Below are 72,089 nucleotides of genomic sequence, written 5' to 3' on the forward strand. Positions count from 1 at the left end.
TACGTACTGTAAGAATTCGGTTCAAATTGAAAAATTGAATCGAATCGAGTTAATTCGATTCAATCGATTTGATTTTAAAATTCAATCGGATCGGTTCGGTTCGGTTTTACATTATAAAAATTTCTGTTATTTCAGTTCGGTTCGGTTTTGAAGAGAAAAAATCGGTTAAACCGAATCGAACTGAATAATAATTTATGTAGGCAAATCGAACTAAATCGAACAAAATTAATTTTTGAATTAATTTATTTTTATGGAAAATTTATGAATTATATTTAATTATATATATTAATTGTTTAATTTAATTGATTAATGATTATTAGGTTCAAACCAAAGTTAAAATTAGACCAAATAACTTGAAAATCAAGTCTAAATTAAAAAATAATCAAAAATCAAACCGATCTGTTTAAATCGAACAGAACCAAAATAGAACGGTTCTGTTCGATTCAATTTTTCACCCATTTTTGTTCGGTTCGGTTTCTAAAATTTATAGTTCGATTTTTATAATTTAATTCGATTCGATTCGGTTCTGTTCGGTTTGAACCGAATGCTCACCCCTACTTGCGGTGGGGGGAGCTCGTATCTGGCATTGCCCAGAGTGAGCGATTTCTTGATCACTAAGTTAAACCTGAGCTGACTATATATGAACTATTTTTTAGATTTTCCCTACTATAAATAAAAATCCAAATGAAGTACGATAAATAGTAATTATGAGTTGAGAATAATTAATTAATGTTAAAAAAATTTAAAAATTAACATTAAATTTAATTAAAATTAAATCAAATTAAAATTATCAAAATTGAATTAAAATTATAATCAAAACGAAAACAAAATTCATCAGGTGCAGAACATGTGGATTGAGTTCGAGAATTGCCATCTCTACAGAAATAGTAATGAAGGAGGCTTTTGGGGTTACTTGTCTTGAATTATTATTGGGTTGTGGGTTGGAGCAAAATGGCCATTAGTTTCAGGTGTTATATCTGAAATCTTGGGGCTTAAAGACTTGTCTACTTTGGGTCTGTTTCAAGCCCATTTAGAGTTGGTGATTAATGGTTTCCCAACCAATACCCAATTAAGAACAAATATAAATCTCATAGCAAAACACCTCAAACTAAACCAACTTCCTTACAAGTTAAAATGCCAAAATCTCTAAATTATTTAATGCAATTATTGTATGTATAATAAATAAATTTTAACCATGAAATTCATATTAAATTCATTATAATTAATTATTATAATAAAATCGTTATATCGTCGTAAATATTATGATTATATGTATAACGATTTTGTTATAGCTGAATTCTTTTATTTAAAGAGTAATACATAAGTTAAGAAAATGCCAATTAGCATGATTTTGTTGGTTAGTGTGAATGGAGATAAGATTCTCATACCAAAAACCAAAACATTGTTCTCCACATTGGATTGAAGGACACACAAGATGACAAAAAAATGAGGCTTTCTTTTTCTTTTCTTTTTGGGGTGAAAATGGATTCCCACTTTAATGATATTTAGATCGCAAGGTTGATGCTAAATGCGCTACAATTCATGAATCATGATGAAATAGTGTGTATGTCCCTACAAATATATACCCTAATGACCATCGTCCCTCAACAGGATTCAAGTTGTGGAGTTGGGAATGCCAAGAGTGAAGGAAAAGGTCATCACCCACAATCATCCACGCACGGGGAATGCAGTTATTGTATTAAAATGGCAATAAACATCACTTAGATGGTGCAATCTTTGCATGAAAATGATAATACATACCATGCCTCTTCAACACTTAGATTCAATAGAGAGAAGAGGTTAATTAACAGTTACCTGTATCATTGATGAGGAAGAGAAGCACTTGCTTCAAGAGGGGGGAAAAAGAGAGAAAAAGAAAGGACCCCCTTGGTTTGAAAAGTTCACATAGGAATCACCTTTACCTTTTGGTTTGGGTTTTAAGTCAAGAAAGAAAGACAGACCACAGAAACCACACTCAACAAATTTCATTTCCAGCTCAAGAAAATAAATTCAAAAAAGAAAGCTTTGAATGGTGTCTGCATAAATGGAAAGATGCTGCTTCCTCTGCACCCCACTGGTCCCATCTCCACCCCCCGCCCTTTCCCCATCTATGGCTCTGATTCTTATGCAGAGAGAGAAAGATTACTATGAAGAAAACACAAAAGAAAATGAAAGGAAAAATTGGTGAATGTAGTTTGTTTTTGGAGACTGAAAGGGACCAGTGAGTCCGGCATTAACCCTTGCAACTATGGCACTGAAAAACATGGCCTTTTCACAGATTTAAATTTATATATATATAATAGAGATAAAAAGGACTCTGGTGGTATTCTTTTGCATCCTATTGATAATTTAAATATTGGTCAGCAGTGTTGTTTAATGCTGTAGAGAGGGGTCACCTTCATTTTCTGACCTCGGCTTATTCATATGCATATACTCCAAGCAGAAAATCCAAAACTACCAAAAGTTTAGGGATAAGAGTTATCATTGTTTCTGACCTTATTCAATGAAATAGTTTCACAATGTACTAAAACCTAACCAACATGAAAATATTTACCTATCTACGTCTCCCACGGTATACACCAATTTAATTTATAATTAATATATTATTTAAAATTAGTGTTAATTTTTTTTTATTAAATAGAGCTTGGCTAGTCAATGGCTGATGGCAGATTAGTTACTTGGTAGACCCAGCTTTGAATCCCACTCTCCCATTCTTCTACTAAAAATACAACATTCATTCATACATTATTTTTTTCATAGATTAATAAGTGCCAGAACAACTTTCATTAACCAAATTAACCAAAAAATAACACTTGCTCAAAGCTTCCATACCAAATCCTGCCAATCAACACCTACTTATACGTGGTATAGCAAGAGATAGATCATAAACAAAATAATGATCTTAATATCATATATATATATATATATATATATATATATATATATATATATATATATGTATATAATCAAAACAGAGGTAGCTATATATAGAAGGATTAATTTATGGGTAGGTTATAAGCTGCAGTCTTTGCTAGATTAATTCCATTATCATTCTCTACTTCACCTTCTGTTATTGCTGAGGACATGTAACTCAAAACCCAAGAGTTCTCATCTGGAGGTGTTCTCGTTTGAAATTGCTGTTTACAAGCATGGCAAGTGATTTGGAGAATGGTTGAATTGATTTGCTTCGTTGCATGCACTCTTAGAGCTTGTGCCTTGTCTAACTCAGCTTGAGCTTGTTGCCTAATTCTCTTGGCATTGGCAAATTCTTGTTCCGCCATTTCAATCTGCCTTTTCGCTCGTTGTCTTGCCTCTTCAGCATAAGCTTTCTCTGCCATGGCCAACCTTAGCTGCTCCCATGCTTCTTCTTTAACCCTCGAGGCTGGCAATTCAGCTTTTTCGCTATTATTATTGCTTTCTCGTGGGGAAAGTTTACTTGCATCTTTAGTTGTACAAGTGATATTTGAATCGTTTTTCTCACTGAAATCACTTGACCCAATTGAGAGCTGCAACTGGGTGGAATGATTATCATCTCTCTTAGGAGAAACTGAGACTTCAATGGGATTTGATGTGCTTGAAAGCTGGAGTTCCAAATTGTAATCTTTTTTATCTGCAGTAGGGCTCAAGAACATGGCATCACTTGTTTTCCTTGGCATTACTAAAGGAGGCCAAGGAGCTGTGCTGAAATTGGTATCTGTAGAGGGGCTTGGGCTTGAAGCTGTTCTAGACAAGCATGCAGGCTGTAGTGACTGCGATTCAGGTCGTAAACGTTCCATATTGCAAGTGTCTTGATGCTCTATAAAACTCTCAACTCTGCAACATCATAAAGAGTCACAAACCAATGAATCAATTCAATTACAATATTAGAAGAATAACTAAAAATGATACAAATTAATGCCTTTATACCTGAGCAAGTATTTACTTAAAATAGCTATATTATCTGGGTGTCCTTGATGAAGAGATGGTTTAGAAGCAAAGTAATAAGGTGGATCAAGCCATAAACACATTTAATAAATAAAGAAAAGCACAAATATACATAAATAATTATAATCATTCATGAATGCGACCGAATGGGATTGAAATAGTAGAAGATACATGTACATATATGTATATAATATTAATTAACAAATTGAAGCCAATCATTTAGAGAAAAAACAATGAGATGAGATTGTCTTATTTTTTTTTTTTATAATTATATAAAAGAAATCATAAATGAGGAACTGTTTTGGGTTTTGGACAGTGGAAAGAATTTGAAACAAAGAGGGAAAAAAGAAACGACTGCAACTGATTTTTGGGAACCGTGTTCAACAACTGTCAATGAACAGTAGTTAATTAAAAACTGGATTAAGGATCAATCAGTAAAAAACCAAGGATCATTAAGAAAAAGAGTAGGGTTATGATGAGATCTATTGTAAATTAATATTGTTGGTGAAGATGTGATGGATGAAGAACAAACCTTGAGAAAACGCGGCCGCAATCGCAAGAATGGCCCCTGGTGCCACAGGTTTTGAGATGAGCTTTATAATCAGATTGAACAGCATAACCTTTAGAACATTTTTCACAGACCCATTGTTTGTGGTTGCTGTGTTTTCTTCTGAAATGTTTCTTTATCCCAACAAGATCGCCAAGGGCATGGCATGGATCATGGTGCAAGCAACTAGGCTCAGGGCAAACGAAAACTCTCTTCTTCACCACCGGTGTCTCTCTCTTGAGTAACTTCCAAGGGACCTTATGCCTCCGCCTATGCATCTGCAGGTTTTGATCTCTCTGAAAACCCTGGTTGCAGATCTCACACACATAACGATCAGATTCCAATAATGTTTTGGGAGATAAAGAGACCACCTCAGCATCTGGATCTACATGGAATCAAGAATTACAAACAGAAAATAAGAAAAAACAAGAATTAATATAAAGAAAGCAAGAAAACAAACCTGGAGTTCCTGCTGGTCTTCTTTTCCTCTTATTATTGTTAGTTGAAGTTTCTAAGCAAGAAAAAGGATCAGAAGAAGAAAAAGGAAGTGATGAGGAAGGGTTACTGGCTAGCATGGGTAATTCGTATATGGGATGTGTATCTTGCAAGATATATGATCCTCTATTCCTCTATTTCTCTATAATAATACAAGCCCAAGAAGAGAGAAGAGAAGAGAAGCAAAGCAAAGCGAATCTTTGTTCGTGCAACAGCTGATCTTGGATGTAGCAGTATAAAAACTAGTGAGGGAAATTAAAGATATGTGTGGGGATAAATAAGAGAGAAGATAAAGAAGAAGTAGAAGGAAAAAGCTATTTTCTTTCTTTCTTTCTTTCGGTTAACAGCTTTATTATAGACTTTAAACTTTGAGCAGCCTTTTCATCAGCTTTCCATCTTTCTTAGTTGCCATACTCATCTTCATCAGGTATTGTTTGTAGAGGCTCCTTAATAAACTTCTTCATAGGAAAGGATGATGAGACACAGAGAGAGAAAGAGAGACCCAATCACATTGATCGAAACTTGATCCCACAACCAGAAATATATGGGCCAGAATGAAAATAAAAAAAAATAAAAAAAAAAATCCCAGAAAGAAACAAAATACCCATAATTCATAGCTCTCACTGTAATTTTCTTTTCTTTTCTTCTCTTTTGCATGAATGAATACAGCCCTGCTCTCCAAATACACGTATGCTTCCCATTTTTATCACCATTTCCATGGCTTCTATGCTACTAATGTATAATTTAATTTATATATTTATTTAATAAAAATTAACAAATTACTATTTTAAATAAAATTTATTATATTTGTAAACAATAATTATCATAATTATAAATAATGTGTTAATTATTAATTAAATGGTCAATATAAAAGCAATTTATATATTCTAGGCTGAAAAAAAGGAAAGGATTCATCAATGGTTTCAATGGACCAAACTGTCCCCTTTTTTCTTTTATCTCATGACTGCACAGTAAATTTTATTAATTATAGCCTCTGAAGCAGCTTTTTATAAAGGTCATGTTCTGGATGACAAGTCATATCCTCATGGGTACATTAGTCAAATTGAAACAAAGATTTTAATTTCCCATCAAAGGGAAACAAATATAGATTTTGTGATCCTACTAAAAAAATATAGATTTTATGATAATAAATGATTTCGAAAATTTTTTTAATTTATTATTTTAAAAATTAAGAAAATATTTTTTTTTAATTTTATCTTTATTTATTATTATTCCCTATGCTTTTCTACATTCTAATGATAGTGTAAGAACACTTTAATTGATTATTAATATTTTTTTATAAGAGTGATGCTATCAAATTATTTGCTTAATTCTTGTAAAAAATTTTATAAGATTTTATTTATAGTTATTTTCATTAAATTTTTTTATATATCAAAATTAATAGTTAATGTAATTAACTAATAACATGTATTCATATTCTAATTTAGGGTTAAAATCTCTAGTAATTATTACTTCCATCTGTCACATTTGGATTTTTTTTTAAATTATCTATCAATTTAAAAAATTAAAGAGTATTAATTTTTTTTTTAATTTTATCATTTATCTCCACTAAATATTACAATAAATATTTTTATAAAAATAAAATTATTCAATTATTTTTTTAATCACCATTTAAAATCTAAGTGCGATAGATAAAAAAGAGCAGTGATATTATTATTATTATTATTATTATTATTATTATTATTATTTTGAAATAAATTAAATTATATAAAAAGTAATAGAATTTTTAATTTTATTTGATATTAAAAACATAAAATACCTTTAATTAATATATTTTAAAATAATATAAATTATTATTTTTTTTATTAAAGATAAACATGCACACAAAAATTTAGAAAAGAAATATATTTTTTAATAAAATTATGATAATTTTATCGTAATCACACGTCTCATCCATAATCGAAGTGATCAGCGTGTTGCTAATATTGCAGATATTTTCTGTAAATTCCAATCCTTCTACTATTTCAGGTGATTTATAATAAAAAAAATAAAAATTATAAAAATAATAAAAATATGGAAGCAGCGTGGAGGAATTATTGCATGACACGTGGCCGTGTGGAGGATATACCTGGTCTGGTCTGGGCCTTTTGTACTTCTGCTCTTGGCCCATAGTAAGGATCTATTACGGCCAGCATTATTTACTCACAATTGATTCAAAATCAACAGTAGGAAATTCCTAAACGTTGACGGAGAGATCATGCGGTGCACAGTAAGATGAACGAACAGAAAAGCAGGGTATTATTTCTCAAAGTGACAAAAGAATCTAACGAGACCAGGAGTAAGGCCGGCCTACTCTTGTTTGGTGGCTGCCGGTCTGAAAAAGAGTGGGACCCATCACAAAAAGGACCTACCAATCCCATAATTTCATTCACCTCTCCCTTCCTTCCTTTTAGGCTTTATGTATATAATATGTGGATTAATTATAAAGAAACCTAATTCCAAGTAAGCAATATCACAACCACACCCACAAAAAATCAAAAGAAAGATCTTCCTTTATAAGTTTTATAGCTAGATCCATTAATTAATTATAATTTAAAATTATTTATCTTAAATATATTAAATTAATAAAACGAGTGAGAGAGTACACTTCTAAAATTTCTTATTTTTGATATAAAAAGACGCACACACTCAATTTAGAGATAGAATATGCTGCTTAGTAAAACTATGATAATTTTACTAAAACACGAAATTTCACATAAGCCACACACATACATCTTCCATATTTGATGTGGGATCCTAAAGAATTAGCCCACAAGACTATTTGACTACAGACTATGTGTGGAGGGCTCCTCCACACATTAGACCCTAAAAGTAGGATTAATTTAATAATATGAAATAGAATAAACTAATTCAATAATTAATTTAATTTTTGTTATAAAATATGGAATAGAATAGTAGTTTGATGTTGAATGTAAAGTAAGATTAGATATTGTGGATGATGGAAAACATTTGGAGAAGATAATTGCAAAGGACATTCACTTGAGATGCTGCATGTGTTTGAGAATCCAACTTCCATCATCTCCCCATTCCTCAACACAATAAAATATATATACAAAAGTTGATGATTAGCAGCTTTGCCTTTTCTTTGTCATAATTTCCATCCTCTCTTTCTCTTACTTAACCTATTTGTATAATAACGCTTATGTTCATGCATATGTAAGCTAACTTCACCTTTCAAAACTTCTAGAATTGTCAATTCCATTGCAAGAAAATTTTCAATTCCATTGAACACATTAATTCAATTAAACAATTAACCTAGAGATTGAACAAAGAAATATAATATTGGTGGATAAATAGTATAGATTGAGTTTAGAGAAGGGATTCATTATACTCTTGTTGTAGAGAAAATCGACTAGATTTAATTCCACCCCAAAAGTTAGCTCAAAGGAAGGAGGTTTGCCTAAATCTTATATATAACTCAAATACTTTATCTTAAAACAATATAAGACAACATATTGTGATTATATGCTAAGACATTAACTTCAAAAATACTTGCCTAGCTACATTAAGTTTAGGTATACGACTAACATTTATATAAAATACTACAAGAAAATATCAGTACAGAAATTGAATTTAGAAATGGATTTAAGTCGGTTTGTAATTTGAAACGGCTTTTGAAACAGAAACTGAGCAGAACGAGTTAAATGTATCAGAAACCGATTAGCAATAATTTTGAAACCGACATTTGAAACTGAAAACCATCGATTTCTAAATTACGCAGCACATTTTTGCCGTAAAATCTTATATAAAATATGTTCTACTTGCATATTCAATAATAAAAATCTTATCATGCACTCATTTAATTACTTGAGTTCACATTCAACTTAGGATATGATTCTTGTATGAAATGTATGTATATATTACTATGGTAAATATGATGAAGAGTATTTTAGACTAACTTTCATGTATTGAGATTAAATCATTTTTTCGAGAAATTTTAAAGATATATTATTTACATTAGTCTACTATATTCAAAATAAATGAGTTTAGAGTGCTCTCAACAGAGTGTAAATAATTAAGAAAGAAGACCTCTCATTAAATTGTGGTTTTTCTTTTATATTTCTGAAATTTTCTAAAGATTATTTTCGGACTAATTTTTATATATTGAAGTTAAGTCTATTTTTCAAGTGATCTGTAATTTTAAAAATTAGAACTGTATAATTTATTTTTAAAAAATATACAAATATAAATTTTACAAGATAAAAATATAAATATATTTTATTATTTAAAAATTATTTTTTATTTTTAAAAGAATAATTTTCGATTTTCCATCCATTTAAATGAAAATATATGAGACTGTAGGAAATTATGTAATTTCCCGGAATTTTTTGTTTCATTAGCTCTGAAGAGTCTCTCAAGGCCCAAAGTCCATTTTTATAAGTTTGAAGGCAAGAGCCCAACTCAAAAAAAATTCCAACCCAAAATGGTATTTTTTTTTTTTTCTAATTTTCAAGTGAAATGAAAAAAAAAAAAATTTTGATATTACTGTTAGAGTTATTATTAAAAAAAATATCTTTTTGAATATATTAATTTAAAAAATAATAAAATTAATATAAAATCAAATATATTTAAGATGTTTGAAATTAAAAATTTATAACTAAACTTTTTTTTTTTAAAACAACATTTTAGACTAACACTTTTTTTTAATTAAAAAGTTCTTTTTTCCAATTACACTTTCAAGATTTTATAATAATTATGTCAAAAATAAAAAAAAATGTTAATAAAATTATTACAATAATAATAATTTACACCTATTTAAGGTAATGATTTTTGTTCATTGTGAAAACGTAATCAAACTACAACTTTATAATACCACAACATAAATAAATGTAGCAATTCTCAAATCGTTCTCACTAACTTATAACTACAGTTTAAACATATATGGCTACTGTCTTATATTCATTATTCATTATGTAGAAGTGTAGTAGTAGCTACATCTAATCATCTTCTAGTTAAACTAGGTAAGTTTTGAATGCTTCTAAAATCATCCACTCCAAATTTATTTATTTATTTTTTTTTTAATTGTCTTAGATAAAAGTAGGGGTGTTAGATTGGTTAGTGTTCATATGGATCTTTGATGGTGATAAATGATGAAAAGGAGGAGGTATCTACCATATACAAATAAGGAATGAGGTTGAAAGTATAAAGAAGAGATAGATGGAAAAGGAATACATACATACATATATATATATATATATATATATATATATATATATATATATATATATATATATATATATATATAATAATTTGACGTTATTTAAGACTTGAAAAACAAATTAAGGAATTGCATAACATTGATAGGTTAATTTGTCTTGTCGAAAAGGGCCCTCCAAGAGCTTAATGATTAATTGTGGGTGAGAGAGAATGATATGTTTTGTATGGATTTAGTGATTGAAGCCAAATGTGTAAAGGTGGTGGCTATGATGAGATGAAGATGGTAAAATCTTTTTCTTTGTTGTTGTCATCTAATTATCAAATGCATAGACAAATATAAGAGATCTCTATGCACAAGACAACCACATCTTGTTTACCATATATATATATATATATATATGCATGGGATGGGATTCAAGTACTCCGATTCACAAAGGTGTGGGATGTTGGATGTCCCTATGTTTGTGGCTATATATACATTTTAAACTTTTCTATATATCGACTAATTATAACATATCAATCTCAATAAACACACTAATTAATCAATTCTTTTTAAATTAAGTTCCATCAATTCTTTCATTAAAAAAAAAATCCTATCAATTCAACCTTCAATCTTCATTAATGATTTTGATTTCCCAGTTGAATTTGTTAATTGACAATTATATTCAAATATTCTAATTTTAGACCATACATCTTTTCAATCTTTAAAATTGGAATAATTGTATTCAAATCTTACAATCTTAGAATTCATTTTGTTAATCGCTACAATAAAATGCATTTACTATAAAATGTTTTATGGTTCTTCTTTTTTTTTTTTTTTTTTATCAACTATTACTTTAGGTGGACAAAATTCAAAATCTCCCCCATTGATTTTGAGATTTTAGCTATAATTGTTCCATTCTTAAAGTTTAGAATATATGATCCAAAATTAGAACATTTGGATATAATTACTAATTAGTAAAAATGTTTGACATTTCTGTTCAATAAAGCTTCGATTTTATTTCATTTATTTAATTTTATTAGAACGCAAACTTAAAATCTAGCTTATTCAAATTAAGATGAATCAAATATCAATTTACTAAAGCTTATTGATTTAATTTTAGTTAATTTTAGATGAATATTAATTTTTTTAATCAAAATAACAGTTTAGCCTCTTCTCTCAATATATATATAAATAAGGTATAAGGTTTTGTGAATGAAATAAAGGTCCATATACATGAGGTGGTGCATAGACACATCTAGTATCTAACAGAAGCTTCTGTTTGGGGTCATGTTTGATTTTGTTGTTTTGTTGAAAGAGCTTACAATTAATTTAGAAACCCAATGGCTGGAGATGAATATTATTGAAGATGAGGAAAATTAAAAATAAAAATAAAAAAAGAAAGAAAATATATAGAAATAAAAGTGCAATTATATATCTAGTCAGACAAGGAGCGTGGGTTGTTTCTGCTTTACTTTTCTCACTTCTTTTTATCCCTTTTCTCTTGAGCTTTGTGGCTGTAATGTTCTAAACTTTTCTGGGAAGATGGCCTTTTTAGTTTCCATGTGCCCCCCCATCACCTTCAACTAAGGTAGTGGATCATCTCATATGAAAGACAAACATCTCTAAAGAATTATTTTGATATGCTAATCCAACACTTCATGCACCTTCACTCTAAGTGTTATTATAAAGCTTGAAAATTTTGTAAAATTATTCAAATACTTATTGGATTTCAATAAATTAAAATTTTATTACCTGCATATATTTATCAATGTGAAGTTTCAATGACCATTTTTTGAATATTTTATGTAGACTTTATTGGAGAGTTTATTCAATTATCATGTGAATATATAGAGATGATATAGAAATTGAGTCAAATTGAGTGAATTTAAATTATTTTGTATTGATAATTGATTTAATTTATTTATCAAATCATTATAAAAAAAATAAAATGAAATTCAGATTAGTTGGGTGATTGAATATTTTGAGTCAAAATATTAATTTTTTAAAAATAATTATAGGGTTTTTTTTGAAAGGATAATTTTAGGTTAATTGAGTCAATTGTGAATTGTATTGTCAAATTTTATGGTTGTTCACACTTTAGTCAGAGCTTCATATTCTATGTTTGGTTTCTAGAAGTGGAGTCCTATCCCTCCTATGGTAATAATATATTATGAAAATAATAATAATAAAATAAATCATAAGCACTATGCCTTTTTATAGAAAAAAAAAAAAGAAAATTGCATTTAATAATCATTTGTAAATGATCTCAATCTTATGATGATGAGGTGAATTAAATGAAAATATTGGGTAAAGATAGAAGGTTTTAGTTTGTGTTACTTAGTGGAGCAAAAACATAGAGCTTTTGTGATCTCAAGGGATGTGAATTGGAAAGTAAAATAAACAAAAAAGTGACCAAAAAGAAATGGTAGAAATGTAGCACTCCAAAAAGAATAAAAGATAACAAAGCTGCAATTTACTAAAATAAATAAAAACAAACACAAATGCTTTGCAAACAATGATCTAAAGAGTAGGGATTTGCATGCTATCATTTTTATATTCTTCTTATTTTGTGGAACTCAAAGATAGAAGCTATACATATATATAAATAATTAATGAGAAAAGTTAGGGGCCAACAAACCCTAATCATAAATTCAGAAGATGGGGTCCTCTTTAATTTAGGAATCTTGACACCCACAAGGCTTAGATAGAAATTGAAATTTGTGTCTCTCAAAGTGGAATAGTGATAGATGAAGAAACAAGCCATGTGAGTGGGGAAACTTATCTTTAAATCCAAAAAGAGAAGTTTGCCTGTGAAAGTCCAAAAGTCAAAGAATCAAATCCAAAAGCTCTTTTCTTTTCTAAAAGAAACCATTGCAGTTCCACAAATATGAACCATACTTAAAATAGTTTTCAATTGAAAATCAAACGAATAAAAAATTTTCAATTTAATTTTATCTTTAATTACAGTTTAACATAATTTTTATAGTTAATGAGCTCTTTTTTATTCTTACTAATAACCTTTAGCTCATTAATATTAAAGTTTTTTCTAAATCGATAAAGCCTTGAGATTAGATTCTTATCAAAGTCAATTATATCAAAAAAATAATAATAATAAAAAAAATAATAACACAATTCATGTTGATTCGAAATCAAACTGACTAAACGCTAAGTGCAACTCTGAACATTAATACATTTCTGAAATTTCATGATTTCAATTTAACCATCCATTTGGCAATTTTAAAAGAGAACAACGACAGTTGTAATACACTTCAATTGGTTTGAAGCCCATTGCAGAAAATATTAACGTCAAATTGATAATGTTTTCAAATACTCTCAAACATCTTAAACCCCTCAAAAATCAATGTATAAAGATGAAATAAACCCAGTAATGTCTCTCTTCCAGGCTCACAAATAAGAGTATCGAATCAGCAACTATTTCCATATGCTATTACTAATTAAATAACCTAAAAGAATTGTCACACATTCATGTACAACAAGATATCATTCAAGATTTTTCCTTCCACCGGATAAAACAAAGCGGAGAAACAAAACCCTAAGAATAGTGTACGTGCAAAATTACATGCTTAATTAATTATGGCAGTTTAAGATACAACTTGGTTAAACAGATGGAAAAAAGTGATTCACCAACACCAAACACACCTTTGAATGCATGCAGGTCCACCAAGGAGCCAAAAGACTTTTAAGATCACTTTAAATAGACCTGTATCAGTTGCTCCTTCCTTCAACAAGACCACCCAAACTAAGCACAAAGGCACCTGCAGCAAGCCGTCTCCCCCAAGAGAATCCTCTATCAGTTCAAGCCGATATTGGTTCATAAGGGTATGACAGCCATGGATGCTTTAGAGCCTCTGATGCAGAAGGGCGCTTCTTTGGATTTACTTCAAGCAAATAAGCTACAAAATCGATGAAACCTTGATCCCCCATTGGCAATCGGTGCCTTAAAGATGTCTTTTTTGGTATCAAGTATTCCAGTCTATTGGTGTCCTGAAGAATAGAGGCAATAAAAAACAAACATGAATTAATCACATTATCAACCAGTATTTGAAGAAAAACTTGTACACCTCAACATATATGGACCCAAAAAATAGAGTATTAAATAACATGTATAGAAAAGCACAAGGCTTCCTTTCACTCACAAATCACAATCATTGAGCATGCCACTTCTTTCAGCACACTCAGTATGTGATAGCAAAATAATAAAATTTAATTTTGTTTAAATACAGCCACATATATGGTATGATCATGCATCGCATGCATCACAACTGCCACTGCCACTCAATTCGAGATTCAAAATTCCAAGCATAGAGCACCATACTACTTTAATGGTGATGAGAGGTGTTTAGTCTGAATAAAAAGAAATACAAGAACCAAACTGACCAAACTAAGAACCAAACCAAACTGGTTCAGTTTTCAGTCCCTTTTTTATTTTTATTTTTTTTTTAAATCTCCTCAAACTCAAAATTATATTTATAAAAATAAATTATAATTTTTAATATTTATTTATTTTTTGTCCTTATAGCTAATATCATTCTTTGTCTCATCATCTCAAAAAAAAAAAAAAAAGAACTGTACTTTCACCTAAAAAAATTTTAAAATGTTCATTTATTATAACTAATATTAAAAAAATATTAATAAAAATATATTTTAATCAAAACCCAACAAGCCCAATAAGCCAAGGTTAAAACCTCCCAAAGCCTCTCTTGCAAATGTTAATTATATTTTAAAGTTTTTATCAGAAATAAATTATTTGGCTTCAGGTTTAACATTTTTTTTTTGCCACGAGAAAAAAAGAACTGAATAGACCAAATTTCCTAAAACTGTAAACCAAACCAAATAACCAAATCGGGTTGATTCAATTTTGTTATTTCATTTAAACCCAAAATATGAACCCTAATGGCAATTGGGTAAACCTGAATTATTCAACAAAATTATGAATAGCATCAAACAAACAAGTTTTATACCTGGTGTAATTTTAAGCTGCCCCGCAAATATAAATATTAATGAGCAAATAACATGTATTTGCACGAACATCCAAAATGGTTTCTTCCATCTCAACAAATTAAAAAAACATTTGAAGGAAACCACAAAAAGGACAGTCCATTGTTAAATTTTAAGTCTCTGTATCAGACACCAGCATCCAAACTTGTGTTTTGGTCATGACTCATGAGTAACACGTCCATAACAACTTAGGACAAGAGAGAGAGGGAAGCATAACTAACAGCAGCATAACAGATACTAGTTTGCTAATATTGAACAAGATATGGGAAAAAAATATAAACAGTTGAAAAGTAAAACTAAAAAAATTAGATTATAAAACTGTTACCTGATTCCTCTCATAAAGCATGTGATTTTTGGTAAAATACTTGTAGGTGTCTCGTCCTTTAGCCAGCATAACTTGATTAATAGGACCCATGATTCCAATAACTCGTGCCAGCAACGTTGCTGGTGAATCATTTTGGAAGAGTACCTAAAACAGAAGTTTTATTTAAGTCAATCTACACAGGGGTCACATAAACGTAACCTAACTGCAGAATGTTGCGTATCATGTACTTCAAGTGATATGCAAAATTATTCAGGTAAAAGAAAAATTCTCTAATATATTTAGCAAAATCCATTTTCCACAGTTAAGAAGATAATTCCATAGAGACAACACAAATTTAGAAAAAAGCATCACCATTTCAATGTAAGAGGCTTGATGAAGCAGCAAACAAAAAAGAAATATAAGATCTGTTTTAATCTAAATTTTATCTTTTGGCGATTTAAGGGGCATTCTCTAACATTTTGATTTTCATTTTAAAGGGTGTTTGATACGAGATTAACAAGGAGTAATTATTACCTTTGTAACTTTTAACCTCTCATTAATTTTTTTTTTCTTCTTAAGTTTTTTACAAATACTAGATGCTCTCACCATCAACCATTTGTTGTTGGTAATAGGGGTATGCAGTGTGCACAGTTCACGGGTGCTCGAACCAAACCAAACAACTGTACTGAACCAATTCAGAACTGAAAACAAACCATTAATATAGGAACCAAACCGAAATTATATTTACTATTTTGGTTCAGTTCTGATTCTTCATCCAGAAGCCTACTGAAACGTACTAATCCAAATTTGAATCACAGAACCTATGTTATACATGTGTTGTTTTATGATTTTTAAGATATATTATCTAATTTCAATAAAATTTTACATGTTTATATGTAATTAAGATTATAATGTATGTGTGTAAATTGTCCTTAATTATGAGTGTGTACCTAATATTATCTTTTATTCCTCTTAACTTTTCTTAATCCCTAGACCCATTGTTTCATGAATCACTAGCTAAAAGTCAAGTGCCAAATATTAGGTATGGATTGGATACTGAGAATCTTAAGAATACAAGATGAAGTGGAAGATTCCACAAAAGTCATGTTACTCGCATCATCAATTCCATCACCAGACCTCGCCAAAAATTAAAATGATTAAAGAAAGTAGTAAACCTAAACAAAACAATCAGTGAATTTCAATGGTGTTCTAAACTTACAAACTTGTCTCTCTTGTCTATAAACTGAAATTAGAAGAAAATATGACCGTGTAATCTTGCATGCAGAAAGCCTTAACATATTCAAAGTACCAAGAATCTAAAAACCCTGATTTTGTTGCATAAAAGCACTATAACGCTCTTACTCCAAACTCTGTGAAAAGCAAGGTGTAGTTCTCTAACAATTGAGTTCCAATTACACATAAACCACTTTCATTTCCACAGTTCCTTACATCTTACAAAATTAAAATTCTGTATGATGAGTCCTAGCAATTTACAGAATAAAATCAGATGTCATTCATAAAACATTCCAGTCTTTGAAGTTTGTCCATATTTACATGTCAGGCGTTCAGAAATTATAATTCCATTATAAGTTATGTTCATTAATAACTATTAAATCAAAAGGTACTAATTGCCATTACAAAACAACCAAGAAAAATGAACACAACACCAAACCAGCAACACTACAGCAAAGCGACATGCATCAATAAAACAATAACCTATCTAAGGTAAGGGTGAGCAGATTTTGGTTTTAACCAAAATACCAAATCGAACCAATCTAATACGATTTTTCAGTTCGGTTTATCATTTCAGTTTCAGTTTTCATTAAAAAAAAAATTCGTTTTTGGTTTTGTTAATTGGTAAAAATATTAAAAAAATAACCAAACTGACCCAAATTTTATACAAATAATACCTCGTTTTTCCACCTAGGTATAAAAGCCCTATTTTTTACTCTGCCATAGTGCCCTCTATCATTTTGCTTTGGGATTCTTTGGGATTTTGCTGGGTGTTGAGTGTTGAAAAGGGGTGAGCATATTGAAATTCGTTATTTGAAATCTGTTGTTGTTGACTAAAATCTAGGTATTGAATTTGAAGATTTGTGTTTGTCGTTTTCCATTGAAATTCTAGTTTTATTGAAAATTTTCTATTGTTGATTGTTGTTTTTTAATGTAGAATTTGGTTATTGGATGTCGATTTGAATGATTCAAATATTGAAGTGGTTTGATGTGTTTGGGTTGATGGCTAAGAAGCCATTTAATTTTTATATTTCGTTTTCCACCTTGTGTTTGTTTGTTGAGGGAGATACTAGCCAAAACCGATGAACTGAGCCGAAAATTTTTTGTTTAGTTTGATTCATCTGCATTCAGTTCCCATAATTTTAGATTTTAGTTTTTCAGTTAATCCAATTCAATTTGGTTCAGAACCAAACCGATCCATTGCACACTCCTAATCTACGATGCCATCACCAGCCAAGAGGCATTCTTCTTTCTCCACCAATAGCAATGAGTGTGAACAGAGTTTACTTGTGTTGACAGAGACCTTGTTAAACCTCCGGATGTGGCTTATTTGAAAAAAGTGCATGAGAGTTTTACAGATCTGAGCTCTCATAGTCAGGTTTCTACCAACCATCTTTCTGACTACCATTGTCCCCTTCTTCCCTTATGTTTTGATCATCTTTCAACTTTCCTATTCTTTTGTTTTAAATTCTTTAATCTTGGACAGTTTTATTGTATTTTCCACATCAAATTTTCAAATAAAATCAGCAACATTGAACGAAGAAGAAGCTTTTGATATTGACTAATCAGGAAACCCTAAAACACATGATTTGAGGTAATGAGGGAGGATGCTTGGAGAAGAAATAAAACCAAAAGGAAGAAGAGGACCGCAATCACAGTTGCCAATAAAAAGATATTCCATTGAAAAAAAAAAAGAAAAAGATCACAAGGGGGTTATAACAATAAGGATAATTTAGTTATAACAATTACTATTTTAGCAAAAGAAAGAAACGAAGAGATTGCAAACAATTTTATTTCTTACAAACTATTGCCCTGATAATTTATGTTACAAATTATATAAATGGTACCTTAACTTAAGGGTATGTAACAGTAAAGTACCTAAACTTCAATTTGTAACATAAACTCCCTGATCTTTAATTTTAGTAACATAAACTCCCCTGGTGACTTTCAATAGTTGGATCTAGGTTATTTATGCTGATATTATATTTATCAAATTGAAAAATTATATCTTCATGGATTGATAGTTTCAGAAAAACAGATCTGAGTTATTGAAGCATTGATTTGTGCAACTTGAATCATTAGAATTGTTGCTAAATAGAGAACGGAATTAATTTTTTATTTTTCCAATAAGTGCCAAACTAACAGAGAAAATATAATATAAATTTTAATATAAGTATATAACGAGTGTCATTTCAGTAAAAATAACTTAGAAACTGACTACTGAATATCACAAGGGGTTTTATATTACTTAAATTAAATATTAGAGGGTTTTATGTTACAAATTGAAGTTTAAATACTTGCTGTTACATACTCCTAAGTTGATGTACCATCTATGTAATTTACCCGATTTATAAGTACAACGCAATCTCAATGACTAGAAAAATATCATTTTATTGAAATCTAATTTTTGCATTTCTAAATCTACCCAAAAAGTAAACAAAACTACATATCTCTCCCCCGTATATGCTGACCACCCCTATCTTCCAAGAAGCAAACCAAATGTATGAAAAAAAATTTTAAAATAAAAAATAAAAAGAATAAAGGAAACGAATAATAAAATGGATAAAGCACATGAATGGAGAACAAGCAAATAATACCGCATCCCGCTGGCATCTATGATCTTCCTTTCACTCAATAAGACAAAATTAAGATAAGCTAACCATTTAAAAGCCTAATTGATAAAACTTACATTTCCTGTGCAAAGTTCGGCCAAGATGCAGCCAAGTGACCAGATATCTATCTTTTTATCATATGGAAGCCCCAAGATGACTTCTGGTGCACGATAGGATCTGGATTGAACATAGGAGCACAGATGATCTGTCTCAAAACAGCTACTCCCAAGATCAATTACTTTCACCTCACATCTACTATAGCTTTTCACCAATATATTCTCAGGCTTTAAATCACAGTGTATAAGGCCAAGCCCATGCACAAACTGAAGTGCCTCCAAACACTGAATGGTAATAGACTGCAAAGAAGAATGTAAAAGATGACTATACTAAAGAAAGTGAAAAAAAAAATGAGCACTCTTATGAAGAAAATGGCACACTATAAACCTGCAATCTTGGCATTGTAAAGTAAACCTCTCCTCCTGATTCTCTATTGAACTTATGGAACTCGTACAAGTTTGCCTTGAGAAGTTCACATACAATTAACAAATGCTCCTGCAAATAAAGAATTGTTACTAGGTAAAAATGTAGCATGCATTGAAAAATAAAAAGAAAAAACCTCCATGATTCAGAATAGCAAATCAAATAAGCCTAGTCCCATGACCATATAATAAGCTAAGAGGCATATCTTGTCCTTCTGCATCCATACTACTTTCCAGGTAACTATGGCCAAACTTATTAAACGACATAATGCACTACACTATAATCACCTTGAAGAATTCCTTCATAAAACCCTACCATAAAAGTGATTCTCTTAAATGCCTAATGTTTGAATTATTAAAATTACACATTTGATCTTTAAAGATAATTTGCAATCTTTGCATTTACCTTTACTAAATTTCAGTTGAAAAGAAAAAAGTGAAATACACTTCCCATAAGACTCTCCTCACTAGTACGATACATAATGTTTTGATGGAAGTGACGACATCCACAGCATGGACATCTTGTAAAACTGCTAAAATACAAGTGCTGACTCCTTCACCACCTAACATAAGCCACAGCATTTCAGTATTTACTTTTCCAATTATGCCAGAGTATACGTGTCCTCTATATTGGTGAATGGAAATTGTTTAAACTATTTTAGTGATTATGTTATTAGGTGCCAAAAACTAGTGGCTTCCAAGGCTTACACAATCAAGTACCATGCATAAAGTGAAAATAAAATAATGATGATGTGATGATGATGAATCTCTACATTATACCAAATCCCTGCTGCCAGGGGAAAAAGGGCCACACAAGAAATAAAAGATGAAGTGATCAAATAACAACATTAGAGATAGAGAAGACTAAGTTGAAACTAGCAAGAATTTGAAGTTTCTATAGCTATAATTGATCATTTATCACGTGTGAAACCTGTGACCTATCGTAATTAATAGTATAAGATCCAATAAAGTCTATTATGAAACCTATTACCTATGAAGGTCACATAAAAACCAAAGCTGATCCAGCTTAGCTAGAACACTGTGTCTATTATGGCAAAATATCAAAACATTTTAAGCAAATCAGAAAGAATGCGTGCATCCACTTACTCGGTAATAGAAGTAATCATACAATCTGAGAATGTGGTACTTGTCAGCAGGATCATGCTTGTTGACATACTTTAGAAGCTTTATCTCGTCAAGACTCTGATCAAAGAAGTCCTTGTTGTTTTTTATAATTTTAATACAGACATCAATGCCTGTATGGAGGTCATGTGCTTGTATAGCCTTACTGAAAGCAGCTGATCCAAGATACTCAGTAACATGATAACGCCCAGCTATTACAGAATTCAAAACAACATGGAAGTTCTTGTCCTCTTCAAAGCCAGTTCTGAGCAACAGAAGGAAGAGTTCAGGTGAAGTCTGGTAGAATCACGGAAGAAATGATAAAATCAATGAAATGAAGAGTTTGAAATGAGCAGCTTGCTTGACATTTGGTATGACAAATTGACCGAAGAAAATAAATGGGTATGCAAATTTTTCAGCATATTCCAGACACAATGGAAGGACAACACTGATTAGAAGGAATTATAGGGGCTTTTCATCACATTTGTCTACAAGCCACTTATAGAATACGTCTACATCAACCTTACAAATATATTTTTTAACCACTCAATGCACCCAACCTTTCTTGAAGAAAAGGAATTATTAATAGCTTCTATCCTCTTTTAGGCATTCAAGGAATACAAAAGTTGAAAGTAATTTTATATGTTACTTGCGTTATTTGGCAAATTTAGTTTTATTTCTCTATATAACGAGATAGCCTCTACATGAGCATTTGGTTCACAATTGAACTAGAATATTTTGGGTGTAAGAACCAGAGGTCACATTTTCAGCAAGCCAATTTCATAAAATAAATGAAGCAGGACTATGTATTACAAAACGTTCTTGGTGCATGCTACCAATCTGCGGGGCCAAAGGATCAGCATAATGCCACTGAAAAGAGCTCATAAGGCAGATAGAGTGGTAGATAGAGTTGTAATAGGAAGAAAGATTGTTTATTTTTTAAGAGAATTTATTAGTTCTCTTGAGAATAAAATCTGGTAAAGATGAATAGAATCAATGTGTATATATCCAGTTTCAGGGGACATAAGTGATGATAAAACTTGTCCTATCATCAATTCATCCAGCCTATCAAACAAGGCTAAAGTTACACTACAGTTCAGATTTCTAACAAATAGAATGTTACCATAACAACAGATTCATAGAAGATCAGTCTGTGCAGAGAACCACAACTCCACAAACTCACAGAGGAAATTACAGCTTAGGTTTTCTTTTCCCTCTTTCCAATAAATTATATCATGCAAGAATTTCTTGATAAGGGAAATTAAGGAATCAAGGGATCTCGAAAGTATTGTGACTTAGAGTCCCATGATTCTTGTCCTTAAAACATTTTTCGGGCTTCATTATACTTGATTTCACAGTGAGTAATTCCAAATTCCAATAATTAAGGATAAAGGCAAGGCATGAAAACTACTACCCAATTAAATTATATCCAAAATACATCCATTATTAGCTACCAAAAGTAGAGTAAACAAAACAAGGAGCAGCATCCTACTTAAATAGTTTTTCCAAGAGAACTTCTTCATCAACTAAACTAATTTCTTATGTTGCCCTTAGATTTGTAATCTTTTAAAGATGTTGAAGAAAGAAGTAACCTCAAATTTACAAATTGAAACTTCGTAGGCATAGTAATGTTTGATCCATCCAATGGAAGGAATTCATTGCACAATAAAAAAGACTGAATCAGAAGTCCTATTTATTTTTTCTTCCTCCATATTTCCTTGGATCCTTTGTCCATTCTTTCAGTTTTCCTTGACAAATTTTCAGTCCAATGTTTCTACTGACCTCACATTCCACTTTGTATGAATTACTAAAGAAAGTTGGCCTACTTCATTGTGCTCCCCTCAGTGATTTGGACAATGTTACACTACATTAAAGGTAGAGGAATTTCATTTTAAACTTTTTTCAGTGGTTGACTGCTACATTTTAAACAAAAAGGACAACAAATGCTGCCTTACAGACAAGTTACATAAATACAAACTACATACATATAATATATACTACTTGAATGTATGCACATTAAAAGGAAGGTTATGCTCACTGGTTCAAGAAATCCTCCCAAGGTTAACACTTTCCCCATATCCCCAATCCTTAATTGTAAAAAAGAAAACAAGATAGAGTTGTAAGAAAACTAGTGCACATGGTGAACTTGTAAAGGAGTTCAGTAAAAGCTCATTTGTGTTCATTTATGAAATTAATTGAACAAGTTTGAACATAAATTTTAAGCTTGTTTAACAAATGAATGGACATAAAAACAAATGAAGAAAAACAACATATCAAGTTCAAAACTTCAAATCCTTTCATTTCAAATGCATATCTATCCAAATTCAAAACACAACCTAAATGATTTCTAAAGACATGGGATTTCTTTGGTGAAAAGATTAAATGAAATTTAGCTTTAAGAATGTGAATGCATACTTATTTGAGGATGAATTTGAAAAGCATAGGAAAGAGGTATCACTTTAATTTCACTAAGCAATTTGGTTGAAAAGTGTTTTTTTCCCTCCTTTACAGGTTCCGATATTTTTTACACAATTTGAACAAAAAACTCACATTCAAATCCTTGGATTTCAAATTGCCTATACAAACACAACCTAGATAATCAAAGAGTTCCAATTATATAATTATAGAAACTAGGATGAACAGGTCCAGCACCCATTGCATGCATATTAATGGCTTAAGATTTTAAAGATATGCCTGGTGCATGTGACTAAAACCAAAGGAAGATGGAAGGCAAGGGTGGGCTGAATATTTCACAGGACTATGAAAAAATAAAAGCCATAGTTTTCCATGCAGAATTATCTAATCAAAATTCGCAGTGACATAACTGGCAGAACCTCAGGCCGTGATGTGCAATCGACCAGTAAACAACCACAGAGATTAATTTTATAATTAAAATATTCATCAAAGGAGAACATGCCTGTTTTTTCTATGCACAATCTTGAGGTTAAAAGTCTCAAATTCCTCCTCCTGAGCCTTAATTTGCCTTACTTGCTCTTGCACAGCAGCAGCCTCTTCATCCTCAAGTGATGCCCCAGGATCCTCTTCTCTTGCAAAGCCAATTTCCTCATCCTCTTCTTTTTTGGCATGCTCTTGTTCTGCATAACCATAATTTGAAAGTGATGAGGGAGAAGAAGCAGCAGATCTGACAGCATTGACATTATTCTCATCCCTAGAACTTTTGACAGTTGAAGAATCACTGCTTTTCTGCTTCCATGCAGCAAGCATATCATTTGTCCCGGTTGAAGCATTCATGCGGTCATCAGTTTCAGCACCAATAATCGTTTTACTGTCGTTCGACCATAAAGATTTACCAGGTCCTCCCTGCCCTAATTGCCCATCCCTCAATGGTGGGAGAAATGAAAATCCCCCATCTCTATGATCTTTCACTTGGGAAGATGCAACTTTGTCATTCCCAGCCACATATGTATTGGAATCTTGTTTACTGATTCTCTTTTTATCCTTGTTATGTCTATCTACATATTTCTTGTCTGATTCATGATGAGAGGGTCTCGATCCACCAATTCCAACATCATGCTCATGAAAGTACTCTATATCCCCTTCACTACTGCCTCCAACCAAACTTTCCCGTACTTCACTGCCAAAATCAGCCGCATCACTGTTGATACCCACACCAATTGATCTAACTGAACCATGTTGATCATCATCCACACAAGTATCATCTAGCCGTGGTCTTCCACAGTCATTCAGGGCTTTCCCATCCCCAAGGATGATAAGCTCATTCGTCTGAGTGACAAATCCCTGCCAGACAGGTTCTGCACGCATTAAATTTAGCTCTTCTTCATCCATTAACTGTCCATCATATTGAGCTATTAAATCATTCTCATGAGTCCTATACATTTCAGTTGACAACCCTATAGGATCATCTGAAGCTGTAATTGGTTCAACAGTTTTTGATTGAAAATACTGCTCACCAGAAAAGTAAGAATCCTCCTCAGCAAAAGATTGATCATCATCTTCATCTTTGTTCGGACCTCTTTCCTGCGGGTCTGGGACACTCCCATGTCCTGCTCCCTTTTCATTGTCACTTGGGTAATCAATCTCATGGGCCAGAAACCAGGCCTCGTCCTCAATTGGTTGTCTCATGTATCCAACATCATCATCATCATCATATTCATCAGAATCCCAATATTCATTTGGATAGTCAATTGATTCACTTAGTCCATCACCAACAGTTGCAAAACCAGAAACTAAATCTGATGTATCCTCAGCAATTCCTTGACTTACAGAGAGCCAGCTGCCTCCAGCAATCCTTTTTCCTCCTAACTCATCAATCCGAAGATAAAACATCAGCCAAAACTTAAAAGGAATATCAAATAAAAAGAGAGTAACAGCAAATGGCTCACAAACAAAACAAGAAATTAAAGGCAAAGAAGCTACCTAATGCAGAGAAACAAATAACTCAAGAAAAGGAGTACCCAAAGAGTTCAGATAGTTGGTCTATAACATTATGGAGTATTTTATGTTCATTGAAATAATAGCTGCTCATTCAGTGTGTTATAAATTTGACCAATAATTCTGAAAATTTTCAACAGGTTGAAATTAGAAGTAGCAAACATCTAGAATTTCGGACTCCCAAAAAGTAACCCACGCATAACAAAGACTCCCACAGAAATCTCAAATTCTGACAATTCAAAAGTTACAAAAACATCCCTGTGACTTAAATAAAGGACCAGCAGGTAATATATATATATATATATATACAAGTAAAACTCTAGAGAACTAGAAAGTACCCTATAATTTGCCCAATTACCTCCACATTAAAACTATTCTTAAGCCTCTCAAATATTTGAATATAAATTTTCTTAAATTCCTTTGCTGCATCATTCTCCCTGGTTGGCGAAAACTCAACCTCCAGTTTTGAAAAGCATGAATAACAAAAATGACAATTTCTTGAAAGCTGCCTGTGGATTTGTTAACGAACTTAGTTGGAATAATAAAGTCCTAGAACATCAACTACAAGTAACCCAAATCTATCATTTTCGGCTGTTGAGATACTTGCTAGATTTGTAATGATTATAGACCAGATTTGTAGTGATTATAGACCAGATTTGTAGTGATTATGTGCATAATCAGGGTTAGAATATTGTATAGTACTTATGGCTGTAATTAAGAGCTATAATATTTATTTCTTCCTTTTTAGTTTCTTGTACACAAGTATATATACCCCAATCAGCTTGAAGGGAATAATCAAGCTCTACAATTCTCCAATTGTCTTCTTTTTTCTATTCTTCTCTTCTTATTTAATATGGTATTAGAGCCTTTAAAAGGGAAAAAGGCCTGCTCTTCTTTCTCGTGCTCAGTCCTTGTAAGAAACGGGAACTGTTATTCAAGTGTGACAAGTTCTTGGAAGCAGTGAACCTCACCACCCCTCTAGAAGGCCTTGCCACCCCCCGATCGGCCAGTGACTCCCACGTGCCTCAAAGGTTCTTCAAGCTCGCTACACGCACCGGCGCGTGACGACAGCTCTGACCACATTTCTCGCCGAAAACAACTCTAGCCACCTCGCTAGAAGCCGGCGACTCATCCCTGTACTAGCACCTCTTCTGGGTCCTTTGTCTTCTCACTTCTTAAGGGGAAGCAGTAATTTGGTTTTCCTTGTTCACTGGCCTGTGATTTTTTTTTCAATAGTTATTTTTATCTTTGTGGTCTATTCAACATGTCTGACAAAGCAGATTCATCAGGCACAGGTGCATTCAAACCTTTTTTCTCTTCTATTTCTGGCTCTTCAACTATATAAACTGTTAAGTTAAAAGGAAGTAACAATTATGTGTCTTGGGCTGTTTCACTAAAGTTATGGTTCATGGGGAAGGGATATGATGACCATCTAAGTAAAAATGTCACTAATATTCCTCTAACAGAATGTACAAGTTGGACTAAAATTGATGCTAAAAAAATGTAGTCTCTTATGGCACTCATTAGACCCCAAATTACTCACTCCTTTTTACTCCTATAAAACCTGTTGCAATGTCTGGACTAAGGCCAAAACATTATATACTAATGATGTGCAACGTATCTATAAGGTTGTGTCAAACATAGTCCATTTACAACAAAATCATCAGGATATGGCCAGTTATTTGGGACAAGTTTAAACACTGAAAGATGAATGTAATTCTCTCATGCCCTTTACTGATAGTGTTACTGAACAACAGCGGGACAAATTTTTTTATAGTTTTGACATTGATTAGACTTCGTTCTGATCTTGGTTCTATGAGAGACCAAATATTGACTAGGTTAGTTATTCTTACTTTGAAGAATGTATCTGCTTAGACTTCTTCGCATCTCTTTGAGTAAGAATAACCCAACAGAACTGAGTCGTCAATATTGGCAGTACATCATGGAAATCAACAAGGACAGGGAGGCTATCGAAAAGGCAAAGGAAGGAGACCTCATTGCACCTACTTTGATAAAGGTGGTCACACTCGTGATACCTGTTGGCACTCCATGGTCGACCACCACATGCTAATCAGTCTAACAATGGTGTTCAATCAATTGCACATATAGTCCAATCTAGTGGTAATGGTTTGCTTTCATTACCTGATGCAAAGGATAGTGCAGCTAATGCAGTCACCTTAACTAGAGCATACTATGAGGAATATCTACAGTATCAAACAGCTAGGCAACAGTCTTCTTCAGCCAACATCTCTCACTCTGATAATTCCTTTGCTTATCTAACTAAGTCTTCATCCACTGGTTCATGGATCCTAAACTTCGGTGCCTCTGATCATATATCTGATAATAACAATCTTTTCCCCACTCTTATTTCTACTTCCATACTACCCAAAGTCACCTTAGTTGATGGCTCACAAACAGTAGTTAAAGGAATAGGAGAAGTAAATATTCTTCCTTCTATTCCCTTAACTATGATTTTATTCGCCCCTGAATATCCATATAACTTAATTTCCATTAGTAAGTTAACTAAAAACCTTAATTATTCTATCACCTTTACTGTTAACTCTGTTGTTGTGTAGGACCGGGGTTCAGGGAAAATGATTAGAGCAGAACATAAGTCACAAGGACTGTACCATCTCTCTACTCAAAATCCTCTAGCTGCTTTTGCTTCCACTACCTATCCTAATCTTATTCATAGTCATTTGGGTCATCCAAGTCTTGGCAAGTTACAAAAAATAGTTCTTAGTTTTTCTACTTTGTCTTCCTTAGAATGTGAGTCATGTCAACTTGAGAAACAACCTCGTGCTTCCTTTCCCAAGCGAGTCAATAGTAGGGCTACCTCTATATTTGACATTATTCATTCAGACATTTGAGGTCTAAGTTGTGTTAGTTCAACTGCGATTTCATTATTTTGTCATTTTTATTGAAGATTATTCTTGTTCCACTTGGTTATTTTTATTAAAAAATCACTCTTAATTATTCTCTATCTTTCAAAATTTTTGTGCTGAAATTCGTAATCAATTTGGTGTTTCAATAAAAGTTCTACACAGTGACAATGCAAGAGAATATCTCTCTTCTCCCTTTACTCATTTCTTGTCTTCTCAGGGCATTTCTCATCAAACTTCCTGTGCTTATATCCCTCAACAAAATGGGGTCGCCAAACAGAAAAATAGGCATCCCATTGAAACTATCTGAACCTTACTCATACACCATAATGTTCCCCTACATTTTTGGAGGGATGTTATTCTTACTGCTTGTTATTTGATTAACAGAATGCCCATTTTGCAGCATCAAAGTCCTCATTCAATCTTATTTCTAGACTAGAATTCCCATCAATTGACTCTGCGTGTGCTTGGATGTGTATGTTTTATTCATGATCACACTCTTGGTAAAGACAAACTCCAACCTAAATCAGTAAAGTGTGTCTTTTTAAGATATTCTCGTCTTCAAAAAGGATATAAATGCTATGATCCAACTACAAACAGATATTTTGTCTCAGCAGATGTAACCTTCTTTGAAACGTCTCCTTACTTTTCATCCAACACAGCAAACAGAAATTTCAGTCCTAATGTCTTGCCAGTTCCTACCATTCCACCACCTCGAGTCAACCCACCTCCTCTCCAAGTCTACTCTCATCGTCCTTATCCTCCTGCTAATATCCCTAATATTCCTCCATATGATACAGGTATAGAAGCAGTTCCTGGTGATTCATCTCCCGTGCCACCATACCAACATCGGTCATGCCACCAATAGAAACAGCCACTCCTCCTATTGCCATTCGAAAAGGCATTAGATCATCTCGTAATCCTCATCCAATTTATAATTTTTTGAGTTATCACCGTTTGTCTCCCTATTACTATGCTTTTATCTCCAATGTGTCTAATGTACTTATCCCAAAGACTATTAGAGAAGCATTGGACCATCCAGAGTGGTTTGCTACAATGGTTGAGGAGATGACTGCTCTTTATAATGATGAAACTTGGGATTTTGTGCCACTACCATAGGGATAATCTACCATTGGATGTAGATGGGTTTATACAGTTAAGGGGAGAACTGATGGGAAAATTGACAGGCTTAAAGCTCGGTTAGTTACTAAAGGGCACACAAATATATGGGCTAGATTACAATGATACCTTCTCTCCAGTAGCCAAGATTGCATCTGTTCGTCTACTCATTTCCTTAGCTACCATCCAACACTGGTTAAGAATGCTTTCTTGCATGGCAAACTAGTTGAAAAAGTATACATGAATCAACCACCAGGATTTGTTGCTCAAGGGGAGTCTAACTTGGTATGTCATCTTAAAAGGTCTCTATATGGTCTTAAGCAGTCTCTAAGAGCATGGTTTGGTCAGTTTAGTGTTGTGGAATAACTCGGAGTGAAACCGATCATTTAGTATTTTTCCGACATGATGGTCATGGCAAATGCATTTATTTGATGGTCTATGTTGACGATATTGTCATCACAAGAAATGATCATGATGGAATTTCCCAACTCAAACAACATTTATTTCTTCCTTTTTAGTTTCTTGTACACAATTATATATACCCCAATCAGCTTGAAGGGAATAATCAAGCTCTACAATTCTCCAATTGTCTTCTTTTTTCTATTCTTCTCTTCTTATTCAATATCAGCAACTTGAAGTACGAAGCCAAACTCCTTGTCCCTTCTATTTTTCATTCAATGGCATTCTTGACAAAGAATTCTTTGCATTGATGCTCAATCTCCTTTTCATACAAATCTGGGATGAAAGTTTTGATGTTGAGACGGCAATTCCAGCTTGTTCAGCTTTTTTTCTAGCTCATCATCTTGTTGCACAGGCTCTTATGGTTGCTACCTCTTTTGTTGATGATGAGGCTCATCTAATTGTATCACATCCATTCCATGATGTCCAGAAATCCATGCACGTAATTCTTAGATCTGCTCTTGGTTTTTGAGACATTGTATCAGATTTTTATAGTCATAATTCTGAACACCAGAAATTGGAAGATTAGAGCTAAATTTCGGACTTACTTGAAGGCTAGGATGAGTCAGAATTTAGTTGGAACAATTAGAGTTTGTGAAATGATGGACTTTAAAAGCGAGATTAAACAAGAAAAGGAGAACTGTCGCCTATAGACAGTAAAATAAAAGGTTTAGACTTCACACCTAAACTTCCTAAGGCACCACCCAAGGTTTCATAGGCATCATGCCCGGGATTGAATTGCATCACACAACTTGAAGTATGACTGCTGGAAATTGTATTGATAAAAAACTTAGAAACAACATTACAAACATATGCATTTATAAACTCAAAAAGCAATCCTGAACATCTAAGGATCTGGACTTCCAAAAAGTACCCTTAACCAACAAGGACACTAAGTAAAAACTCCTACAGAAATCTTGATAACTTTCCAACAATTCTAAAATTACAAAAATATCCATGTGACTTAAATAAAGAACCGGTAGCTGATATATTAAAAAAGACACATAAGTAAAACTCTAAAAGTATTAAAAAGTACTCTATAATTTCCACAATAAGTTCTAAATTAAAACTGAAACATAATCCTAAGTCTCTTGAGTATTTGAATGTGAATTTTCTTGAATTCCTTGCTGAATCATATAATTAGGTGAACGAGGAATTTCCTGCGTGCCCAAGCAATAAATAAATAAATAAATACAAGAAAGAAAAGAAAATAACACAATAAAGCTGTGCAATCTGACTGGCACAACCAAAGCCCCACAAACACAGAAAAACCCAGTCTGTCAAGAACCCTAGCATTTTTTTTCCAAACCAATATGACAAATCATGACAAGTATACCCAACCAAAGTCTTTAATCTCCTTTTTCAAATCATGACAGTGTAGAAATTCAAGACTAGAATGGGATCAAAATTCAAAAAAGCAACGGCAGCCAAGACTAAAACAAGGTCAAAAATTCCCAAAAATAAAAAGAGAGAGAGAGAGAGAGAGCAAAACGCAGCAGCAGTAGCAGCCAAGGGTAGGAGCAGAGAGATACTTAAGCTGTGTGAACCTTGAAAATGGAAAGTATTTGGAATCCCACATGGGAAATGTATGAAATGAAAGGGAAAAATACATATAGTTGGGTTGCAACATTGAATTAGATAATCATTTTGATATATAAAGCAACATAATCACTTCTACAAGCCTATATTAAAAATGAATAAAGGTATAATATGCCCAACACTCTCTTCGAATTTCATAAAAAAGACTGCTAGCAGGCGACCTCGATAGTGGTGTTTCAACAAGATTCAAGTGACAAAAATGTAAATTCCAAAGACGTCCTAGCGCATCGATATCGAATTAAGATAGATGGGGTCATTCCGAGTCTAGTGGTGGTGGTCTTTAGGCATGAGAAGGCTCGCAGGAAGTGATGGTTTATGAGGCGTGCCATTTTTGGGCCTTGCAACTTTCCTAGTAGGCGCAAGCCTCAGTGATATCACCCACCTTTGAGGCTCCGAGACATAGACCATTGGGCTAGCGTGCCTTGTGCCTGAGGTTCACCTATGATATTTTCAACTCAACTAAACTCAACTCAACTAAGCCTTCATCCCAAAAATTTTGGGTCGGTTATATAGATTCGTTTTCTCCACTCTAAACGATTTTGGGTTAAATCCTCAGAAATGTGTAATGCTTCTAGGTCATGTTGTACTACTCTCCTACCTATGATATTTTCAACTAAAAAAAAAAAAAAACAAAGAAAGAATTCAAACCTAAACTACGACCTACTAAGGATGTCAACCTTGAACAACATCTAAATGCAAATACAAAGCTACTTTTACGATGATTGAATAATTCTTAAACTAGACACTTCCTCAACAATATGCAAGTTATATACGACATTGACAAAACTAGCCACACTATAAGGAAAGAAGAAAATGAAGTCCTTAATAAATTGCAGGTGAGACAGCAATAGTTTCATCAGACCCCACTCTTGTATCTTGAATCATGCAATCAAAACATCCCTATCAATCACTCGATCAAGAATATCAACAACAAGGAGATGAAGGATCACTTTACCCAACTCAAGTCATCAAACCAAGTTTTAGCCTCTAATAATAACAAAATGCATGGATGGTTAAGCATTAATAACCCTAAACTAGCTGCTACACCTCATGTGTCATTGAATTGCTAAATGGGAAAAATTAGGTCCTATCATGTAGCTTCATACTGGCTAAGTTCAAAATTTGGAGATAAGTGCACTCCATTTTATCCATAACTTTTTACCATAAAACCTTAGCACAACTAATCATAAACCTTCTCAAAGTTCAACCTTAAACTAAACCCCACTTACATCTAGTGATAAATCATGTCAGTAAAATAGATCGCAAGGAAAAATCCATTGAAACTAATTTGCTTCTATTTCCACTTTCCATAAGAGGGATAGAGCTTTTTCCAATTGTTCACTAGCACCCTCTTGCATAGTTTTTCTGAATTTTGAAAATGCTTATGATTATTCTAGAAGAAAAACAAAAGGCAAGGTAGAGCTAAGACCTCCATGTAACATCAACAACTGCAATACTACTTAAACAACATATAAAATTCATTTTACTCCAATGAACACTCAACAGACAACAAAAGTTGGCCATTGGAATTTCTTGTCATTCAAATGCCACATCAAAAGACTACTTTTTTTAGGATCAAAATATGTGTCACATCAACAAATCTAAAAGCATTAGCAGACCCTCCCTAGTCCCTAGGCCATGTAATTGGCACAAATTTTAAAGTACACACATACAATTAATATAGATATTAGCCATAATTGAACATTAGACCTAGGGTTGTGAATTTTCTGCTCATCAGCCTAAAAAATAAGCAAGGGAAGTGGTCATGCAACTCCAATGCAATCTTAATTTCTATAGAAAAGACAAAAAATTTTAATTTACAACATGAAAGCCATATTGCATCCATATGCTTATGAGCAAAAAAATGATAATGCAACTATTAGCATTCTATTGGGGGAAAATAAACATATATCCCCTTCTTCTCTGTCATGGGAAGAGTAAATTGTAGTGAAGGAGGAGGACACGTTTTTCCAATTGCTCAAAGTTCAAACTATGCTTTTTAGAATAAGCATGAAGGAAACAACCAGGAAAAAGTTTGTCATTGTATGATAGAATATGAACCTCTAAAACTTCTTTGGCTGTAAGAGAAATTATTTCCTCTTTATCTAATGTCTCAAAGTCAAATGCCAGTTTCTACATTTCAAGACAGGATATAAACACAAGACTACCATAAACACTACGGTCTTAATCTCAATAGTCAACCAGGTAGCTATCCTCTGAAACTAGAATAGCATACCTCACTGATGAAGAAACAAACTAAACCAGGTAATAATCCCCTGAAACTAACATGAATCAACATCTTAAAAAGCTGGAATTAGCTAATAGTTTTATGATAAATAGAATTTGAATCAAGATGGTTGACTAATTATTTCTTCTACATTTTTCCCTTTTCTACTTCTGAATCAATGATTATGATCTACAGTTATATTAAATCTTAATAAAAATAAATTAATTAAATATTACAGTCAGAGGATGAAAATATAAATGTAACAAACATCGTCATCCCATTAGAAAACCAAAAATTATATGAGCTTAGGTGTCGCATAAAAAATATTCATCTTAAGAGCTAACCTGAAGAGTTGATTTCTTGTCCAACAGGAACATCGAGATATGACCCAATAAGGAAAGTATTATCAGTACTGCTGTGCTTCACAACTGGCCCATCACGCTCAAACTGTTCCTGCCAATTAATGTTCAATGGTTTGTCTTCTGACTTGAGTTTAACAGGTGGAAGCCTTGGGAATTCTTCCTTTGGATTATCAGATGCAAGAGAAAAACTTAAGCCACTTAAATTCTTTTGCTCTGTACTCCCCTGAGACTTCCCAAAGTATAAAGCTCTTCCAACCTCATCCACCTGCTCTTTGATTGCCACCCTAACATCACCTATGTCTGTTTTCTTCTTTTCTTCTCTTTTGTCCAAACTAGCATTGACATCATAACTGGTTGATACATTCCCCTTGGGAAAAGGAAAAACAGTCTTGACAGGACAATCTTTCCATGTTGTTGCAGTGCTAGTGTCCTCACTTCTACACCACGTGTTTTCTACAGAGTATGCAACAGGAGTCTTAAGTTGCTGATCAGGTTCCTTTGATTCACTAGTCAGAATTCTTTCATACTTGGATTCTGCTTTAGCATTAATAGTACTTGTGCTTCCAGGCCACAAACCCCTCTTTTCACCAGAGAAGACAACCTCTTCTCCACATTTTGCAATTGCTCTACTAGAGCAGTTATCAGTGGGACCACCATCATTTTGGTAAGGTTCAGAAGAATGACCAATGCGAGCATTAAGGTTCCACGAATATAAATCAAGGACACTATCCTCAGAATCAATTGTGCCAATTGCTTCATTAGGCTTACCACTCCACTCTCCAACCAAAGCAGATTTTCTCCATTTGCTTTCAGAACCATTTCCACTTGTTCCACACTCTATTTCTTTAATAATAAGTTCATTAGAAACTTCAAAGCTATTTTGAGAACCAAGCACCTGATTATCAGTTACATGTTTGCTCCCATTCTCCTCATCCAACACCTTTCCCAATTCCTTGTCTTCAAGGGTAAGTTTTTTAAGAAATCCATTCAAATCAGGGCGCTTACTAAGCTCACTGCATAATGCTGCCTCAGCTCTGGTGAAGCCATTTCTTCGCAGAAAGTCCAGAATCACATCTACTGAACTTGTGTCTGCCATAATCAACTGCTACAGATCTACTAGCAAATGCTAGGAAGAATAATTAACCAAGCCTGAAAGAATAAGCAAAAGCAATGGAAGGAAAGTTTAGTTAATAAAGCTCAAAAAAACAACAAAAAGAATAATAATTATTAAGAAAAGGAAATAGTAGGCTCAAGCAAATGCTGTAATTGAATTTTCTTATCTCCTTTTTGTTTTTCTTTTTTTGGATAATTGTGAGAACGAGAGATTTGGACTGATAATGATAAACTCCTTTTCTAAGAAATGCAGCTATGAGCAAGGTTATGCAACAACCACATAGGCTTGTTTTTCTAGATAAGTTGTGCTTTAGCCACCAAAATTTTGTATTTTCTAGGGTCCTGAATAATGGGAATTATCAAAGTTTGAAAGTTAATATCCAACTTTCACATTCCGCCATATGCCAAATACAGCATTGCCTTATTGTCTGACAAACAGGATCAAAGCAAATACTTAACAACAAAAATCCTCGTTTAATTCACCCATTAATAGAAAAGGGCAAACCCAAATAAACTACCAACTTCAAATTCTCTCTTCACAAAACGAACATTAGCTATGATAAAAATGCATACCCCAAAACCTGAGGAGATAAAAACAGAAAAAAGAGCAGAAGGGAAGAGAATAAAAAAAAAAAAAAATTGAAAGCCACATCCTCATTCCTTTCTCTCCCCCACAGATACATAGAGAGAGAAGCATTGATACGTTATAAGACCCAAAATTCAAAATCACAGTTAATCACATTTGCAAAATTTTCCCACCACCAAAAAGAAAAACCCTAGAGACGCTTCCAAACACAAATCAAATCCAAAAAGATGTGAAGATCCACAACCGTAACGCAAAAACCCTAAAATAATTTAGCACCAATAAAATAAAAACTAAAGAAGCAACACCAAACACTGAATGAATCGCACACCTGTAATCTGCTGATTGAATAAAAAAAAGGACATGCATTGCATCAAAAGAGATACTTACAGATCGAAAATGGAGCAAAACTGAAGAGATTCTGAGTGTGGGAAGGAAGAAGAAGAAGAGAGTTTCGTAAGAGTGCAGATTCCATAGCCATATCAAAAGGAAATCATCAGTAACATAAAGTATAATACCAACAAAATACTTCGAATTTGCATTTCGGTTTCCCTTCTTTTCTATTTTTTAAATCAATTTCGGCCAGCAGTTTCTCTCATGCCCGGCATGGCACACGGGAGCTAAGAGCTTTGTAATAATAATAATAATAATAACAACTAAGCTATGATATTGTACGTTGAATGTGCACAAGAATTGCCTCGATATTTGTGTAATCTTAGTTTTAGTTTAATCCAACGGTGCATAGCCTTTTTGTCAAGGTAAGGGGACGATGACTTTGAACCGGTAAATAATTTATCTTAGACCGGTTTTTTTTTTAAGACGTTCTATAAAAATAATTTTAATAAAATTTTTACTAATTTTTACTATAATTTCAATTTATGTTGAGCACGTTCTATATAAGTTCAGAAGGCCTATAATTTTACTAATTTTTAGACATGCTCACAAATTAAACATTGATGTAATGTTAATAATAATTTTATCTTTTAAATTTTATTTTATTATTAATTTTGTCTTTATATTTTATTTTTATTAATAAATTAATCTTTGTGGCCAGTAAATTTTTTAATGCTAATTTATCGGTAGAAATAAAATATGAGAATCAAATTATTAATGAAAATAAAATTTAAAAATTAAATCATTATTAAATTTACATTAAAAATTAACATGTGGGTCTTATTAAAGCTTAAATACTTAATTATAATTTATTCTTTATTTATAAATTGAGAAGAAAAAAAAATAAATAAAAAAGTATAGTTTGATCAATTTACCTCTCTTTTTAGTAAAATAGGCCAACTTAGTCCAAATTACATTAAGTGAGAAATCTAAATTATTAATGTTAAATTGCATTATTATCGTCAAGTAATTATTATTCAGTTCTTGAAATTTTACAAGAGTAATAAGTTCTTATATTTGAAAATTTAAAATGTTTTTCAAAAAAATTTTTCTTTTTAAATATTTTATTATTGGAATGATCGAATATTATTAAACTTGCCGATTTTGATTTTTAATTTTAAGATAAGACTTTGAGAGAAAAATAATTGACTATGAATTTTTATTTTAATTTTTAATTGAATTTCATTTCATGTCATTGTTATTATTTTCTTTTTTAAGAAGGGATTGCAAATTAGAGCTTAGCAGAATTATATTCAAATTGGAAAATCGAATCGAATCGAGTCAATTCGGTTCAATCGGTTCGGTTTTAAAATTCAATCGGTTCAGTTCGATTTTATATTATAAAAATTTCAGTTATTTCGGTTTGGTTCGGTTTTGAAGAGAAAAAAATCAGTTAAACCGAATAGTAATTTATATAGTTAAATCAAACCGAATCGATTTTTGAATTAATTTATTTTTATGAAAAATTTATGAATTATATTTAATTTTATATATATTAATTGTTTAATTTCATTGATTAATGATTATTAGGTTCAAACAAAAGTTAAAATTAGACCAAATAACTTGAAAATCAAGTCTAAATTAAAAAATAATAAAAAATCAAACAAATCGATTTAAATCGAATCGAACCAAAATAAAATGGTTCGATTCGATTCGATTTTTCATCCATTTCGATTCAATTTCTAAAATTTACGGTTCAATTTTTATAATTTAATTCAGTTTGGTTTGGTTCGGTTCGGTTTGAACCGAATGCTCACCCCTATTGCAAATGGCAAATGATAAATAATAGACAAATAAAGAGGCCAAAATTTAGCTTTTTTTGACAAATTTGGGAGGAAAATTTTCCAATTAGTCTTTAGTTAGTCGCGTACTCGAATGTGAACTACATTGATATATTTTTGTTGAATTTTGAACAAAATTATTTTAATTTTTCTATTTTAAATTTAATTATAATTGATTATCAAATTCAAGAAATAGATTTAACATTTTTTTTTTAAGGCAGAAGAAATTTATTCAGAAGAATCCTTTTAGATGAAACAAATACAAGAGTCGATTAAAAAGAAGATGGCGGTTAAACAACAAAGCATTTCGAGCAATAGCATGAGCTGCTCTATTGACACGCCTACTAATTCAACTAAGAGAAAAGGACACTCCTTGTTATAAAAGAACTTTTGCAGTCCAGAATGATGCTTTCAAATTCCACTTCCTCTAAAACCATAGTAAATAACATCATTTTCGAGTCAACCTCATCATCAACTTAAAGTCATATCATGATCTAGCAACCAGGAAAGTAGGGACGAGCATTCGGTTCAAATCGAATCGAACTAAACAAAATTAAATTATAAAAATCAAATTATATATTTTATAAACTGAACCGAACCGAAATGGATGAAAAATCAAATCGAATCAAATCGTAATATTTTAGTTTGATTCGATTCAAATCGATCGGTTTGATTTTTGATTATTTTTTTAATTTAGACTTGTTTTTTAAGTTATTTGATCTAATTTTGACATTGGTTTGAACCTAATAAGCTAATAAATGAAATTAAATAATTTATATATACATAATTAAATATAATTCATAAATTCTCCATAAAAAATAAATTAATTCAAAAATCGATTTGGTTCGATTTGAATATATAAAATTATTATACGGTTCGGTTTAATAGGTTTTTTCTCTTTAAAACCGAACCAAATCGAAATAATTGAAATTTTTATAATATAAAATCGAACCAAACTGATTAAATTGAATTAATTCGGTTCGATTTAATTTTTTAATTTGAACCGAAATCTGCTCACTCTTATAGGAAAGAGCTTCTCGAAGGCTAATGACCCCAGCCAAATAAGGAGAAACACAAAAAAGTCTATGCCCACTAATAGTAACAATAAACATCCCATGACTATCACAAAGAATAGCATCGAAACTTGCTTTAGATTGTATCAAAAAGAGAGCCACATCCACATTGCATTTGAACCTTCCCTCAATCGGTTTCGACCATTTTATAGGAGAGCTCAATTTAGATAAAGCTATAGAGAATGGATTACTGACATGTTTAATTCTATCTCCTTCCTTTAGATAATTGAGAGCAAAGGAAACAATCTCCTGAGGACCTAAAACTTTTGCTGCCATAACAAGTAATTGTGCGAACACCAAATGCTCGAAGGAATAAACCCAACCTGAGCCACTGTGGGTGAATCTTGCATCTTTAACATGACATGAAAAATCAGAGAAAGACAACCAATTACTCACTTATGAACACCCATCAAACTCCAACAATTGAACGCTTTAGAACAATGGAGAAAAACAATTAATTTAAGTTAGAGTTGTAAAAATTTTAAAAAATCATTTTTTTTTTGATAAATTCCCTTTTCATTTATAAAATATAGACATTTAAGAAAAAGAGATTGAAATGGTTTAATTGTTGAGTAACTTGAATAAATGTTCTTAAATATTTGAAAATATTGTCTTTTAAGTCAATTAAATGATAATACTTGGTATTTGGATTTAATTAAAAATTATATTATTATTTTATAATTGATGGCTTGGCATATGGATTTAATTGTCATAAGAAAAGCAAACGTCAAAAGTGGATTGTAATTTTAGTAAAATAATATCCTATAATATATAATTACCAGAAAATATTGGGTACTAAATTGTAATTTTATTATTCACATTAAAAAAAATATGATTTTAATTATTATTAAAAAAGTTAAAAAAGTTATTTTATTATTGTAATAATTTTATAATTAAAATATTTAATATTAATTTTAAATATTTTTCATAATAGCCTATGCAATGGTAATATCAAGTAGGCTGCTCGGCTGGATGACCATTAGATCAAAAGCTCCCGAACGGAGCCGAAAAATTTCTATTGAAAGGGCTGAATAATCATAATATATAAATAAAATTATTCACATACATATACATATAAAGTGTATAAAATATAAAATAAATAAAAATAATATAATTCAAAAAATTATAACAAAATTATTATAAATAAATATAATTATTGTAAAATTATACATTTGAAAAAAAAAAACAGAATCAAAATATTATGTTAAATTCTCAATATAAACACCAATATAAAATAAAAAAAGTAATTACTATAATTAAACATACATAAAAAATAAAAAATTAATAAAATAAATATACCATATATAAATATATATTTAAATTGATCAATAAAATATTTACATAATAATTAAGATCATAAATTATATCTATGATAAAATATATTTTTATTTTAAATAAAATAAAGGAGAGAAATCGAAATGAAATAAAAAAAATATTTACCTATATAATGAGAGAAAGAATAAAATAAAAATAGAAAATAATTTTAAATTTTTTAGAAACTAAATAATTTTATTTTGTAAATATAAAAAATTTAAATAATTAATTTTTAATTAAATTTATATACATATTTAATGGTAATTAAATAATTTTAATATTTAAATTTAAATAATAATATATAAATTATAAATGATTAAAGATCGATATATAAAAAAAAATTTCGAGGAGTTATTAATTAATAAAAGAATACAAATTTACATCATTTGTTTAATTTTTTTAATAAATATTTAGAGAAATTAATAAGAATTTTAGAAAATAATTAATAAAATACCTGCAAAAGCTCATTCAAACCTATCAACAAACAGATGATTGGCGAAGCTCAGACTGATTGTACCTGGTTTTGGGGATGAGTTGCTGAATCATTTGGAGATTTTGCATACATGTTGATGTCTTGCAGATTCTTAGCTCCCTTGGGGATAGGAGTATGGGGCTTATCAGCTGTTATCACGGCTGTATGTTAGGAAAAGGGCAGGGGGAAACCCCTCTCCCCTCTCCCCTCTCGCCCTCAGTGTTTGGCTTTTCACTGATACACGAACCTATAAATCCGTTTTATAATCTGGAGTTGCAGGTACATTTGATCCTGATCTCCGGCCAGTGCTTGAACTCGCTGCTGACTCCTAATTGTGTGAGCTCAAGGGAATTCTATTTGGTCCCAGGCCTTGATTTGGAACTCATACTCGGATTTTATTTTGTCTTTCTTGAAAATTTTCCATGAACAATTTAAGAAATGAAACTTTTCTTTCCCTGGTTTTGAAGATGTTGAGTTACTTTAGTCCTTTGCTAAAATCCATTGCGGGGAGGGGAGTGGGCATTTATTATGCCATAATCGAAGAAGACGTGGCAGAGCAGGAAGCTTTTATAGAAGCTCTGGAGTCCCGATTCCTATTCCTTGCTGCTGATGCCAGGTCGACGATAAGGTATTTGAACTTGAATTTTCATGGGCATTGATAGATAATATAATGAGTTCCAAATATTCATCTACTATTAGTTCTATGAGTTAGCCAACTTCTTTGATTAAATAAGTCGTTCACCACCATTTAGATTGCTGTAAATTGCAAAACAATTGAATGGAAATTCCCAATGAATGAATTTATGTGCTAGTATAAAAAGGGTGTGTGTCACTTATGCATTGGGAACTTTGGGTTGGTTTGACATATGACCTTTTCCTTTTATTACAAGGAGGCTATATTTGTGATTGAACGGTAGGGACTTTTACTCAAGTCAAGCCAATGATATGGTGCACTATATTAACTCAATTTGTATCTCAAAACTTATAGTGAACTTGATTGATATTTATTTTTCATATTTGAACTGAATTTGATGTGTACTCAGGGTACTCAAGCTTCACTTACTCAGTAATAACAGGCTTAAGTAAGTTTTCCATTGATTTGGGTTGAAGCTTGAACAAACTTGAGTCGGCTTGGGTTATATCATTTAAATTTCACATATAAAAATTTAGGTACTTGGGTAGGCTCTTGAGCCTCTTTCAGTTGAGTAATTGAAATAATCAACTATGCTCAAGTTTGTTTTAGCTACTAGAGCTTAAGCTTGACTTGATTACAATGGACTTTAGTTTGATTATCTTGCAAGTCGAGTTCAAATAGTTCACAGGTAGCTTCTAAACCCATGATCTCAAGTCACAAAAGGGCATATTTATAGTTGCACCAAAATTTATATTGCATCCTGACTACAAATAGAGTATTACATTTAAACTGTGTTTCTATGTCTTATGGTAGGGGTAGGCCTTTGGCCTTTGATAGAGTTAGGAATTTATTAAGAACACAAATGAGAAAGAAAGGAAATATGGACTTTTATTATTCACTTCTTAAATGAGAACAAATGAAAATCAAATTCACTCAAGAACAATAAAGGAACTAACAAATGAAGCAATCAAGAACAGAATAAGAAAATATCCCAATGCAGCAGACTAATGTTTCTGCTTTCCCAGGCAACATGCCAGAATTTCAGAATACAAAACACACCCATTTCCCTTATCCCCTGTTACATTTATAACCCAACTAACATTATCCCTAACAAACTGAAGTTAATCCTCTTTAATCAGCAGATTGCTCCTCCCTTGAAGTTATCCTTATCTGATCTTTTTGTTGGAGTTATCTGTCACATCCTTCCTTTTTCTTCTATAGTAGACTTTGAGTTGTTCTGGACTGTTGTCCTTATCTGGTAATGCCACTTGATTCATAATAGCCTTCATATAGAAATGTGTTGCTTGCTGTTAGGAAAAAAGTTAAACATTTCTTGTTTTAGAAAATTGTCAACTGAAGACCTAGAAGCAGAAATTTTCCTTCATCTAGTTCAAGATTATTCAAGGTACTTTTACTTATTATTGCTTATCACTTCACTGAATTCTTGCATGAGCATTGTTGAAGCATATGTAAATTTTATGACATTGTATTATAATAACCATTGGGTAGGAGATGAAGTGAGATCCATAAAAAAAATTTAAAATTGATTATTGAAAAATAATGCAGGAGGGCAATAATTAGGAAAAAAATAAATGCTAGAAAAAACATGAAGATAAGTTCTTATTTGCATAAGAAATTAAGATATGGTTTTTGTTATTGTCAGCTACTGTGGAAGTATTTATTTGCTTAAAATAGAGCATGTTTCCCATAATTAAACAAGGCCATAAGACTTTTTTGGAGTTCTAGCTTCTTGTCAGAATTCCAAAGGTGATTTAGTTGATCTTTTATATTTCCCTTCTTACATGGATGCTTAGGTATTAGCCGTCGCTATTGCCGGCCATTTGATATAATATTTTAAGATTTAAAGGGTCATAATTTCTAAGAAATATAATTTACATGTTGATAAAGAAATTACATTTCTTTATTTGTAATGATTTATAGTGACCAAAAATTGCTACTTCCTTCATATAGTGAAGAATCAGGTACTTTTCCAGGTATCTGGGAATTATCTAATTCTAAGGCATGTAATGATCAAGGTAGGATGGAAATTATGACTAGGCAGGCAGGCAGTGGAGGGGACTAGCCTTTGCTACTCTAAAACTTAGGCCAGCAGAGGTTCAGTCAATGATTTTGAAGGTATTCATATATACCAACTTAATTACTAGATTTTCTTTTTGATCCTTAAAAATGATATGGATTCCCCTTTTAGTTTCTCTTCTTTTTCTCCTGTCTCTTCATAGGGTGGTGGAATGTTTGCATAGTTAGGATTTTATCAATTGGTAAGAGATGGACTTCTTAATGTTAGTTTATTTCATCCTTGAGTCTTTTCTTTGTGTCCCTAAGCTAGTTTGATTTTGTTATAGTTTATAGGTACATTATTTGGAAAAGTGTTTCTAGAAGCTGCCAACTATCAAGTTAAAAAGGAAGTCATCGGGAAGGTATATGCTCAACATCATAGTCCTAGGGATTTGCTTGGACATTTGGACATGGGCAATTTCTCTCCAGGTTTAGAGTTTACACCAATAATCCACCCTCGGGCCAATATGGACATCTGTCAAGACAAAATGTATCATTTCTAACTGAATATGACATTAATAAGAAAAATGTACAAGCTTGGCTTTAGCTTCAATTGAGCCTTAACGGGAGCACAACCTTTACTTTCCCTTTGCTTGATGACATTACCAGCTTATGGTGAAGCTCGATACCCTAGTCAATGTTAATGAGGTATTTTGTTCACTTGTAGCTCTTATAATTTCTCTTATCAATGTAAATATATAGGAGATATTTTTTTTGGCTCTTCATGATTAAACAATTGCTTTTTTTGGGCTTTGCCCTCCCTTGAATCCAGCGTTGTTCGAACTAGAAAAGGAGGCATGCATCACTCCTTGGCTTGAGCTAAAAGTGGGCGTTGCTCTAGAAGTTGATCCAAAACCCTCAGGCAATAGCCCATTCTGTCATTTGACCCATAATCATCTAGCTATTATCCTTTTCTATTCCTCTAAGCAAGTATCCTGTTAACCTTAGCAACAAGTTGAAGCTGTCTCGCCTTCTTAAGTAAAGACGTGGGAGCTTATTTGTTTTGGATTTATTCAATTTTTTTTCCTAAGCTCTTTTGAGGTGGGAAGAAAAATGGTACAAAAAAATCCTGAGACCATCTTATAGCGAATTGAAAGGATGAATAAGTTCCACAAAAACTAGCTTTACTTGCAAAATTCATTGGATATTTGCCTTGACCCAGAGTAGGAAGCATGGCAAATAGTCACTGTTGGCAAGAAATTAGGCCTGGTTTTCTCCAAACTTGATGAGGTGGTGGCGCTATACTTCTTAAAGCAGATTAAGGATGACATGAATCTATTTCAAGGCATTAACCAGTAGAGGCTCTTTCGGGATCAAGTTTTGGCTTCGTTTTTTTGGTTCTCGATTGCTTATGGTAGTTTCTATCTCTCTTAAAGTAGTCTCTTCTTTTCCTTCTCTTTTTTTGGCTGGGCAGAGCTTGGTTTCTTAGTTCTCAAGAAGTGTTATTTCTTTCGCCTTTCACTTTTAGCTCCTAGTTAGTATCTTTGTTCTTTTTTTTTTTAGTAGAATCTCTGTTCTTCTTTTGTTTATTTTTGTTCTATTGTTTCCTTGTTGTTTTTCTTTTGCTAGTTTTCTGGCTTTTTATAAAAATCTTTTTTCTTATAAAGAAAAAAACTACTTTTCCATATAATTTGGCATCACATAGTTGAAATTGTTGGCCATCTTACCATAACTGTGTATCATGCAAGTAAAATATTTTAAGAAAATGATATACATGTTTTGGGATATGCATTTAAATTGGCTCCTTCTACCATTATTGTTAAAATTTCAAATTTGCTAGTGGAACATATGATATAATGGTTGGTTTGTTAACATTTAAATAAGTAAAAAATATTGATGCTATCAAACTACAATTTGCTATATTGTTTTACTTCAGAACTTAACTGCAGAAATCTTGAATGAATTGTTTTCATTAATCTACAAGAAACTATACACTGATATGTATATATACAACCTCTACTATGCTAATTAGGACTCTTGACTAAGTACGAATCCTAATCCTTATTTAACTAGGAAACCTCCTATACAGGAATTTACAAGGTATCAATATTATCTAACACTTCCTCTCAAGTTAGAGTATAGATGTTAATCATGCCCAACTTGTAGTTAACTCGAGCTCCATTCAAAGTTTTTATAAATATATCTCTTAATTGCTTTCTAGTTTTGACATGTCCTGTTGAGATAATCTTCAATTGAATCTTTTTACGAACAAAATGACCATCAATCTCAATATGTTTGGTTCGTTCATGAAACACAGGATTAGAAGTAACATGGAGAGCCATTTGATTATCACACTATAATTATGTAGCCAGGGAGACCTCAAGACCCACTTTATCTAATAATTGAAGCATCCACATTATTTCACACATTGATTGTGTCATAGCTCTATATTTTGATTTAGCATTAGATTGAGAGGCTACACTCTGCTTCACTCCTCTAAGATAGCAAATTACCTCCCATAAAGACATAAAGTTAACCTCCTATCAGTCTTAAATCCTACCCAGTCTACATCTAAAAAACATTTAATATTCAAATGGGCATGATTACTATATAAGAAGCCTCGTCCTGGAGTTCCCTTTAAATAACAAAAGATTTGTCCCAAAGCTTCCCAATAAGCAACAACAAGTGAAGACATAAATTGACTTACTACACTGATGAGTATGTAATATTAGGATAAGTTACTCTAAGATGGTTCAATTTGCCCTCTAGTCTCATGTATTTTCCTGGATCTTCAAATAATTCATCCCTTTGCAGTGAGTTGCAAATGTGAAATCATTGGTGCACTGCAAGGTTTAACACCTAACTTTTTTATCTTTGCTAATAGATAATAAAGAACATACTTTCTTTGAGTCAAAAGATTATCTTTCTTACTTCTCATAACTTTAATACCTAAGAAGTAACTTAATAAGCCCAGGTCTTTTGCTTGAAATTTGGTTTGAAGGAAGGATTTAAAAGATAAAATACCTGCAAAATCACTTCTTGTGATAACATTATCATCCACATAAAGTATTAGCAAAATTAAACTAGCTTTCGACTATTTATAGAAAATCGAATGATCCTATATCACTTCACTGAATTTTCCAAACCAAGCCTAAGGATTTTGTTTTAGGCCATAAAGAGACTTTGAAGTCTACAAACTTTACCTAACTCCCCTTGAGCAATAAATTCTGGAGGTTGCTTTATATACACTTCTTCCTGAAGATCACCATGAAGAGAATCATTCTTGATGTCTAACTAGTGCAAAGGCCAATCATATGTAGCTGCTAAAGAAATAAAGATCCCAACAGAAGCAAGTTTAGCTATAGGAGAAAAAGTATTAGAATAATCAACCCCATATGCCTGAGCATATCCTTTAACTACAAGACGAGCTTTTAATCTAGCAATAGAGCCATCAAGATTCACCTTCACTGTATACACCCATTTGCAACCAATAACCTTTTTTCCAGTGGGCAAAGGCACTAGTTCCCATGTACCATTATTATTTAAAGCTTCTATTTCTATTTTCATAGCAGCACACCAATCAGGATGTGTTAATGCATTAATAACAGTTCTAGGTATAGAAATAGAATCTAAAGGGCTAACAAAACACTAAGAAGAAGATAAATGATCACAAGAAACAAAGAGGAAATAAGGTAAATGCATGTATGGTTACCTTTGCAAAGAGCAAAGGGAAGATCTAAGTCAGACTCATGATCAATGGTGGGAATGGGATTTGTTGACTAAGAAGCTGATGGTTTTTTTGAGTCAGGGGTCTCCAATCTCCTGAAGTAAACATGAATAACAGAAGGTCGAACAATTGCTGGAGCAGAAGGAGTTGAAGACCGGGGAGACATTGGTTGGATAATGTATATTAAGAGATTGTCCTCATTTCTTTGATTTTCATACGCAGAAATTTATGGAAAGAATGAAATAAACGAAAAAAAAAGTAACATTTGCAAACACAATATAATGATTAAGAGTTATATAAAAACACCTGTATCGTTTTTGGAGTTAAAAATATCTAAGAAAGACACACTTAAGAGATTTTAGATCTAATTTGGTAACTTGTGTAAGGATATCACACACAAAACCGGTACAACAAAAAAATAAGATTCAATAAGAAATAGATTTAGACGGAAACAAAACAGTATAAGGAATATCCTAATCAAGAAGAGAAGATGGCGTATGATTCTTTTATTCTTGATTAGGAAACATGTTATAAAGATAGCATTAGCCTAAAAGTATTTAGGGACCTTCATTTAGAAAAAGAGATCTTTAATTGCCTCAAGAAGATGTCGATTTTTTCTTTCAGTGACACTATTTTGGGATGTTGTATCGACACAAGAGGATTGATGGAGAATATACTAAAAGTTTTATGAGAAATACTCTTTGGCATTATCACTCTGTAGACCCTTATTTTGTGATGAGTATGTGCATTGAGGCCGTGGAAAACCCGATGATGAAAAATTATATGACTGTAAGATGTAATTGGAGGCATGGAGCTGAATTATTAATTCCGTGGCATGATCTTGAAAAAAATAAAAATAATAATAAAATTTTGGGGAAATTAATTTAATTAAATTTAAATAAAATTTTATTTTGTTTAAATTTAATATGGGTAGTTATTAAATGGATCTAATTAAGTTTAATTGGGCTCTATGGGCCTAAGAAAGCCTAGTTAGGAATTTTAAATGGGACCCATTTAATTATTTTATTTTCTAAAAATTAAAATAACAAAATATCTCTCTCCTCCTACCACACCTCTTCCTCATTCCCTATTGGTGCCTTCCATTTTTTCCTGTTTTCCTATTGGTTGAAACACCTCACCCATATCCCAGTCTTATTCGAATTCTGCAATCGCAGTTGTTTAAGTCATCTAAACTTTATCACCCTAAGACTCCAAATCCTACCACACCTCTTCCTCATTCCCTATTGGTGCCTTCCATTTTTTTCTGTCTTCCTATTGGTTGAAACACCTCACCCATATCCCAGTCTTATTCGAATTCTGCAATTGTAGTTGTTTAAGTCATCTAAACTTTATCATCCTAAGACTCCAAACCCTATCACACCTCTCTCCCAAAACCCTATAAATACCCTACTAGAGAAGAGAAGAGAGGAGGATGGAAGGAAAGATGTAGAGAAAATTCAGAGCTATAAAAAATATAGAGATATTTAAGACTCTTTGAGTTCTTCCTCCTTATTTTTTTTTTCTTCAAGAAGATTTTCATACAAGATTTCTGGAAGGTCAGTTTTTATTGTTTTCTTTTCAAGATCTATGCCACACAATATTTTAATTCTATGCTCCTTGTCTTCAATTTATTTTATATGTTCATATAGATCATGTAATCATGTTTAATTTGAGGGGATACACAATTCTGCACATGTTTAGTTTCTGTCTCTCGTATTTTTATTATTTTTCTTTATATTCTGAATCTGTAAAAAATTTGTAAAAATTATATTCATATTCTACACGAAATTCCATTAATTTTAGGCTCAAGAATCATTAAAAAAGCTTTAATAGTTTGTAAGTTATGGCTGTTTGAAGTTAGGGTTCCTGTAAAATCTGATTTGCAGGATATCCGACTTGTGGAGCCCATATCTCCCTTGTTCCTTAATATTTTTGTGCAAATCTAGTGTCTAAAATTAACTTCAGAATCTTATGAATCTTTTCCAATTGGTTTTGCATTCATATCTTTTGTGGTTAATGAGTTATGAATTTTACAAAAAAGTAGTACGATTCTGTCACTTAGAAGAGTTACGATTTATGTAGATCATTCGGCTAGGGTTTTGTTTGATTTTTAAATTTTATGTTACTGTATGATATGTAGGCTATCTTCTGTAATTTTTTTATGATTTTTAGGCATGTTTAACTATTTTTAAAAAATCAAATTTCTTGCTACTGTTAATCTGCCAGAATTTGAAAATTGTATATTTATGCATGTTCTTGTATTTTCTTAGGTTTTAATTGATATTTGATCTATTTTCTGTATTCTTTTAATTCAAGAAGTGTTATAAAGTGTTTGGATCATGTTAGAAGACTTAGACCATTAGGTAGTTGTAACTAATTAGGAATCTTAACCCTTTAGGAGACTAGAGTTAGAATCCAATGTAAATTGTTATTAATATTTTCTTTATTTCTTTTATTTTCTTTAGTTTCTTTATTTTTTATTACAAACAAAATTGGTAAGTAGCCCTAAGGTAAGTACCAAAGAGGGCATTTGCGTGGAGCTTATATGGAGCTAAACGGGAGTAAGCCAGGGATATCATTGCCATACTAGAAGAGAAGACCATTTTTTAAGGGTAGCTTGCCCCAATGGCAAATCAGATTTACCAACAGCTTAAGTAGCTCTAAGACTTCTTGAATAACCATTGGCATGAAAGCGTAGTAATAATGAAACTTTTATTTGGTAAATTAAAATTAACTTTGTTTTTAATTTAATCGACTTTTGCATGTAATTAATTTAAATAAATACTTTGTAAATTAAAATTAATCTTGTTTGTAAATTAAACTAATATTGGCATGTAAAATAAATTTAATTTAATACTTGGTAATTGTAAAATAAATTTGCATATTAGAAATCTTTATTAGGTTGTGATTGTTTGGGACTTATGTGATATTAGAATAAATTACACATGTACATAATTAACTTAGTTCAATTATCCTTAGGGTAACTTGGTGAAAATTAATTAATTAGGTTAAATAGAAACATAGGGTTATTTGAAATTGAATTTGTTTGTAAATTAAATTCCCAATAATAAATTAATTTTAATCATCCGTAAATATCATTTAAATAATTAGCAACCCCATAGATAGGAATTACTTGTGCATGAAAATTGTGTGTAAACAACAACCCTTTTTGTGAATTACTTGCGTGTGTAGGATTAGAATTGCATTTTTTAGGATAAAGTTTAATAAAGGAATAATAAACAAGACTTCTAGAAACATTAGTAGAGGACTGGCACTCGAATTAACGAGGTTAGACCAGGCGTAAGGGGTGCCTAACACCTTCCCCTTACGTACCCACTATCCCGAACCTAGACATTGGGCTATGGTAATGACGGTTGTGGAAACTCTGCAAGGAGTAAGTTGCCATCCATGACCCTCGGAAGAAACACTGAATATGTCCCGGTTATTACCCGGGTGGCGACTCCTGTCTATCTATGCCTTTGTGGCATAAATCCTTAGTACCGTGGTAGTGTTATGGGAAGACGGTACTTACCAGTGGTTTGATTCTATTAGGATTGTATGAAGTGCATGTCTAGGAAATGCTGTCTAAGGAGGTGGTACTTAAGTGAGACCATTGTGACTCCACCATCTTTCCTGGGCATTACCTGGTGCATTTTATATAATTCTAATGGATGATATTTCGCCTCACGCCCCACCCCTACACACTCCGCAACATGCATACATAAATATTAAATTGAATTTTAATTTCAGTATAGAAAGCACAAATGATAGAAAATAACTTAGAATAATTCTTCATTAAATATAACCATGTAACACGAGAATAATTATCAACAAAAGTAACAAACAATTTGAATCCAATTTTAAAAGTAATGGAACAAGGACTCAAATATCAGAATGAACCAATTCAAAAGGGGATAAAGTCCGTTTGTTGACTCTAAATATAGAAGATAAACACTGATGCTTATCAAACTAACAAGACTCACACTTTAGAACTGATAAAGATTAAAACTAAAGGCATAAATTCTTCAAGGTAGCCAAGGAAGGATGGCCAAGTCGACAATGAATTTCAAGAGGAGATAAGATATTGGAGCAAGTAAGAGTATGTGGTAAATTTTTATCTAGGATGTAGAAGCCACTAAACTCATATTCTTTGCCAATAATTTGCTTTGTCGTTAGATCATGAAATAAGCAATGATTAATTAAAAAAGAAACTAAACAATGTAAGGGGCAAGTAAGTTTATTGATAGAAAGCAAATTAAAAGAAAGCTTAGGCAGACATAAAACATATGACAACAAAATAGACGACATTAGGTTTATAGTGCCATATCCCACAATACAAAAAGTAGAACCATCAATTAAAGTAATGGTAGAGGAGGAGGTAGGATGAGACCAGAAATTGGATAAAAGACTAAAATTACCTGTCATTGATCTGTAGCACCAGAATCAACGACCCATTTGGATGAGAAAGACACAAGGCATGTGGTGAATTTACCTGACGTAGTAATAGCAGTGATGAGAAATTGGAAGACTTTAGAGATGCCTGGTATATTAGAGTTTTGCTTTGTAAGGTCCTTTGAGTATCACACCGATGCCTGCTCCCTCTGAGCTAGCTGCACCATCTACCCAAACTTTCCATTCTTTGCTTCGGTTCTTATTTTAAATTGGGGACTGGTGTGAGTTCTGTTACAAAGTCAGCTAGGTCCTGCATCTTGAATGCTAGTTTGGGGCCGTATCGGACATCATACGCTCCCAAGTAAATTGCCCATTTTTTGACTCTCTCAATGGCTTATGATCAGTGCAGGATTTTTCTAAGTGGGTAATTACTTTGAACTTCTACTGTGTGGGCTTTAAAGTATGGTATGAGTTTTTTAGTGGCCAAAACCACTGCATAGGCTAACTTTTCTAGGGCTAGGTAATTGCTTTCTCCGCCTTTTAGCACTTGGCTTGTATAGTAGATGGGATATTGCTTGCCTTGTTCTTCCCTGACTAGCACTAAACTAGTAGTTTCATTAGTTACGGATAAATACAAAGTTTCACCTAGTTTGGGTGTGTTTAACAGGGGAGACTTAGTGAGGAATTGTTTTAGTTTTTGAAATGCTACCTAGCAATCTTGTCCCCATTTGTTTGTTTTTTTTTTTTTTTTTGGGCTTTGAGGGCTCTATAAAAGGGTAGGCTTCTGGCCAAGCATAACATGAATCTGTTGACAGTGGTTACTCACCCATTTAACCTTTGCACCTCTTTTATGGTTTTTAGAGATTGCATCTCCATGGTTGCTCTTATCTTCTCTAGATTTACTTCAATTCCCCTTTCACACACCAAGTATCAGAAAAATTTTCAACTTTTATCCCAAATGCGCATTTTTCCGAGTTGAGTTTCATGCTGACTTTGTCTAGGATATCAAAGGCTTCTGCTATGTTTGCTGCATGGTCTTTCAATTTCTTGCTTTTAATTATCATGTCATCAACAATATACTTCGATTGTTTTTCCGATCATGTCTTTAAACATCCCAACATTTTTGAGCCCGAAGGGGCCTTCGTCTATTATGAAGGCTGTTTTCTCTGAATCACTCTGCTCCATTAGTATTTGATGGTAACTGGAGATGGCATCCACTAAAGAGCACACTGCATGGCTGGTTATTGCATCTATCAGGTGGTCAATTGTTGGAAAGGGATAATGGTCTTTTAGGCAAATTTCATTAGGCCAGTAAAATCGACACACATCCTCCGTTTGCCATTCGCCATTTCTTTTAAGACAACATTTGCTACCCAGGTTAGGTATTAGACCTCTTTCATGAGCCCTGCCTTTTTTAGCTTAGCAACTTTGTCAGCTATCACTTTCTGTCTATCGAGGGCAAAATGCCTTTTCTCTTGTTGGACAGGCTTGATTGTTGAGTCAACATTGAGCTTCTATGTCATGACCCTTTGGTCTATTTCCTTCACATCATCCGGTTTCTAGGTGAAAGTTGTTATCCATGATTTTAGTGTTTGGATTACTACCTCTCTGCTTGAACCGGCGAGTGCTAATCCGAGTTTCACCTTCTTTCCTTCTTTTAGCTCAACTTCATTAATATCATTGGCTGGCTCAGCATTAATGTTATCTTCTGGTTTTTCTAACAACTCGATTGGGAATGAGAGTTAGGATATGGCTTTTTTAGATTGCCTGTAACACTCTTGGGCAAATTTTTGACTTTTTCGAGCAATTGCTATTCCTCCCACTGTAGAAAGCTTTAAACACAACATCTCCATTTTAATAATTATGTAATGGTTACTCAAAATCAGTCTTCCCAAAATTGTATTGTATGAGAAAGCAATGTTGACCACTGCAAACTCAGTATACATCTCCCTTTTGAATTGTTTGTCTTTGTTATGGAAAGTCAATCACTATATTATTTCTCTGTATATTCTGTATTCTGTATTCCTATTTAGGATTTATTATTTAGGATTTCTTCCTAATTAGTAGAACACAATTATAGGAATCAATTGTATATATATACCCATGTACAGATTAATTGATATTAAGGAGAATCATCTCGTTCTACATGGTATCAGAGCAGGTCATCTATCTAGGGTGACTATTTGTTCTCACCACCCAGCTCAGGAGAGACCTTAGCCGCCGACCGGCAGTTTCGACTCCGATCAATATCGCCAGCGTCGCCTCAACCCTCCTGAGGTTTGGCTCTCAGATCCTATTTCGGTATTTACTTGATTTGTGATTTTGGGTTATTTTGCTGCTGTAAGCACTTTGGATTAGCGTTTCGGTTAGTTTTCTCTGTCTCAACAAATAGCAGACAATAAGAATATTATTTCTGATGTGATTCCGGTGATGACTAAGATCACGGAACACAAACTTAATGGTTCGAATTACCTGGAGTGGAGTAAGACTGTTAGGGTCTATTTGCGTAGCATTGATAAGGATGATCACCTTACTAAAGATCCACCTACGGATGATACACGACAAACTTGGCTAAGGGAGGATGCTCGGTTGTTTTTGCAGCTTCGGAACTCGATTCACAGTGAGGTAATTAGTTTAATTAATCACTGTGAATTTGTTAAGGAATTGATGGATTACTTAGATTTTTTGTATTCTGGTAAAGGGAATATCTCCCGTATTTATGATGTTTGTAAGGCATTCTACCGTGCTGAGAAAGAGGATAAGTCTCTCACGGCTTATTTTATGGATTTTAAACGGGTATATGAGGAACTTAATGTATTGTTGCCTTTTAATCCTGATGTGAAAGTTCAGCAGGCCCAACAGGAGCAACTGGCTGTTATGAGTTTTCTTGCAGGCCTTCCTTCAGAGTATGAGACTGCTAAATCTCAGATTCTCTCCAGTTCTGAGATTTCCTCTTTGCATGAAACGTTTACACGGGTCCTTCGTACAGAGAGTACCCAACCTTCACAGCCTGCAAATAGTGCTCTTATTAGCCGTAATCCAAATGGACAACAGGGCAATAGAAGAGGAAGTAGAGGAGGAATTACAGGCAACAGAAGTAATCAGCGTAATGGAGAGGCTAGTTCTAATCAGGACTCAAGAGGAGTCATTTGTTATTATTGCCATGAGCCTGGCCATACAAAATATAATTGTCCGCAACTTCAAAGGAAAAATCAGCGATCACAGATGGCAAATATGGCAGCAGAGGATTCTACAGTATCTTCCTCTGAGAAAACTATTTTGGTATCTGCAGAGGATTTTGCACAGTTTTTCCAAAGATCGTGCATCTCTAAAGCCTACGGTTCCCTATCACCGCAATCGAGTCAGGTAAATCCACTACATGTCTTGTGTCTTCCTCATCCAAATGGGTTATTGATTAAAGTGCATGATCACATGACAGGTAATTCTAGTCTTCTATCTGCTTTTCAGTCTAATCTCACTTCCTCTACTATTACTTTAGCTGATGGTTCTACTTCTTGTGTCATGGGTTCTGGAACTGCGAACCCGACTTCGTCAATTTCTTTGTCATCTGTTTTGTGTCTACCAAAATTCTCTTTTAATCTACTTTCTGTTAGTAAACTTACTCGTACCTTAAATTGTTCTGTTTCCTTTTTTCCTAACCAGTATTTATTTCAGAATCTTACGACCAAGCAGATTATTAGTAGAGGACATGAGTCAGGTGGTCTCTACATTTTGAAAAATCATGTACCGCGGTCGCTTGTTTGCTCCAGTACCTTAACACCTCTTGAAACTCATTGTAGATTGGGTAATCCTTCTTTGTCTACCATGAAGAAGCTATGTCCTCGATTTGATCTTTATCGATACTAGAATGTGAGTCGTGTCGGTTGCAAAACATCATCGTTTGCCTTCGTGTCTAGAGTCAATAAACGGGCTTCATCCCCTTTGAGTTAGTTCATTCGATGTTTGGGGTCCTTGTTCTCATACTTCTAAACTGGATTTCATTATTTTGTTACTTTTGTTGATGATTACTCTCGTGTTACTTGGTTATATTTAATGAAGAATCGTTCTGAGTTGTTTTCTATCTTTTGTGCCTTTTGTAATGAAATCAAAACTCAATTTAATATTTCTGTGCGCATATTAAGAAGTGACAATGCCAAAGAATACTTTACAGCACAATTTCAGTCTTATATGACATAAAATGGCATTCTTCATCAGTCTTCTTGTGTGGATACCCCATCCCAAAATGGCGTGGCCGAAAGAAAAAATCATCTTCTTGAGGTAACTCGTGCTCTTCTTTTTTAGACGAAAGTTCCTAAACACTTTTGGGCGGATGCAGTTTCTACGGCATGTTTTTTGATCAATCGTATGCCGTCTTCTGTCCTTAATGGGGATATTCCTTATACTGCTTTGTTTCCTACAAAATCTTTGTTCCCTATTGAACCCCGTATTTTTGGTTGTACCTGCTTTGTGCGTGATGTTCATCTACAGGTTACTAAATTGGATCCAAAGTCTCTCAAATGTATCTTCCTTGGGTACTCTCGGCTACAAAAAGGGTACCGTTGTTTCTCTCCTACTCTTAATCGTTATCTTGTTTCTGCAGATGTCACATTTTTTGAGTCCACTCCATTTTTTCCTCAATCATCTGTGTATGAGAGTCAGGGGGAGGAGGATGATCTCTTCATATATACTGTCCAACCAATGTCTAGTCCTCTCCCACAGCCTGTTCCTTCTGTCTCTAGACCTACTCGACCTCCCGTTGTTCATGTTTATTCCAGGAGATTGGAGATTCCTGACTCAGATCCTCCACCAGCTACTTCGTTGGGAGATCCAGTACCTCATACTGATCATGATTCTGATCTAGACTTACCCATTGCTCTTCGTAAAGGTAAACGTTCATGTACTTACCTTATCTCTTCTTTTGTTTCTTATAATCAATTGTCTTCTTGTTCTCGGTGTTTTGTTACTTCTTTAGACTGTTCCTATCCCTAATCTGTTGGTGATGCCTTTGTCTCATCCCGGGTGGTGTGCTGCTATGAAAGAGGAAATGGAGGCTTTAGATGCTAATGGTACATGGGAACTGTTGCCTTGCCCACCGGTAAGAAAGCTATTGGTTGCAAATGGGTATTCTGATGAAAGGTACATCCTGATGGTTCTGTGGCTAGGTTAAAAGCACGCCTTGTAGCAAAAGGATATGCTCAGACATTTGCGTTTGATTACTCTGACATTTTTTCTCCTGTAGCTAAACTTACTTCTATTCGCTTGTTTATCTCTTTAGCAGCTACATATAATTGGCCCCTGCATCAATTGGATATCAAGAATGCTTTCCTTCATGGTGATCTTCAGGAGGAGGTGTATATGGAGCAACCACCTGGGTTTGTTGCTCAGGGGGAGTTGGGTAAAGTTTGTAGGCTTCGGAAGTCTCTTTATGGCTTGAAACAAAGTCCTAGGGCTTGGTTTGGGAGATTCAGTGAAGAAAGACAGAATTTGGTATGCAAAAGAGTAAGTGTGATCACTCAAGGTATTTTATAGGCAACTGAGGTCGGTCTAATCCTCCCAGTAGTCTATGTGGATGACATTGTCATCCGGGAGTGACTCTGCAGTATTTCATCTCTTAAAACCTTCATCCAAACTCGATTGGACCAAAGACTTGGGATTGTTAAAGTATTTCTTGGGTATCGGGTTATGAGAAGTAAGAAGGGTATTTTCTTGTCTCAAAGAAAATATGTCCTCGATCTATTGACAGAGATAGGAAAATTAGGTGCTAAGCCTTGTAGTGCACCAATGACTCCAAATTTACAACTGTTAGCAGGGGATAGTGAGTTGTTTGAAGATCCAGAGAGATACAGGAGATTGGTAGGAAAATTGAACTACCTTACAGTCACTCGTCCTGACATTGCTTATGCCGTTAGTGTGGTAAGTCAGTTTATGTCTTCCCCAACTGTTGCTCATTGGGAAGCCTTGGAACAAATCTTGTGTTATCTGAAGGGCGCTCCAGGAAGAGGTTTGCTATATGGTAATCATGGGCATTTGAATATTGAATGTTTTTCAGATGCCGACTGGGCTGGATCTAAGGTTGACAGGAGGTCAACTACTGGATATTGCGTTTTTGTTGGAGGAAATTTGGTGTCTTGGAGAAGTAAGAAGCAGAGTGTAGTTTCTCGATCTAGTGCTGAATCCGAATACAGAGCCATGGCACAATCAATATGTGAGGTAATGTGGATACTTCAATTACTAGATGAGACAGGTTTTAAGACCTCCCTGCCTGCGAAATTGTGGTGTGATAATCAAGCTGCTCTCCATATTGCTTCTAATCCGGTATTTCATGAGCGGACCAAACATATTGAGATTGATTGTCACTTTATTCGTGAAAAGATTCAACAACAGATCATCTCAACAGGACACATCAAAACTGGAGAGCAGTTAGGAGATATTTTCACAAAAGCTCTGAATGGAGCTAGGATTGACTACATTTGTAACAAGTTGGGCATGATTAACATCTATGCTCCAACTTGAGGGGGAGTGTTATGGAAAGTCAATCACTATATTATTTCTCTGTATATTCTGTATTCTGTATTCCTATTTAGGATTTATTATTTAGGATTTCTTCCTAATTAGTAGAACACAATTATAGGAATCAATTGTATATATATACCCATGTACAGATTAATTGATATTAAGGAGAATCATCTCGTTCTACAGTCTTCAATGACTATAGTCATATTTGTGGTGCCCAACGCAGGAACTGATTTGTCACTTAGACCCATAAGAGGGTAAGGAACAGATTTTTCACTCTCATATGCATCTAGAGTGACTAGGTTTATTGAGATTCCTATGTTAACTAGGACTCGTTTCACGAGGTATTTGCCCATTCAGAGGGTAATAACTAGAGGGTTAGCATGTGGGCAAGCTACTTTGTCATCCTCCTTGTTGAAGGTTACAGGTGATTGACAGAGTTCCTCTACTGCAAGTACTGTGTCTAAGCTGGCTATTGACTTTCTCTTTTTGTTTGGTTTGGCAGGATTAGGGCCTCCTACTATTACATTGATTGTGCCAATGGGTTCTTCATCATCATGTCTCGATTTATGCTAAGATCTTTTCCTCCTGTTTTTGTAATGGTCGGATCGAGTATGGCTAGTGAAATGCCTTAGTGTACTATCCTTGACTAGCCTTTCAATTTCATCTTTCAACTGTACGCATTCATCAATGTTGTGGTTGAAGTCATCATGAAATCTACAGAATTTGCTTTGGTCTCATTTGTCTGCGACTCTACAATTTAGCTTCCTTGGCTATTTGCTTTTCTTTTGTATCCACATTAGCACTCTGGTCTAGGACTCATTTAGGGGTGTATAATTTCTATATCTATCGTGCCCTCTGTCCCTATCTCCAGTAGAACTATTTTGTCATTTTGGCATATTGTCCGGGCTACTCTCCTTATCCTCAATTTTGATTTCCTTGTCTAGCTTTAATAGCTGCTTTTCATCTTCTAGGCGGATGTACTTTTAGGCTCGCTTCATTCATTGATAGTACTTGCGGGCTGGGTTCTTGATGAGGGAATCAACGAACTTGACATTTTTTATGGCTTCACAAGTAGTTTTATGGTTCAATTGCCCGACTTGGATGGCTTTTGCATTGAAACAGTCAATATGACTTCTTAATGACTCACCCAAAGTCTACCTTACCTTTTATAAGTTGGATGAAAGTTTCTTTGGTGGCATGCAGATGATGAATCTTTGTTTGAATTATAAAGCTAGGTGTTGGAAGCTTGAGATTGAACTAGGATGAAGGTGTTGATACTACTTCTGAGTAAGCTTATCAAGATTGATGGGAAGACCCTACATAAGATAAAGTTATTAAGATTCTGTAGATGCATTGTGGTTCTGAAATTTGCCAAGTGATTCCTGGGGTTAGATTTACCATCATATTTGTCAAGAATGGGCAATTTGAACTTTGGGGAAAAGGTTCAGCCATAACTTTGTCCGTTAGAGGAGAATAGTCTCCTACACCGAAGTCTTCCTCAAGGTTGAAGTTATTCTAGAATTTTGGCAGGTTTTTTTATTTTATCCTGTAGAAAGAGATGATTCTCTTTAATTTCAATTAATCTGTACATGGGTATATATATACAATTGATTCCTATAACTGTGTTCTACTAATTAGGAAGAAATCATAAATAAGAAATTTTAAATAGGAATACAGAATACAGAATATACAGAGAAATAAAATAGTGATTGACTTTTCATAACACTCCCCCTCAAGTTGGAGCATAGATGTTGATCATGCCCAACTTGTTACCAATGTAGTCAATCTTAGCTCCATTTAGAGCTTTTGTGAAAATATCTCCTAACTGCTCTCCAGTTTTGATGTGTCCTGTTGAGATGATCTGTTGTTGAATCTTTTCACGAATAAAGTGACAATCAATCTCAATATGTTTGGTCCGCTTATGAAACACCGGATTAGAAGCAATATGGAGAGCAGCTTGATTATCACACCACAATTTCGCAGGCAGGGAGGTCTTAAAACCTGTCTCATCTAGTAATTGAAGTATCCACATTACCTCACATACTAATTGTGCCATGGCTCTGTATTCAGATTCAGCACTAGATCGAGAAACTACACTCTGCTTTTTGCTTCTCCAAGACACCAAATTTCCTCCAACAAAAATGCAATATCTAGTAGTTGACCTCCTGTCAACCTTAGATCTAGCCCAGTCGGCATCTGAAAAACATTCAACATTCAAATGCCCATGATTACCATATAGCAAACCTCTTCCTGGAGCGCCCTTCAGATAACACAAGATTTTTTCCAAGGCTTCCCAATGAGCAACAGTTGGGAAAGACATAAACTGACTTATCACACTAACGGCATAAGCAATGTTAGGACGAGTGACTGTAAGGTAGTTCAATTTTCCTACCAATTTCCTGTATCTCTCTGGATCTTCAAACAACTCACTATCCCCTGCTAACAGTTGTAAAGTTGGAGTCATTGGTGCACTGCAAGGCTTAGCACCTAATTTTCCTGTCTCTGTCAATAGATCGAGGATTATATTTTCTTTGAGACAAGAAAATACCCTTCTTACTTCTCATAACTTTGATACCCAAGAAATACTTTAATAATCCCAAGTCTTTGGTCTGAAACTGGGTTTGGAGGAAGGTTTTAAAAGATGAAATATCTGCAAAGTCACTCCCAGTGACTGGATCAGGCAACAGCACACAGTGGTGGAATGAGGGGGTTGAGGCGACGCCGGCGATGTTGATCGAGATCAAAATGGCCGGTCGGCGGCCAAGGTCTCTCCTGAGCTAGGTGGTGAGAACAAATGCCAGTTCAGCAGGCCCAACGGGAGTAACTGGCTGAACTTTCATATCAAGACTAAAAGGCAACAATATATTAAGTTCTTCATATACCCGTTTAAAATCCATAAAATAAGCCGTGAGAGACTTATCCTCTTTCTCAACACGGTAGAATACCTTACAAACATCATAAATACGGGAGATATTCCCTTTACCAGAATGCAGAAAATCTAAGTAATCCATCAATTCCTTAACAAATTCACAGTGATTAATTAAACTAATTACCTCACTGTGAATTGAGTTCCGAAGCTGCAAAAACAATCGAGCATCCTCCTTTAGTCAAGTTTGTCGTGTATCATTAGTGGGTGGATCTTTAGTAAGGTGATCATCCTTATCAATGCTACGCAAATAGACCCTAACAGTCTTACTCCACTCCAGGTAATTCGAACCATTAAGTTTGTGTTCCGTGATCTTAGTCATCACCGGAATCACATCAGAAATAACATTCTTATTGTCTACCATTTGTTGAGACAAAGAAAACTAACCGAAACACTAATCCAAAGTGCTTATAGCAGTAAAATAACCCAAAATAACAAATAAAGCAAATACCGAAATAGGATCTGAGAGCCAAACCTCAGAAGTCCTTTAATGGTGTACTGGATCAGGCAACAGCACACAGTGGTGGAATGAGGGGGTTGAGGCGACGCCGTCGATGTTGATCGGGGTCGAAACGGCCGGTCGGTGGCCAAGGTCTCTCCTGAGCTAGGTGGTGAGAATAAATAGTCACCCTAGATTGATGACTTGCTCTGATACCAAGTACAAAGAGATGATTCTCCTTAATTTCAATTTACCTGTACATGGGTATATATATACAATTGATTCCTATAACTGTGTTCTACTAATTAGGAAGAAATCCTAAATAAGAAATGCTAAATAGGAATACAGAATATACAGAGAAATAATATAGTGATTGACTTTCCATAACATATCCCAATCAATACCTCCTCTTGTAGAATTGGCCTCATAATCTCTTACTTTATTTTTGCCTTTTGATTGTTACAGTTTTTATGGATTTGGAATGGCACTGTTCTCAAGGGCTCTCAAACTTTCTAGCTGGGCATTATGGTTTTTTATTCTAGCGTTTTCTGCTTCCAGTTCTTTGATGCATTGTGTCAGCTATTGTAGAGTCATGGGAGGTTGAGAGGGGTAACTTCCACGATATTGGCACCATTGGTGGTGCCATTATTGTTAAGAGGGTCAGTAAGGATAGGTTGTGGTTCCATAGATGAAGGATTTGGAAAGATAACAAAGAGGAAGCAGAAATAGCAATCATAGAAATTTGTTTTTGAGAAAGAATTATCAGAATAATCATTTCCTATAGATGGCGCCAATGATGTTGTTCTCTTCTTTGGTGGGTAATGGATGTCAGATAGGATCTGCAAGAAAGAAGAGCACCACGTTGGTTAGATGACCATTGCTCTGATGCCTAAGTCAATAATGAAATCTGGACAATAGGATGAATGAATAATTGTTTAGTGTGCATACTTGATGACCTTTATATAGGCCTTTAAGATAGTCTCCTATTAGTGTTAAAAGTTCTATGGTTGAGTGGAATTAGGAATCCGCTTTATTGGTTGAGTCTTTTAATCAGTGTGATCTTGATCATGGCGGATATCTCGGGATCCTTATCCTTGGAAGTGATCTTAGTACCGATGATATATTTGGGAGAGTCACTTCCTTCTTTGAAAGATCCGTTACTCGATTACCTGTTACTCGATTACCCATTTCTCAGCCTTTATTATTATTTTAGTTATTATAATATCAATGCTTACCTCTTGTAGAACTTATTCAATTACTCTTACCTCATAGATCGGGTTGCTAGACTTGACTCTATGTGTGCTTCCTAGGATGTTCTGACATTAAACTGACTCAAGGTCCGACTTGCTTGAACCTTGATCACTAACTCTGATCAAGTGGTGAGACGATAATCATATCAATTATATATCTTAGACTCCCTAAAAACATGTAAAGTACCTTTAATATAATGATCTAAGTCCTTTTGGATCATAAAAATAGGTTTTGGAGCCTTAAACAAGAGGGAAAATAACCTTGGCATAACTGACTTCTACTGCCGAAGTCATGAACCTCAAATGTCGTTTTCAGGTAATAGCTAGTGCGACTGCTGAAGTCCTGAACCCCAAAACTCTTTGAGGTATAGAAGTTACTCTAGCAGTTGAACTTGGAAATTTCCAATTCTAATTTTATAGCAATTTCAACTCCAAAACCACTCAAAAAACCTCTCAGAGCCCCATAAATACTATCCAACCATAAAGACACACTTCTAAGACATGCATTAACTTGGAAACATACTTGGATGCTTCATGCATCCATCAAACATCAAAGAATCAAATTTTCCTTCAAACTTGATTTAAAGCAACAAAAGGTGGCCTACGTAAAATTGAACTTTAACCTTAATTTCTTCAAAATCTAACCTAATCATGCTTATAAACTACCTAAACATGTTAAGAATTCACAATAAGACATTTTATTGCAACATCATCAAAAACCTCATACATGCAACAACTCTCTCAAACTCTAAAGGTTTAAAAATCAACTCAAATTGTTATATGCATTTAAAACAACTTATCATATACCATGAAAGCCTTCTTGAAAATAATTTTGATGCTTAAAATAGAAAAGAAAGATAAAGTACCTTTCTCCCTTGAATTAGGAGTGAAGGGATTTAACAAAAATCTAAGAATTTCCTTAGCTCTTGGTGTTAGAATCTCGTCCAAGATCTTCTAGCACCCAAGACAAGCAAATTGCCCAAAGAAATTCAAACTAAACCCTCTACATGTAACAGTAGCTTAGGGAGAGAGAGAAAAATCATTTTTCTTTGAAATTTAGACTGAAATGGGCTATTTATATCCCTACTATCAAGGGGACTTGCCGAAGGCTGCCGGAGTCCATTCTGTCCAAAAGGACATTCGAACAATAAAAAGGGACTTTAGTTGTCGAAAGTCCAACCTTTGATTGTCCAAGTTCTTTATGCCAAAAAAAAAAGCTTTAAAGCTTTTTTTTTCTTGGTCAAAATAATTAAAACATTTTATTTCTTAAATATATTTTTAACATATCATATCATACACATAGAACTTTCCACTATTTCCCTTTTCTGTGAAATCCTAAGTTTCACGAGAATTTCCTATCCATTATAGGAATTCTGACATTGAAAAATAGTGGGTGTTGCATAAAGCTTCTTTGCTTTATTTTTATCTCTTTCTTCTTGAGGCTGTGGATTAAACCTTTATTGTTCTTTGGAGATTTATTCGTGTGACAATCTTTGAATGCCACATGCTGCATCATAGAATAAGAAGAAAAATTGGCATGAATGAGGCTCTTGCTTAATCTATGTTACATATTTGTCTATCTATATGAATATTGAGTGATACTTGATAATTTGAATGCTTAGTGACATGTTTGGAGCATTGCATTTTTTGTGTACTAGTAGCAAATGAAAATAGTTTGTTATACTGATATTGTGTTCTATCATTAGTTTGCTATTTTATTTTGCTATCTGCCCTGTTCAACTCATTTAAGCTTAAATTGGAACAAAAGCAGTTTAGGAGTCATGTGACACCTACTGAGGTATTCCACCTGAGGATGATGGAAGAAAATCTAGACATCAAGGAAGCTGTTTTTCTAAAACAATATCAGAGAAATTTGATAATTTGGGGCAATTGTTTGATATTGGATTTGATGCCGAAAATTTCTTTATGAAATATCAAGAGGATTTCATGCTTAACTTAGACAAGAAGATAGATCTTGTTATCAATATTGTGCTGAAGCTTGATAAAGAAGTTAAGGTCTTGAAAAAGAAGCTAGAAATTGAATCTGAGATTGAGGAAGGTGGTGATGATGATGGAGATGATGCTGAAGATGATGATGATGGTTCTAATAATTCTAAAAATGGGGATGAACAAGGAAAGGAAAATAAGCCTGAAGAGGAATCTTAGAATGAGAGTAAGGAAGAAGGTGAAAGGGAATCAGAAGAAGAGGAAGAAACTTCAGAAGAAAAGTTGAATCTGATAAGGAACAAGAATCAGAAGAGGAGATTGTTCCTCCCCTAGCAAAGAAGAAATCCCTGCAACAGATTGCACCCCTAGAAGATATTTCCACTGTTTTGCCATATGGTGAACTGTAAGAAAATCAGTAGGTACCTTTGCCATTGTGGTAGCTTTGGCTTTCAAAGAGGTTGGCTCCATGCAGCTAGCTGAGGACTCACTGAAGGCATATGGAAGCAAGTTAGTAAAGAAGTCCATTCGAAGGAGCAAAAGACTTAATCCTTGAATCTGCTGCTGTTTTGTGTTTGCTATTTTATCATGCTACTGGTTTCTTTATTTGTTGTTAGTTTGCTACTTTAACTTGCTATATGCATGGATATTTATGTTTGTGTTTTGAGACCTCTCTTGTTTTCTTTTTTGGTTGATGCAAAAAGGGGAGATGGATTGAATTATGATGTGTGTGTGCTTCGAATATTTGTACATATTTTGTGGTCATATGCTATGAAATTGTGAACTTATGCTTGGTGGTTATTTGTCTATCAATGGAATTAGTGGACTTAAGTTTCTGAGTCATATTGAACCTTATGAATTTTGCATAATGTGGATATCCTATTGTGTACTGCATATACTTGAATATTGACTTGTGAATATGTGGTTATCCAATTGCAATATTCAGGGAGAGTTGATGATATTCAGGGGAAGTTGCTGACCTTAAGATTCTGAGTTATTATCTTTAATTTCCTTTTGAATTTATGCTAAAAAGTGTTTGTATATATATGTGCATACATTTAGGGGGAATAAATCCCACATTCAAACATACTTACATTTATATTCTAACATGCATACTTGCTGTATCTTATTTGATGATTCAACTAAGTTTTGTCATCATTAGAAAAGAGAAGATTGTTAGGCCCATAAGCTCAAAATAAGCATGGATTTTGATAATACCAAAACTCAACTAGAATCAATCTAATCTATTTCTTTGTGTGATGTTCTTAAGGCTCAAAGAAAAGAAAGGTTTGTGGTTAGCTCAATTGTGAAAAGATACCTCTCAAAGCCAACACGAGACAAATCAAAGCCAAAAGATGATAGGAAGTCTGTCATCCAAGCTACAATTGAAGAGGTATTAAAGGCTTAGGTTTAGATTATAAAGTCTTAGGTTGTTTGTAAAAAGAATTAAAGGAGTAGTGCCAATTTGTTCTTAACTTCAACTCCTTTAAGCTTTCAAAATTAAGTGCTTAAGATTTATTTTCTATCATGCCTTTAAAGTTTTAACTGATCCAATTAATTTCTCAAGATTGGCATGATTGTTTAAAGTCTCAAATCTAGGTCAGGCTCTAATTGTATCAGTATGCTAAGTCATGCTGCTACTGGTTGCTCTGCTATTGGTATTCAAAAATTTATTAGTTTGCTACTCTGCTCAAAATCACACAAAATGACAAAATAACGAGCATTTTCTCAAAATATGTTCCTGCAACGTTCAAATTTGTTTTGAAAAAATCTGATCTCATCAGGGATATATAAGTACTTATCTTACACCATTTTACAATTAATGAAGGCTTAAAATTGCGTTTCTCTTTTGAAAAATATTTATTATTTTCATTCAAGTGCTTTAACGAGTTTTTAAGCTACATTGGCAAATTAACTATTCTCTTCTTTATAGAATTTGTTCATATTGAGTGAGATAGAGTGAAAATCATCTTAAATGCTATTTGTGAGGGTTGGTCAAGCACCTAAGTTTGAAGCTAGAGAGTGTTTGGGATAACACTTGTAAATGGTTTGCAAGCATTTTGGGAAGTCTTGTAGTTGTAAAAGGTTTTGACTCTTGCCATTGAAAGGAGCACTATAGTGGTGTAAAGACTCAAAGGGATCTTTAAGAGAGTGGATATAGGCTTATTGGCCTAACCACTATAAAATCTCTTGTGTTCAATCTTCTAAACCCTACTCTCTTTAGTTTTTGCAATATATTGTGATATATTGTATTTGTTGAACAAATTGGGATTATCTTTGAGTTTGTTGATATATGCATATGTGATAAATTGTTTGTTTCAAGTGATTGAAGTATTGATTGCTTTGAGTTGATTTAGCTAGAATTAAAAGTTTGATTTGAGCATATTTGACATACATATTTGAGTTGCATATTATCACACCACTCTTAGGAACACCTAGTTGATCAAAGCTACAATTTTTCATAAGGTTTCAAGTAAGGACAAAAAAATTGTTATAATCTAATTCACCCCCTCTTAAGCAATTTTTGAGACTATAATACACAACTTTGTTAACTAACTTTAAGTATTGCAACCAAATAATAGTAACTAAAATATTTTTTTATAAATAAATTATTTTTCATGAAATAAATGAAATTTAACTCTAATGATGCATTTGGTATAAGGTTAATAAGGGTAATTATTAATGTTGTTTGGATGCTAATAAGAGAGTAGGATAATTTTTAATCTAGTTAATAATTACTCCTTCAAGAGTTAAAATGTTAATCTTTGAGGATTAATTTAACCGAGCTTAACATATGCTAATAAGAAAAATATAATAATAGATATTTATATACTTCTATTTGAGTTTCTTACTAATTTTTTATTAAACACTATTAATTAAATTTTTAGTCCTTTAACACTTACAGAATAAACACATGACCTTCAATTTTCTAACATTCTACCAAATCGCTTCTTATTTTTAATTTTATTGAAAACTTGATATTCAAATATTATTCTAATTAATCTTCTTTTGAAAAAATATATACGAAATATAAAATTGTCATCTTAGCAAAAATATGCATGAACTATAATAAAAATATATTACAATGCCACACATGTCAGTAATAAAAATATATTACAATGCCAGACATGTCATTAGCTCAACATCATTCTTCCTTCGACATGGTTTCGTAATACACATAAAAAAAGAAAAAGTTCAAAACTAAATTAAACACACCCATACGAAGGGAGACACTTATTTACATTCCACGCGGTAATAGCAAGCATGAGTCTCTTTTTCTTAGGATCTAATAATACTTCTTTAGCAAATCCTTAATCTTTTTAATCAAATCTGGAATTCTTCTGATAAAGGAAGGCAAAGAAGAGATTCCGCCAGTCACCCATGACCTTCAATAACGAATAAAACAAGTTAAAATCGTGAAAAAAAATTAACGAAATTATATATATATATGAAAACCACTTAACAAAATTTCGGCTTGATCCTTAGAAGTAATACCATCACCATAGTCCTTATCATCATCGTCATCCAAAGAATTTAAATTCCATGATACCCTTATCATGAAATAAAATAAGAAGCAGAAGAAGCTCAATCCAACGACACAAATGACAATTCTAAAGGAAGGCGTTAGAACTGCATAAGTGCCTGTCACAAATGTAATCACCATTGCTACCATAGCATAGAAGAGGAAACTGAAAGCACATCTTATTAACCAATAGTATCTTTTCAGATATCCCACGACCACCAGCATAAGGTGAATAAAGACAGAGCAAGTAGATAAAACCATAGCTATAGTATCTGATATCATAAATGCTTTAAAAGCCAAATTTTTGCCTAGGATAGGACTCCCCTTCTTCAAATCGTTTTCTTCACTGATATTACCGCCAGGTAAAGTGAAACCTGCGGCAAAAGTTACCGTTGCTATAAGTGTTGCAGCCACCAAATGAGAGTCTTTGACTTTTTCAAATTTAAGTACCATGTTTTTTTTTTCTCCTTTCTTCTTGTTCCTCTTTCTCTTCCTTGGATTTTCTTACCATTTTCCCCAATGGTCCACCGCCAAGGTCTTTCATCCATTTTAAATTGTCATTCTGCAACACTTTCAGAATATTAGTTACTTTAAAAAAAATTTAAATCGAAAGGACTTATTAATAAAAAGCTTCTACTTATTATTATTCATATTTTTGTACATATTATTTTAAATAAATAGATAATAAATAGACTAATGCCTCAAGAATCAATGTTTACTTATAAAGCTCAAAAAGCAATATCTACATTATGATAAGATAAAGATAGATATCAGTTGGCTGACCTTCTTTAAGAATAAGTTTCCACTGAATTGCACTTCTTTGTGCAGTTTTTTCCAACATTTCGAGATATCAGTATCTTCTCCTTTTATGAAAGAAGGCAGATGGTCGTAATCAGGATGATAAGTCCTATATAGATGGACAGGCGTATTCCCTTTAACATCTTTTTCATCTAAAAGTTAAAACAATGATGAATGTTTGAGCACTGCTTTTATTATTTCTTTTTTTTTGCTGATCACTGCATAATGAAGAACATTCCAGCCTCTAATGTCAGTAAGTTCACAGCAATTTGGGCATTTAGAAATGATCTCTTCCATCGTATCTATGTAGCCTCTACAGGCTGCAATGTGAAGAGCTGTCCTCTTCCAGTATTTATCTGCAACATAAGCACTAGATTCATCCCTTTCTAGTAGCTTTCTGACCACTTCAGTACGATGCTTATACGCAGCATAGTGAAGTGGAATCCATCCTTCTTCATCTGTATCTTTAGCCAAGCTACTCCATTTATCCAATAGCTTGTCTATAATCACTGGAACAAAGTCTACAATACCAAATTGATAATTAATTACTAATATCAAGAACCTTAATTGATAATTAATTGGTCTAGAGATACAATAACTTTAGTATACATTACAATACATCAAATATTTGAACTACACATTTCTATGAAAACTATAATGAAAAAGATATCATCTTTTTTATTATATGTTTGACTTTCATCTTCTTCAAAGAAAATGAAAACTAAATTTATATGTATAATGAAAATAAAAATATCCAATCTATGCAAAGCCTTTTATTGTTCTGATTATTTTTTTTTTATAAGCTGAAAAATTTTATTAAAATAGAACTACAGCGATACCAGCTATAGGAAACTGAAAGAAAAACAAGATCAAAACCACAAACCAAACTTAGCAATAAGCTAAACTACACAAAAAAGAGACCTGCATAAGAAGTAACAACAGAATGGCTTGAAATCACCACCAAACTTAGAAATAAAGAACAACAAAAACAAAGCTGACCACCAGCATGCAATAGACCAAAACCAGAAGACAGCTAAGCGGCCCAGGTAGAGACTCTAAAGCCGAGCCACAAGCTCCAGAGAACCCAAACAACAACACTTCCTGCGAGCCTTGCTAAACAATCCAAAAGGCTACTGCAACTAGAGAAGCCCCTTAGCGAAGCAAGCAAGCAGCAAGAGAAGGAAAGCAAAAACTCCAAACTGGAACCCAATGAAAAGCTGAAAATTCCGAATAAGAATCAAAAACAAGAGGCTGCAACAATGACCCAAAACCCCCAGCAAAGGAACAAGAATTCGAAAAGAACCAAAGGCTAACACAATAGGACTGAAGAGCAGGAAATCCAAAGTAGCACACAAGAACACAGCAAAAATAGATCCACCAAAAGCCCCAACAAAACCTTCAGCACCTCAACGCACCTTCTTATATTGTACATTAATTCTTGAATTTCAAAAAATCATTTTGAAACTGAAATAAAATTAAATTAATTCATTTATACTCAATACATGCATAAAGATAGTTTATGATATATTTACTGATCTACCTTTACTTTTCCGATTTATGTTCCAGTTCATTGCTACCGCATGTAATGCCGTTTTACCACTGGGGCCGACATAATTCAGTGATTTTGAATTGGGATTTCTTAATAGTTCAAGGACTATCTCTTCACATCCATTATCAGCAGCCAGGTAAAGCGGAGTTTCCCCGCAATCATTGGCAGAATATGTATACTCTGGATCTTCATTACTCAATATTGCTTCCACAACACCAAGACTTCTTTCATATCGTGCCGCTACATGCAAGGCCGTTTCTTTATTTTTATTTGTCATCATTAACAATTTCCTTACCCCGTCTCTTGGCCCTTCTCCACTTTCTCTATCTATTTCACCATGAAGTGAAGCCTGTGCGATTAAATCTTTTGCTGCATAAGCATGTCCGTATCTTGCTGCAATGTGCAATGGAGTATCGCCGTTGACATTGACCTTCAGTAACAGTGACGAACAAATGCCAAGTACCTCTTTTACAAATTGGGAGGATCTTTCACTTTGAGAGGTAAGGAAAATATGCAATATTGTATTTTTATTTGGGGTCTCCAGGCTATCAAGAGTCGATCCATGCTCCTTGATCAATGGATCAAGATTGCCTTCTTGTGCCGCCTTCTGTAAGTCGGCATGAATGTATTTGTTAGTAGTATTTGAGCTCTTCATGTAGCTTAGCTGCGTAGATAAGATGGCACAAGAAAAGAAAGTGAGAATAGATAATGTGGAAATGAGGAAACAAGTGTGGGTTCAGGCTTGATTTAATTGGGAAAGGTACAGAATTAAAAGTATATATATAAAAAAAAAAAAAAACGCAGACCTCCTGTTGATGGATTGGAGAGTGACGAGGCCAGAGTGAATAGCGACTCTACGGGCAAGGTCTAAGACTTGGCACAATCTACTAAACTTAACAACTCAATAAAGGATAGCAAGATATGATAACAAGTGCTGCAGAGTGATGAAACTCTCACGTCGCATTGTCCATATTCAAATTCAGGATCTGCTAGAAAGGACGGAGCAACTGCTGGGCAGCCGGCGGCGATTGAGAAGCGACAGAACACCAGCAGCATAAGAGGTGCGCAAGCTTGAGGGGAGGGGGAGAGAAGAATAGAGTTGGTGGCTTGGAAGAGGTGACGACGGCAAGGGCTCAAGGCCGAGAAAAAGAAACAGAGAGAATATGGCGACGAAAAAAGAGGAAACAACAGTGGTGTTGCTATTAGCTTAATAAGGTTGTATACGGTTACCGCCGAATCGTTCGAACCTATAGAGACCGTACTGAATTGAAGTTAATTTTATATTTTGATTTTGGTTCTGATTTTACACTAAAAATTAAATCGAAATTATATCAAAACTGAGCCATAATCGTATCAAACTAAAAATCAAATTTATAAATGTGTTTTTTATATTCTTTTGATATATAATATATTTTTAATGTATATATATATATATATTAATTCATAATTATATTAATATCTTATAATTAAATATTACATAATTAATAAATAGTTAAAATATATATTATATGATATACCTATATTATTATATTATATTATATTATATACTTAATCTTAAATTATTTATGCTTAGTTAAGCATTATATATGATATATTATGTAATAATAATTCAATTTAAAATTTAAATTCTACTTTAAATATGACTTTTTTAAGAAAATAATTATATAAAATTATTTCAAGAATCGAGAA

The 72,089-nt window shown here is 33.2% G+C and overlaps 2 protein-coding genes and 1 pseudogene across 2 annotated transcripts; all 3 read right to left on the reverse strand.

Moving 5' to 3' along the window:
- Positions 1-2,733: 2,733 nt before the first annotated feature.
- Positions 2,734-5,645, reverse strand: LOC110652243 (zinc finger protein SHOOT GRAVITROPISM 5). The gene is made up of 3 exons (XM_021807801.2): positions 4,932-5,645; positions 4,457-4,856; positions 2,734-3,813 (listed from the first exon to the last, which is right to left on the reverse strand). The coding sequence occupies exons 1-3, from the start codon at positions 5,044-5,046 to the stop codon at positions 2,997-2,999; spliced, it is 1,332 nt and encodes a 443-aa protein (XP_021663493.2). The 5' UTR covers positions 5,047-5,645; the 3' UTR covers positions 2,734-2,996.
- Positions 5,646-13,390: 7,745 nt separating this feature from the next.
- On the reverse strand, positions 13,391-36,269 carry LOC110647351 (uncharacterized). Its single transcript, XM_058131753.1, has 8 exons — positions 36,044-36,269; positions 33,940-35,106; positions 23,814-25,176; positions 20,882-21,161; positions 19,740-19,847; positions 19,373-19,651; positions 15,472-15,615; positions 13,391-14,132 (listed from the first exon to the last, which is right to left on the reverse strand). The coding sequence occupies exons 2-8, from the start codon at positions 35,051-35,053 to the stop codon at positions 13,944-13,946; spliced, it is 3,477 nt and encodes a 1,158-aa protein (XP_057987736.1). The 5' UTR covers positions 35,054-35,106; positions 36,044-36,269; the 3' UTR covers positions 13,391-13,943.
- Positions 36,270-67,700: 31,431 nt separating this feature from the next.
- Positions 67,701-71,624, reverse strand: LOC131171806 (protein ACCELERATED CELL DEATH 6-like; annotated as a pseudogene).
- Positions 71,625-72,089: the final 465 nt, after the last annotated feature.

Source organism: Hevea brasiliensis, chromosome 13 (assembly GCF_030052815.1).
Source record: "Hevea brasiliensis isolate MT/VB/25A 57/8 chromosome 13, ASM3005281v1, whole genome shotgun sequence".
Classification (NCBI taxonomy): domain Eukaryota; kingdom Viridiplantae; phylum Streptophyta; class Magnoliopsida; order Malpighiales; family Euphorbiaceae; genus Hevea; species Hevea brasiliensis.

Excerpts from the sequence above, each read along its gene's own strand:
- LOC110652243 (XM_021807801.2), bottom strand. The coding sequence starts at position 5,046 with ATGCTAGCCAGTAACCCTTCCTCATCACTTCCTTTTTCTTCTTCTGAT. Across the intron at positions 4,857-4,931 it reads AAGACCAGCAGGAACTCCAG|ATCCAGATGCTGAGGTGGTC; the intron begins GTTTGTTTTCTT and ends GATTCCATGTAG. Across the intron at positions 3,814-4,456 it reads TGCGGCCGCGTTTTCTCAAG|AGTTGAGAGTTTTATAGAGC; the intron begins GTTTGTTCTTCA and ends ATGATGTTGCAG.
- LOC110647351 (XM_058131753.1), bottom strand. The coding sequence starts at position 35,053 with ATGGCAGACACAAGTTCAGTAGATGTGATTCTGGACTTTCTGCGAAGA. Across the intron at positions 21,162-23,813 it reads ATTGTGCATAGAAAAAACAG|AACTGGCTTTGAAGAGGACA; the intron begins GCATGTTCTCCT and ends TCTGTTGCTCAG. Across the intron at positions 19,848-20,881 it reads ATGATTACTTCTATTACCGA|GAGCATTTGTTAATTGTATG; the intron begins GTAAGTGGATGC and ends CTTTATTTGCAG.